Source organism: Pseudochaenichthys georgianus, chromosome 8 (genome assembly GCF_902827115.2).
Source record: "Pseudochaenichthys georgianus chromosome 8, fPseGeo1.2, whole genome shotgun sequence".
Taxonomy (NCBI): Eukaryota; Metazoa; Chordata; class Actinopteri; order Perciformes; family Channichthyidae; genus Pseudochaenichthys; species Pseudochaenichthys georgianus.
Window position 1 is genome coordinate 11,117,062 of NC_047510.2, and position 72,089 is coordinate 11,189,150.

The window sequence follows — 72,089 nt, forward strand, 5'->3', positions numbered from 1 at the left end:
AAGGTAGGGATGTGGTGGTCAGTGGGACGGTGCTGGAGTGTGTCAAAGATAGCAGGGAAGGACGGAAGGAAGGAAGGAGAGCATATTTTTGTTGAATATTGATGATGTAAAATTAGTAAATAAAGTAAGGATTACTCAAACGCAGCATTCAAGCAGAGCACTAATAGATACCTTTTTGCTTTGGTTAATATACCTTAAACATACATGTTGCAGTTAAGGGGAAAACCCCCCAAAGATGTATAGGTCCCCTTTAACGAAAGTGTATGTGATACAACGGTCTGCAGCCCAGTAGAGGGCAGTCTGTGTGCATGTAGTAACCTTACAGATAAAAAGGGCTGAAAAGTGGAGTTGTGTCATTCCTGATTTTCGGATTCTTCTAAATTATAAATCACTTCCAAGAAAATAAGTAACATAATAATGTTAACTAAACAGTGAACTTTATCTGAAAAATGTACCACAAGAGAAAGGATCTTGCAAGCTCTGACAATGGCTAAATTACACGTAATGGGAAAGGGTTAATTAAACCTAGTGTGTTGCAGCAAAAATGATTTGTAGCGACGTTTTATTTATGTAAAATTGTGCTTTAACCACTTTCAACAAATGTTTAAAGTTTGTTTACATGATTGTTGCCTGAATTTGAACTTGTATCTGTCAAGCCATGTCTTAAGTTAAAACCCATTGATATACTATGGGGTTCTTACACATTTGAATGATCTTATATTGTTTCATTGTATTTGCTGTACTTTCTTTCATATGTAGGATCATTTTTTTTCGCTTTAATATAATTGATTATTTTAATTATTTTCTACTTATTATTCACACTTTCATGTGGAGCTCCTTTTGTAAATGCTGTATGGTTTTGAATCTGTTTAAAATATGTGTATTCCAAGCACCTGATTATAATTGTAACTTTGTCTTGAAAAGTTGAACAAACATACACGTGTATTATACTATTATGACTTCCTATGCCAGACCTTTCCAACACATTTGCTAAAATTAGAGAGGATGCAATTCCTGCTTTTGTCCACTGGGTGGCCCACTGGCATAAGCAGAGAATAATGCGTTGCAAGGTGAATCTCTGCACGCGCTGTGACCTGTGACTGAATGACAGAAATGAATGATGCGGTTATGGCTCTGAAGAGGTGAGTGACTTTCAAAGAGGCTGCAGGCGAAATAACAATGATACGGTCAATTACAAGGAGACTCCAACATGTGCTTTGGTCTCTGGTTTTATACGAAAACCATGACATCATACCATAACTGTGAAAACACATTATTATTATTATGTGTTCTTGTATCATAAGGAGCTTAGCCATGAACAAGATCACAATAGCTCTCATCCAGTGACGTCTAATGAGCAGGACAATGTTACAGCGCTGTTAATAGGAGGTCGGAGGTTTAACTGCCTGTGGTTGGGGGAGTGAAAGTGGGAGGTCTAGCTGAGGGAGGGTACTGCACCCCTCATCTGCCTCCACTTACCAGTCTGATGTTCCTCTGGCTCCATCCACAGCCACAACCACAGCCTCTGAGTGGAACATCCTGCAGAGCTCCTCTGCTGCGCTGCTTCCAGGGCCATGTTTGATATTTAGCTCACGCTGGAATTGTATTGTTACTGTGTTTATTATTTTTATATTCTCTGCTCCCATTTCTGAAGAGGAAAAGCAAGTTCTGTCAGGGGAGGAAGGGCGGGTTGTTTTTTAAAGCATCTGCCCTGGTCTGCTTGTTCCCCCAGAGCGATGTGATGTGGTGCGTCAAAGAGGAAGGCTCCTTCCCGAAGCTTCTACTCTGTTCTGTCGGATTAACATGAAGGGAGTGTACACATATGCAACATTTCCCCATTAAAGTTTCCTAAAAAGACTAGGCATATCTTACGGAAGAAGATAATGGCCACATGTAAAACATATTTAAGAGTTCTGATTTTTTTTTTTCAAGAAATATTTGCTTTTTGTCAGATATAAAAAACTATTTCAATATGGACCTTATCCTCTTCGCACTATCTATCATATGTATTTTGTTGAGTTTGGCAATTATCCCAAATTCAACCATTTTCAAACTTAGAGAACTCTGTTATTTTATCTAGATAACATGATATTTATTGTTTTACTGGTTCTGCTCACCGGGTCCGATGGTTTTAGAGAGGGAGAGACTTCTGTTGATAATTTAGCTAGATAACAACCTCCTGAATGATGAAGAATGAAGTAATCTGTCTTTTGTAATTGGTTTGATTGACAACCCTCAAGTGGAAGAATATATTACAAATTGTTTGGATCCTTGGCGGTGGTGGCGAAGTCCATAGGGACTTGGCTTGGCAACTGGAAGGTCACCAGTTCAAGTCCCGGAAAGACCAAGTGCTACCGAGGTGTCCCTGAGCAAGGCACCGTTCCCTACACTGCTCCCCGGGCGCCGTACATAATGGCAGCCCACTGCTCCTCCCATCCTAGTGTTACTAGGATGGGTCAAATGCAGAGAAACCGTTTCGTTACATAGTACCTGTACTACGTAATGACAATAAGTTGAATCTATCTATCTATCTATCTTAAGTTTGGCAGGTGTAGTTCTCCAAACATGTCCTATGAAACTCCCAAAGATGTCTGACTCATCTTGAGTAACCGGGTCATGATTTCTGGAAAGAGACGTGGCTGTTTAGTTTTTAAAAATCTTTTGTTTGTCACTTTTAGCACCACAAGCGAAGTGCCATCTAGTACCAGTACATTACAAACTCACATTTTCACTCTTGCCTTCAACTCCTAATCAACTAACCCCTTGCCCTTATTCCTCCTAGCTTAGCACTTTCTACTTTTGTTGTTATTTTGTTTTACTTGCTTGTAAGCGCTTTGAGCACCAGGAAAAGTGCTTTATAAATGTAATGTATTATTATTATTACAATTTTGAAGTGTACTGTCCCTTTAATTCCACCTTGGAATCCAAACAAGCGCTGCTTTACATCATGTGGTCTGTGTTATTTGATGTCAGTATGTCTTAGGAGCATTGAAAAAACGAATTCTCTCTCTAGTGTGTACACTAAAAATGTTTGCTTTCTTTTACATTATGAGTTTTGTGCCATGAATATTTCTCCATCCATAGGGATCCAACACTTTACTCCCTTCCTTATGTGTCCGGATGTTATTCCTTCTGACACCCTGGATCACAGTGTGAGATATATTTCTAAAACATCAACCCTAACCTGTCTGGCCCTATATTCGTCTATTATATTGTGCAGCACAATTTGACCGAAGTTAGGAAAAACAACGGCGGTCTCGGGCTGTGTGTGAAATCTGGTTGACAGCCAGATAAAACATTTGAAGCCACAAGCCAAATGTTCTGGCTTCATAGGTGGTCTGATGTTTAATGCTGTATGTTCGCCCGAAGTTGACCCTATAATACTTTTGGTCTGGCTCAACCTCTGAAAGGAGAAAAACAACATTAAGACTAAAGCAGCACATTGAAGAACTCTGCTTTGTCAGCATTCCCCCCCCCCCCCCCCCATTCCCCCTTAGATGCTTCTTAAAAGCTTTTCCTGGTACACTTTGCCTCGCAACAAGAGGCAAACAAGGCAACAAGGTGGCACTCACAGTTCAGAGTGTATACAGAGCCATTTCTGTGGAAACCAGATACAGTATACTCTTGTATATTATAAAGTGTCTAATTGAACTAACATTAGATGCAAACATTGATAACACTCACATCTGTTTGTTAAACATAAGGCTACTGCCCGCAGTGTTGGCTTAGCTTAGCACTAAGACTGGAAACAGCTAACCTGGCTCCTGAGTCCCCACCGGTTGCCTGGCAACTGCTCCCAGCTAAGAAACAGCCTCTTTAAAAAAAACACAACATTATTAGTACTCCATGTTGATTGCCCAATTTCTAGCCCGACCTACCTCTTGTGTAAGTGCATGTACAGACAGACTAATGATGTTTTTCAGGTGTATTAGAGAAGAACAGGGTTTATACGTTCATTTTATTCACTCAAAAATTTAAAACGTTTCTTTTAAATAATAAAGCCCCTCAAATGCAAGACAGGGAATAGTGACCTTACCGTCCTTAAGTTTATTGTTTGAAAGATATGAAGTCTGCACTTACAGTTATCCCAATCATGAGGATGGTTGTCAGACACTATGGGGTGCGGTGCCACTATGGTATTTCATTAGGAAAAATAAGTTACATTTTACACTTTGTAATGTAATCATTGCACATTTCTCTGTAAAATGTGCACATTTTTGCACAATGCTAAAATGGCACGTCTTTTCCTATTTTAAATTCTGATACTGCACATATTTTATTAAGTAATTTGTCATATTGTTATTGTCATTTCCCTTTGTTCTTTTAATGTTATAATACTTTTTATAAAATAATAGTATATTTTACAACCTTATTCCTTTTATTATGTTTATGTATGCTATACAACAAAGCAAATTATGTAAACCTACACCCTAAAGTTGAAATACGACAACTTAATCATTGAAATGCTTCAACCTTTATCCTGCTTCCAGAGAATAATAAAAAAGAAGGAATAATTTCTTGTATGGATTTTTTGTCATTGTTATATAAATAATAGTCAGTGAACCAAAGAGAATGAGACAAACAACCTCAACTTTGTTTACTTTGCTAGTGGCTAAGCTAACATCCACATGTTGTAGCTTAGCTAAAAAACAAAAACTGTAACTCTGTCTTCATACTTGTTATTGTTTATAAGTTAGCTGTGTGAAAGCCTAGAAAGTAAAACACACAACAGCTGACAATGTTCATTTGAGCACAAAAACACTCACCTCAGTTTCTTACACCTGAAATGACGCTGCAGGTGACCTCCGACGCCAATTCTTAACATTTCAATCGCTTTTTTTTAACAGCGCCCTCTAGGGAGCAAGAATGTATTAATGTTATCAACAACCAAGTTTTCCTCATTATGAAAAATAAAATCCTGCTGCATCATCAGCTTCCTGATTTGTACAAATACAGATGGTACAGATATTGTAACTACGCAAGGAATAAAACTTGAAGTGGTTACCTGTTACAAATACCTTGGTATCTGGCTTGATGATTGTCTCTTTTAAACTTCATGTCAATAACCTGCTTAAAAAGCTGAGGCTTAGGCTAGGGTTATTTTTCAGAAACAAGTCCTGTTTCTCGCTTGAGGCCAGGAAAAGGCTAGTCACTGTGACCTTTTTACCTGTGCTGGACTATGGGGATCTGGTCTATATGAATGCACCTGCCAATTGCCTGGTCAAGTTAGATGCTGCGTATCACAGTGCACTGAGATTTGTGACAAACTGTAAAGCATTAACCCATCACTGTGCCCTGTATGCAAGGGCTGGTTTGCTTTCACTAACTGTACGGAGGCTCAGTCACTGGTATATTTTTATATACAAAGCCATGCTAGGGAAACTTCCATCTTATATCTGCTCCCTGATCTCACGGAGAATTGTAAGTGGCTACTGTCTGAGATCGCATGCTGTGGTGTCTTAGGGAAGACAGCTTCTAGATGCGCAGCTCCTCTGTCTTGGAATAGTCTGCAAATTAAATGGAAACTGAACAATCTGGTGCCACTAATGTTTTTAAAGCTCGGTTGGATGCTACTCAATCGGAAGCTATTGGTACCTGTTTATGTGGATAATTATGTAAATGATGCCGTATGATGTCCTTTTGTTGTTCTGTTTATGTTTTTATGTTTCATGTGGAACTACTTGAGCAGGTCTCCCTTGGAAAAGAGATCAATGATCTCAATGGGATTTATCTGTATAAATAAAGGGTTGAAATTAAAACTAACTGGTAAACTTTGTGTCTGACAGATGTTTTGTGTTCTTTGTGTTGTCTTCTTGAGCTAACAGAGTGAAACCAAAGCCCCGTAGAAATCCAGTCCTCGGAGGAAAAGGGAACCATGACAACCATATTCAATTGACTCCATTATCATATATTTTCCAGATGTAGTATACTATATATAATTCAAGCATAGACTGAATTCAAGACCTCCTCCTCCTGCCGGACCTGCTCTTTGCTCCGTGTTTTCGCTTGAAATATATTCACTGTTGTGCATTCACGTTACTTTTGCACCGCCCTAGTGACAACAGCTGATAGACCTCATAAAATAAGACACCTTACCTCAGTCACTGAATACTCAGTACAATAGTAAGGTACTTGTACTTTAGTGTTTCTATTTACTGCTACCCTATAGGCCTACAGTACTTCTACTATTCTACCATTTTAAAATGCAGCACTTTAACATGTAGTTAACAAGTAGTTTTATATTGTATACTTCTTTTATGTAGCTACTAGTAGTTTTAGATTTAGTACTTCTTTTAAATAAATATAATACCACTTGTTAAATGTTAAAGTAAAGTTAAATGTAGGCTACGTACCTCTTCTCAACTTTTATTTGTAACCCATCTAATCACAAAGTTAGGTGTTCTCAGCGCTCAGTGTTGGGAAAGTTCACTTTCTACATGAACTAGTTCAGTTCACAGTTCACATATTTTAAAATGAACTAGTTCAGTTCATAGTTCATAATTCAAAATTTTGAACTAAAGTTCATGGTTTCAAAAATGAACTAATTTATAGTTCATAGTTCTTTTTTCAATAAGTTGCTGCGAGCTATTATTTGTCTCCTGTACGATGTTAATGGGCCATTTCAATTTTTACAATATCCTCAGAGGCCGTACAAGTTATTGACCTCTGCTTAAAAAAACTAAAATCACAGCTCATTCATTTCATTCTGTGCAAAGAAAAAGCAACCTCCTAATCCAGATATCTCACCATGACTCGCGTATGCATGCACGTGCAGGGTGTGGCGTGACCACCTAAACAGAAAGATAATTTATGGACACAAGATGTGTGCAAATGTATTTAGTTTCCTATCCATGTGAACATGGTTTAAGTGGGGGGGACCTAACCTCCTCTAGAGGGGTCCGGGGGGCGTGCTCCCCTGGCAAGATGTGTTGCACTTTGAGAGCAACATTAGGAGATATATGGACACATCTCTCAACACCCAAACACAACTGTAAGCAGATTTTCTTTTAATTTATGGATATTTGACAAATCACTACCCTTTCAAACTGTATTCTTCTTTATTAATAACTGTCTTATAGTATTTTATACCTGTTTACTTTATTCTCTTATTTTTTTTATAACTATAATGATCATATAAAGATGTGCCTTGACCTCACTGGTTGTAGACAAAGCTTCTTATATTCGTTAGCATAGCTAGCTAACCAGATGCTAATAACAACAACACAGTTATTGACTGTATGACAGATGAGCAGATCGCCACTGGGCTTACAACTAAAGACACAGACACGCAGAAACTGTGGCATGTGTACGGACTTATCGGTACTGCAATTTCTGAAGTGCTGGGGTGGCGTTCTGGTGCTCTCCGTCAGAACTGCACCCCTGTCAGTCGAGACATATACCACGTGATGACACGTTAGGCTCGTGTTGTGTTCAAGGACCCTGACCTTGGCCAGGAAAAACAGGTACTCGCTTGTTTAATTTTTTTGCGGTCTAGATTTCTTTCATTTTTTTATTTTTTGCGTGTGTTTATAAATTACCTCGAGGGCCGTACCAAATTGTCTCGCGGGCCGTATACGGCCGGAGGCCGGAGGTTCCCCACCCCTGCCGTAGAGTCTCACTCTGAGCGAGTGCTGCTGCAGCTGCTCTCGGCTTCGTCCATACTAATTCATTCATTCATTCATTCATTCAATGCTCGCCGGTTCCGCGGTTCCACATTGTTTGTTGTGAGGAGTCTGATATATTTAGTATATTTATATTTTAGTGCGACAGCCAGGGGTGACAGGCGCGTACGCGTCACAGGCAGCTTGCTGTTGCCAGATTGGGTGGTTTTCCGCATTATTTTGATAAGCCTTTTCGGCTGAAAGGCATATGAAATATGGCACACTTTTGAACGCCGTTATAATACAGTGCTGAGAATGAACGCACGTTTGAACGCCGTTATACAGCGCTGAGAATGAACGCGTTCTCAATTACGTTCATCTAGCGGAAATACAGTACGTTCAGTTCACGTTCGCCCAAAATATGAACGCGTTCATGAACGATCGTTCATTGAACGCGTTCAGGTACATCACTGTCAGCGCTACAGTAGGCCTTATGATCTGCACTCTGCTAGCTTCCTGTGCAGAGCTCTCTGTGTGCACCATTGTTATATCAGATCTAGCCTACACAACATTGTTTGCATTGAGAATGGCAGCAGTATTGGAGACTAAACAATTCCCAGAATGCCTGGAACGCTGTTATTTTTCCCCCAGTCGGAGTGGCGTGGTTGCAAGGTCTCACCACACACAAATCTGCTGTTAGCGTGGAGAGCTGAGGCATGCAGCCCACTGTCACTGCAGGGAGGGAGGGGGGGAGGGGGGGGGACCAAAAAGAAAAACTTGAGTCGAGTAGTCTGCATTTTTCAAATAAAAAAGTAAATAAGAACAGTATTTTTGCATTGCAAGGCGCTTTCCAAGTTCTTTCACCACTGAAATGTGTCTTTTCAGTTTTGTTCAACATCCACAGACCGTATAATAAGTGGACCACACTGAAACATTACCCATTGGTTAGTGGACTAGTTTTGAAGCCTGGAGTTTGGCGTTTTGCCATCTTGTTTATGGCAACCAAAACTCAATAAGACACGAGAGGGTGGAGCAATGTACAACTGAACACTGAAACAAAATGCAAAGCCGTACAAATGTTGCATTCACCTTTATGAATTGTTAAAGCGTTCATGTTTGATACAAAACCCAAAAGTGCACTGAAAATGCCATGTTACGGAGCTGTCAATCACAAGGTAGCCCCACCCTAAAGCATACTGCGAATTCATTTCTTCACTCTAAATCAACCATCAATTATTAAATGAAAATGCTGAAGTGACAATACATGTTGGATATTCGAGAACATGCATGTTAAAGACACTTGGATGTACCCACAGTTTGCCAAACGAGATGTTTCAGCAGACTTTCATCCCCATGTTGCTTTTCAATCAAATAAAAGGAGTGATATCAATGTTAGTTTATTGTTTAATCAGTCTTTGACTCAGTTGACAATAGAGTAGATTACTTTCAGAATCTAAATATATCTCTCAGAAAATAATACTGTGTTTTGGAAAGAGCATGGGATCTTCCTGTAAATCTCTCACATACAATATATACACATTCTTTTGTATTACACATGATACACTTGCATACAGTCACAACAAGCATCACATCTGAACAAGTGGACTCTTGAGGTTTTGCCGTTCAAATAGTTAAAATGCATCTGTATACATTCGACACACGAGAACTTGGAGGGTGTTTCTACACTTCTGGTCTCTTCAGCAATTTAACGGAGCGCAGTGATTATTATTCAAATGTCTTCGCCCCGATGTGAGACGTTGGCCCCTCTGGAATAATAAACCAAACTCAGGCTGCAGCAGTAATCGGAGTCGGGTCGGAGTTTGGGCTCAAATTGATCTCTTTTTTTATTTATCCAGTTGTGTGCATCGTGCAGTCAGTCCATTGTTGCTGATTGCACATTATTACGTCTGCCAAGAAGTTTGTTTTAGGTCTCTTACTTACTTTAGATATTTAAAGAGAAACTCAGATTTAGATGGCACATATCAACTCAAGCAATCTTGCAAAAAACGTGGCGGTGTGTAAAGGCAACATGGTAAAGTTAGATAGTCAAAATCAATCGGAGTAAGAATACTTTATCCTGGGGGCGATGAATATTTGGACTGACAGGTGAATGCCTTTAAACTTAATTATCAAAAACACATTTCTTAGTTGGATGTCTGAATGAAAATAAAGTAAGTTACATCTGGATAAATTGCAACAACATACCAATTGGAACATGTTCAAATGTCACACTCAACAATAGAACCTTTTTAAATCAAGTGTCATTGTCGGCCCTTTTCTCAAATAATAGTTGGGGGTTTCAATAATTGCATAACAGAAGTGCACCAATGCAACAAAAGGCTGCTTCCACGTCCTCCACGAGACATTCACAAAGCACTTATCACATGACCGTGCGCTACTGTTTGCCTTACACTCCCAAATGCATTAGGACTTTGACCCGAGTTCAAACAATGATTCACTGTGTCACCATTAGTTATGGGCGGCACATATTGCAGCACATCATGTAAACACAGCCTCATTGCAAGTAAACAGTCCTTCTCCCTGATTGACTGTGGACCACGAACAGAAGGTGGGGCTCTGCTGCGAACCGTTTCATACCCCAAGTGGACACAAATATCCCGAGGTGTGATATATTGTGAATGTGAACAGATGTATGATAAGCATTGAATCTATTTAGCACATGCAGCATTCACAGTGAAAGTCAAAAACACATTTGAAGGTGTAAACTGTCTACAAATATATATGAGTGTTACTTATTTAGCATTTGAGTGAAAAAAGCCAGTGTGCTCACTCTCTATTTGTCTTCAAGTGAATGCCCCACCTCGCTGCATGTATCTGTTCACAGGGAGACTCACAAACTGCCCAGTGATGCAACAGACCTCAAGCAAAAGCAAGTTCTAATTCTAATGTTCAAACTGGCGTCCAGTCCGGTAGCTTCGTGGCTTTAACGGGGAAAGTGCAGATGACCTGGAGCAGCATGGCAGTTTAGAATCTGCTGTTTGCAGGTGCTTGACCGGCGAGTCGTACTTCATGTGTGGAGGTTTGTGAAATGTCAGGCTTCATGTTTCCACTGGACAACACTTCCCAACCACTCTCACAATGCGGGGAATGTCCGTGCTTCCTGTGACCCTGTGGGGACTTCCCCATGTGAGGCCTTTGTGTATATATCCTTAACCAATCACACACTGGACTGAGGCTCTGTTCTCATGTTTAAAGAGTGGACTTGAGCTGCTTATGCTTGACAGGTGATGTGATTTCAGCAGAGATCACAAGAGGTATACCGGTTACGACTGAACCCTGAATAGTGAGCGGTGTGTCATGTAGTCTGTGTGACTTTAAAGTGATGTGTATTCATTGTTTATGCAAACGTGTTAGCTGTGTTACTTAACATGCCCTTAGCAGAAGCTACGTGTAGGTGCCGAGAAAGAAAATAGCTTTTGAAATGAAGAAACCATCAATGTTGTACTCTACCTTTACAAATGAGAAGATGATTGGCTCTGATTATGAGGAATCACACATTTTAGTTCAAGATGAATCCAGCGCTGTCGATTCAGAGCCGTCATCTCATTCAGGTGGACAAGGCTTTTAGTTTGAGGGCGATACAACACTGATGTTCACTGGCAGCACAGAACGTGGGTCGGCAATGTTGACACATCAAATTCAAATGTTTTAGCTTGGTGGTTCTGCTGGTGTGTCCGGAGAAAGCATCGTGAATGATTTCATTATTCGTGTTTGGACTTGTATATCATTATTGCAAGCCTCTTTAACATTTAATCAGTAGAGGTATTAGCAATCGTATATATCAACAGTTGCTTTTTAAGTTAGAAATTCAAATCTAAATCCTATATCTTAACAGTCAACATTTTATTTCTCGATACTTGTGGGAATGTTTGGTTTAGATAACTCTTAAAGGTGGGGTAGGTACGTTTGAGAAACCGGCTCGAGATACACCTTTTGTTATATTCCATGGAATGCTCTTAACATCCCGATAGCAATGAATGTCTGAAGTGCTCTGACAAAAAATCCATAAAAAAATATCATCTGTGGAAGCCGTAAAAAGCACGACCAATCATCTGAGCCGGCCCGGCTAAAGTAACTGGATGGCCTACCTGCCTGTCAGCCTATCCATCTGGGCACACACTGATCTCGTGTCCTCATTGGTCATGCGTGCGTTCGTGTGTGTTAGAGGAGGCGCTCTATAAGGAAGTGGCAGATTTTTTCCGGTTGTGTATTTTCAAATTGTAGCGCACTCGAGCTGGTTTCTCAAACTTACCTACCCCACCTTTAAGTTGATCTTTCTTAAAACATTGACTTCTATTCGAACAATTGCATATATTGAATTTAATTCATTTTGAAATCATTAATCATTAATTCATTTTGATCAATTTGACACATTATAATTCCAAGTCGACATATCCGTAATGTCATTTTGACGAGTCCTAAGCAATATCTAAAACTAAATTCTCACTGATCAAACTGTTACATTTATATTCAGAACACACTTTTTAAATGTTCTTTGAAGATATCTTGACCGTTGTAATTTGTAACAATGTCAAATCTGCTTTACAGATATCGGCATTATGTATTAAAACTAGTCGACATGACATTTGACACTTCCACTGGTAAAAACAGAAAGGCTCCTTGAAAGCCAGGCGGAGTAAATGTTAAAAGGGCAATGTGACTCCACAGTGGAATCAGGAATAGGTCAAACCTGCTCTCAGAATATGAATAACACAGGAGGCCGCACAGACTGCAGTGACAGAGCGCTCGCCTGTTTGTGTGAAAACACCGCGCTGGGTAGTTCATGTGCCAATCTACCGCCCTCAAACTAGAAGCTTATGTGTCTTAGTGGAGAGCTTCCCTCAGTGACAACAAATAACAGCACTTAGTGGTTCTTGCTTTGTTTGTCCTCTCCCTGCAGAACTGAGCAGATCAGGTTCTGGAAGGCGAAGGATATTCCAGTCAGCTACGTCGCTCTTAACCCAGTCCAGAGCAGCGAGGGAGCTCCATCAGATACTGGCTCCTTTGGGGGGGGGGGATAAGTGCCGGCTATGCCAAGAGCTTGAAAAAGTGGGAGTTAGAGGGGCGTGGGTAGCCATCTCCCAGGATGGGGTCTCACGTCACCCACTTGCTGCACTGTGGAGCGTTCCGGAGGGCAGGACTGGGTTCTGCAGCGCAGCCTCCTGAGCAGCCGCTGGAGCTTGTTAGAAAAGTTTTTGTTCATCTGTCGATACATGAGAGGCATCGCGAAGCTGCTGGAGAACGCCAGCAGCTTGGACACGCACCTCAGAAAGTGATATGTGGGTAAGTAATGTGTGTTGCTAATGTACCCCGGCGCTCCGGCCACAGTGTGTACCAGCAGGGTCATGTAGTACGGCGTCCACAGCACAAACTGCACACACACGGAGGCCAGCAGCAGTCTGTGGATGGAGGGGTCCAGGCGGGCCGAGTCCTGGTCCAGGGGCGTGGACTCCTTCCTGATGCGCAGGATGAGCACGAAGGCGTAAAAAACGGCCACGGCGGGAACCACGTAGCCGATGAACATCATGATGGCGTCCGCCGCCTCCTTGTTCTGCATTTTGGAGCACTCCACCATCTTGGTGGAGATGTGGTTGCACACGTAGAAGAGCAGCGAGGAGAAGCTGGTGAGCACGGCGCCACCCCAGATGAAGCCGCACACGTGCTTGGTGTTGTACACGCTGGACATGTACGTGCGAGGCAGCGCCCGCTCGATGTAGTAGTCCAGACTGAGCAGCGTGGTGGAGTACATGATGACCAGGGAGGAGATGTTGAAGAGGATGAGCAGGGTGATGTACACCTCGTTGTTGTACTCCCACGCGTGCCAGCGGGTGAAGGAGGAGTTCAGCAGCTCCACGGGCGCCACCAGGTTGAGCACCAGGCCCGCGATAGCCATGTTGACGAAATAAACATCCGGCATGGTCATGGAGACCTTGTTGGAGAGGTTGACCACGATAAGCAGCACGTTGTAGCACAGCCCCAGCGGGAAGCACACCAGGAGGTAGATGAGGGAGAACACGGACAGGAAGAGGCCGAAGTCCTGGCAGAGCCGGAAGTCCACGCTGGTGTCCGTCTCATTGTAAACCATGCAGAGCCACATCGCTCTGACTCTGGGCGCTTCGCTCAACAGATCCACTGCAGGCAGAGTGAGGGAGACACAAGTTAGTTGCGGAACAGATACATAACGTCAAAGTTGCAAATAATTGGCAGTAAAAATAAGAGCTGGCAAATATCTAGGGCTGCAACAATTCTTCTTGACAAGCTATGATTGCTGTCCATTCAACTTAAGAACGTTTTTATTCCAAAAGAGATAATAAAATCCTTATATTTTGATGATAAAAGTGCAAGAAATATTGCAAGACATCTTATCATATGCAAACATAGACATACTGTACACATAGACATACAGGCCAAGACTATTTTCAACTTTAGAAAAGGACACAGCCGATCTAGGTAATAGTGGTTACGGTTTTTTTTTATACAAGGAAGTCGATTAATCCAACAATTATTTTCTAGGTGAACCGATTTGTGTAAATTATAGGGCTGCTCGATTATGGCAAAAATCATAATATCGATTATTTGGGTCAATAAATTGATATCACGATTATTAAAAAACGATTATCCATTTACTTTGAAAACATCCATTTATTGAAAAAAAAAAATGTGAACAGTATGTTTTTAACAGTTGATTATCCTGAACTTTAAGTATAATTCAACTAAAAAAAAAATAATAATAAAAAAAATAATCGTTTTATTTCGATTATTTTGTTTTCATAATTGTTGCAAGCCAAAATCGTAATTGCGATTAAAATACGATCAATTCGGCAGCCCTAGTAAATTGTCGGAAAAAAGTGAAAACTATCCATCCTAAGTCGGAGGTGATGTTTATAAATGTCTTCTTTGTTAGTCCAAAACTCAAAGATGTTCACTTTAATAAAACATAAACCAGGAGAAAGCAGGAAATCGCAAATTTGAGACCATTTTCTGACAGATATGCAAGAAAAATGTACTAAAACGATTGTAGGATTATCAAAAATAGTGGTAAATATATAGTAAACTATCAATAGAACTACCAGTACTTTCACATGGCATTTCATTGAAATTCAAAGAAAAGAACAGCAGTTTAATTTCCGTGTGTGAGACCAATAAGATACAGAACATTATACCCTGTATATTATCACTGTATTAAGACCCTGTGAGGAAAGGAAATTAAAGCAATACCACAATTATAAAACATAAGCTCACATCGTAATTCACGTGAGTTTATGTGGACGTACGGTTGATGTATTATGGATATGTTTTATGTGCGGCTCTGCGTGTGTGTTCCGTGTTTTTTGCTTGGCTGCAATAAAAAATGTAACAAGTTTAAGGTGAGAGTTGAAAATCCCAGCGGACATTACTCACTTATTATATTACTGAAGTCAAACTCTCTGTTGCTGGCAATTGTAAGTATTAGTCCAAGCTTTGAGGAAGTCACAACAAAACAAACCACAGTCACTTGTTTTTCCCCTCCTCTGGGAACAAACAAGGCCTTGACACACACAAAAAAAACACGTCAGCCACGGCACAGCTATTGTACCCTGGGTAACACTGTTCATTTCACTTCACTGCATCCGACTGGCTGAATACAAACGCCTCACAATATGTCTCGTTTCGAAACCCACTCGTTCTCCTCTTTCAGAGCCACACCGGGGCCGAGCAAGTGTTTGACGCCTCGGCAATCCTTTCCTGTCTCGCTCGACCGCTCTCTCCCTCTCTCTCTATCACTGTCACATGCGGGGGCATTGCTAGCTGCGCAGTGCTGCCCTTGTGCTTTTCACATGGTCAAGCAGGCAGGACAAAAAAACAAACACTTCTTGCCTGGCACTTTATAGACTGCTCCAGAGGTGGGAAGTGACTAAGTACATTTACTCAAGCACTGTACTTAAGTATAACTTGTTAGATACTTGTAGTTTACTTGAGTATTTCCATGTTATGCTACGTTGTACTACTCCACTACAGTTCCGAGGTAAATCGTGTTCTTTTACTCCACTACATTTCTTTAGTTACTTTACATATTTGGATAAATGATGTGAAATATAAACGCCACTTAAGACTGTAGCTACACCTGGAGTAGCATTCACAAGCTACCCTGGCTGCAGTATACAAAGAAGGGGGGGCACGTGGTGATGGGTAGATTTATAAAGAGTGAAATGTGAAGCAGGCTCTGGCGGAGGGTCGGCTAGGATCAAGGCGCGGGGTTGGAGTTCACGGTGAGGTCAGAGAAGATGACTGCGCGCACGTTGGGAGTGTTTGAGAGCGAGCCTGACAGGCCTGCAGGATTTGAAAAGGTTGGGTAATGCTGCCTGCATAATTAACTCGGGTCACTTTAAGTGAATTACAGCTTCAGTGAAGGAAACGGGAGATCACAGGGCTATCGCAGGGCCGCAGTGATAAGTCATCTAAGCAGTGTCACGGTGTTTTATTTCCTCAGTGACAATTTTAGCAGTTGGGTTTTCCACATGTTTGGCTTCAGTCCCGAAGCTGCTTTAAAAACGGGAAAATAAAGAGCATAACACTTTTTTTTTTTTTTAAACCTATCGTAACATAATTTACTCCCAAAGCATCCCCCTTGAAAATTCTGCGGAACAAAGTGCAGGAAGGCAGTTTTGTTTTCTCGGAGGATGAGTAACGATGCCAGTTAAGGGGAAACATTCTTCTGTTCACTTACGTAACACCACTACTCAGGGGCTGTTTTGGCCTGAAGGCTCACACACACACACACACACACACACACACACACACACACACACACACACACACACACACACACACACACACACCCTCCTCTATACTACTCCAATTGGCTGTAATGGGACTAGTATAGAGGCTGGGGCTCAGAGCTGGAAAGTGTAGAGTTACTCTTTACAAAACAACCTGTCCTCACTAAGACAGGAGCCCGCTCAGATGTCTTGTAAACACGGCTCTCTAACGTAAGCAGCTAGGTGACTCATTTACTATGAACAGGCCGTGACACAAGAACATAATCAGCTATGGTGCTCTCCCATAGATGATGTGCTTCTCTCTACATTGGAATACGTTTGTTTATCTTTTACTGCTATAACATCGTCTTATCACTTAAGGAGAAAATGACTTAAGAATAGCTGGTGAGACTAAAGGCATTGTGGTCGGTCGTCCCCATTCATTAGCACCTGCTGTGTACGGATGGTTTAGCCACCCTTTCATTAGCACATTGGCTCTACTACTTCTAAGAGCTTCCTTACAGTCTGGGTAAAGACAGTGTTGGCCTAGTGTTTGACACAAGACAAAGCGATGGGGGAATATAGATGAATTCTAACGCTATGATATTTACATTTTGCAATTTACTGGTAAACCTGAAACTGGAATTTCAAACGTTCACTTACTCGAAGTGAAACAAATTTGACATTGTGTGCACATATTATGTTTAATTTTCCACTTTTTAAACCACTCAAGGAATAGATACAATGCAATAAGGTTGTGGCACCTTAAAAGAGAAGAACATGCTGGTATTAGTAAGCAATACCACAGCAATTTCTCTAATTCACTGCACAATAAATCACATTCAGATATTATAGCCTTAAAGGTGGGGTAGGTAAGTTTCAGAAACCGGCTCGAGATACGCTTTTTGTTATATTCCATGGAATGCTCTTAACATCCCGATAGCAATGAATATCTGAAGTGCTTTGACAATAAAATCCATAAAACAATGTCATCTGTGGAAGCCGTAGCGCTGTAAAAAGCATGACCAATCATCTGAGCCGGCCCGGCTAAAGTAACTGGATGGCCTACCTGCCTGTCAGCCTTCCATCGGGGCACACACTGATCTCGTGCCCTCATTGGTCATGTGCGCGTTCGTGTGTGTTGGAGGAGGGGCTCTGTGAGGAAGTGGCAGATTTTCTCCGGTTGTGTATTTTCAAATTCTAGCGCACTCGAGCTGGTTTCTCCAAAATGACCTACCTCACCTTCTTTAACTAATCAATGATTTTAATAATAGCTTTCATATTAAACTTGTGAATAACCACTGCTGGCGTTGCTGTGTCTGAATCAAATCACTCTGAGCAAACTCTGCGTTGGTATTGTCATGCACTTTAGCTCTGCACGGTTTGCCAGCAGCCCATGATAATAAAATCTCTACTTTTCCACTCCACTGAGGGAAGCGAGGTGAAAGAAAAATGTCTCCTCCTACTCATATATGAGCTACAGTATGTCTGTTTGAATTCAGAGTGATCAATTTCAAGCTCATGCTAGTTTCTGCCACATACGTACAGATGGAAGTGATGCAGAACAGAGTGGAGTTAAGGTCAAATAAACAGGAACAGGAGCTATATTCTGCTATTATTAAAACATGTGTACTTCCTTATAAAGTTCTCTTTGAAGAATATGTATGCAGTCATTTAACAATGCATATTAGTTATTGAAGAATGCATGCAATATGCAACAATGAGTTCAGGAGAAGGTGGCTTTTGAATATCCTAAAGGAGGCTAATGTAAAGGACATTGCCAAGTAAGGATAGCCTAAGCTCTAGTGAGAGTTCTTCTTGCACGACTTGGACTGCAGTTGTAGACTTGGTTAAGCCCCTTCTGAACTTTTTGCCTCAGTCCGTGTCAAAAGCGGTTAAGTTAAATATTCCCAGAGGAGTGGGGGGGGGTGTTCCAGCGCGCTTCAGCCCCACCGAACATTATCTCGTAAGAGCGACGCCCACGTGCTTGACGTCTGAGCATTTTGAAGGCCAGATATCGCCGTCTGATGGGAGTTAGTGTGACATTCTGGGCCCACACCCCTCGTATATCTTTACTGGAATTTACAGGCTCTTCTCAGAAAGTACTGAGTGATGTCACATGATTCACTCCTTGCGTCTGTAGCAGCGTGCCGGGGAGGAGCAACCACAGAGAGAACATACATGACTCACATGTGCACATGCAGTGACTGGGCAGCAAAGTAAAACACAATCACATTGATTCATGAAGTTTCTTAGCAATTTAATAAGTATAATGAGTATCTACCCACATAACTGCTAAACTACTTACAGTATGAGAGGCCATTAAGATGCCTATTATTCCAGTCCATAAATCTTTCCGGTTCGAGTGAATTTCTAAACCTTTTGTTCTTGAAAAGCAGTCTATTAACAGAGATTATTAATGAGCCATCTGACTTCATTTCAGTCATTCATGACTAACATTTTGTAAATGAATATCACCAAGGGGTGATTCAAATACTTTACCGATTAAAGTGGAAGGGTTTAATATAATCGTGACATTCTTCCCCAAATCATCATTGGCCCCTAAAGGCCCTGACACACCAAACTGACACCAAAGAACACGTCCCGACGGACCCGACTGTTGTGTCGCCTCACGTCTCCTGCGTCTTGGCCAACAGTCGCACTGGAACACACCGAAAAGACTTCAGCCGACGGCAAAGTAGCACGTACGAACTGCACATGCGTGAGTGGCAATAACTCTCCTTACCAGCAGGTGGCGGTAGTGTGTATTCTTAATTCATAAGAGGCAACCGGAAGACAGACTGCCTGATATATCCAAACAACAAATAGCGTGCGTTCCATTTTCACTCTCGTCCATCACAGACTGTTTCACATAACAACTTATAATCGAAAACATGTTTAGTGCGGTACTGGAAAATGAAAAATAATAGCCGTCTGTGTGTGTCTTCTTCACTTCCGTTTTGCTTCTCATGCACTGATTCGCTAAGCTGAACAGCCAATCAGAGTGATTTCTTTAGCCGACATCGGCAGGCACGGCCGAAAAGACACGATGGTGCTGGAAACACCAATCTGAGTAGGGCGAGAGGACGCTCATCGACATCTATCGATGGCTGAAATCGGCCTGGTGTGTCCGAGCGCTGGAATTTTGTTGCAGGAAAGATAACTTAAGATATTAATTCTTCAAAAAGAAAACAGACTTTTAAGCAAACTGATCAAACAGGTCACTTATCTAGCTGTCCACTATTTAAAGATCTTGACAGGTTTATCGCAGAAACGGTCTAAAATGTTGACGATTTAATTGACTCAAGAGGGAGTTGAACAATGTGAGAAATGTCTTTTGGCAGTAGTCATGCTTCATATGAACTTCCAGGGTAAGAAACTCTGGTCAAGCACAGGTCACGGCTTGTCAAGACAGCTTCCTCGGCGTCTTTTTGGCAACATGTTGAACTGTGACAGGCATCAACAAAGTCAGAGTTCAATGGTCAGCACAAAGCAGGCTTACCGCCATTAAGCCATGGCCCACACGACCCATGTCTCCTTCAGTCACACGGATGAAGTTGACGACAGCCTAAATCTCAAGATGCATTTCATTTGGTGGGACCGTAAAGACTTATCTGAACTACTTTGTCAGAAAGGAGCGTTCACTTGTCTTCCTGGTTGCAGAGTCAAACATGATTAGAAAGTAAGGGTCACAAATGATTAAATAATGTCTTCTAAAGCTGATTAAAAAGTCTTGATATCATTTTTCTAAATAAAAGGTGTCAAGTTGGGTCAAAAAAACACTATCATTACATGGAATATATTCTATGATTTGTGAGTACAAGAATCTATCATTATTTGTATAATTCTTCAACAAGTATGATCCTATATTGTATGGATGTTCAAACGAATAAACATATCTAAAAACGTAGTAATTACTCATTGATGGCCTGGGATTTACGAACAAAGGCTGCCTTCATCTTTGAGTCTTCTAGTTATAAGCATCACATATGGTTAATTAACTATATGACATCTGATTACCTCTATTCCCAATGGCAGATGTCATGTTAACAAGAGTCATATAGGCTATTATTCAAGCAAAGACAAGTCTATATTTAAAGCCACATTTTCTATTGACAGTGAGGGAGTTTTAAACTTCAAGACCTCTGATTAAACTGATAACAACTTTTGTCCCAGCACTTTGAGAAAACTGTAGTGTTTCCAAATATAAACGCGTCGTTAAAACAGTGGAGATACTACAGCCTTTCTATCGTGGTGTCTATTTATTATTGCGCACATCATGTCTCTCCATCACACTTGACTGCACAGTTCAAAGCGTGCGGAGCTGTCACGGCTCTTACCATTATTCTACCATTTTCTGCGGCTATTGTTGGCAAAGTCACTCAACATCGCATCTACTCATCCTCGATGGAGAAAACTCACTTTTCTACAACTGTAAGGTGAATATTCAAGGCACCCTGAATCTCATTAGTTGGCACAATTATAACAAAAGAGGAAAACTCACCAGCAACGTATATATTTGGCTCGGTGGCAAACCTACGGCGGCATTGGGTTTGGATGTAGCATTTCCACTGGCATTTCTCAGTCGTTTCATTTCACAAACGCGGTCCTAAAATACACACTTCAGCTTCCCACGCGCTCTTAAAGCCTAAAAAGAACCGTTTTACTGGCTTACGGTGGAGACTGAGTTTATCTATCAACTTTTCGGACGAGGCTTGTTCTGAAAAGGGGCCGTCCGTTTCAGACTTTACTACTGCAGAGTGCTGCTGAGCCTACACTAGTGTGTACACACGTGACCCTCCCCCACCGTCTCCTCTCTGCTCTACTTTCGCGAGGCCCCAATGGACGTTGTCTGCTCTGATTGGACGCTGGGCTGGGAGGTGGGGCGCGAGGGAGTTTGAGGGGAACACACACATACACCAAACACACATACATTCAAACCTTCACGTTGATAAATATGTCACAATTTGTTAGAACAATTTAACTAATAGTAAGCATCTATCAGTGTCACTTCCTGAGTGATATGTCTGAATGTGTGCTGCAGTTGCAAATTGCATCTTGTTTGTGTGTTGTGTTACTACCTATGGTTACTACATGATGTGTTGTCCTTAACCTGAACCCAACCCTAACCTTAAAACATTACTAACCTAAAAAAAAAAGATTTCAACCACACAAAAAAAAAAAAAAGAATATAAATTACTCACCTCGTGATACCTTCAATTATTGAAGAAAACTTGGCATTCCTCTACGATCAAATCATCAAAAAATTAAGAAAGTCTTAATTGAATCAAGGTAAATAGGGGCAGTGCTTAACAACAGCAACACAACAGATCTGTTAGCAAACTCTTAAGCAACACATTCAGTATGATCCAAGTCTAATTTATTTCGAATTATATTGCACAAGTTAGTACATGTAGGCCTACAGTATGTTTGCTCAGTTCTTACTATTTAACAAAATATTTTAAACTTCCAAGATTTCACTTTTTTTCACTGTGCAAATCTATAAGAACAGGTGGATGGTTGGGCAACTTCTGAAAGTGCATAACAAAGAGATCATTGTGAACAGGAATGACTGTACAGTGAACACATCCAGTTTTAATGTTCTTTTTGGCACCTGGCTATTCATTTCAGAGTCAGAAAGAAATGTTGAACCTACCCTTTAACCCAACCAGATATCACCCTGAACATGAGGTCATACTGAAAAACAGCAGCGCATTAAAACAACACCAGGGACTATATTAGTGCGGTTGTGTTTTTTCAGGATCTGGCGAGATATGAACTAAATCTAGGAGGGACAATAAAATATCCATGATTTCCAAAGTTTTTCAGTCTGCCATATTTGCATTTGACAAATCCCTGCTTCAGACAAACAATTTCCTAAAGGTTATCCTGCTTGTCCCATCCCTCAAAATCAAAGAAAATTAAACTCATGTCTGAATGCCCTAGTGGAAGTATGGTGGCTTCTATTCTAATGAACATTATGTTCATGAAGAAGAAATGTTTTGTAGTGAAGCAGACTGTGTTTTTCGCCTTTGGGAATTAATACATTATGTCAGAAAGATGAAATGCCTGTGTGTTGCTCTGATGAATGGAGCAACATAAGTTTGCTAAGAAGATTAAGGATTATCATACATTTGCCACAGTTTATAGTGCAAATCATAATCCTGACATAATAGCAAATTATTAAATGAAGTATCAAGCATTTGTGTCTCAACAACAGCTAATTTAACAATGGATTACTCTGGTATAGTCCGTAATGAGCAAAGTTACTTAATAACTCAATTGTTTTATTGTTGCATTGCATAAAGGCTGCAGTGTTTTGTGACCAAATACTCACATATAAATTGTCTGTCTTTTGCTTAGCTGGTTACACATTATCCATGCTGCATTTTGCAAAGCCAGTGACACATTGGATTTTAATCACCCAAATAATTTGCAACCATTTCAAGGTTTTATAGTGATCAAGCTATCATCAAAGCACAACATTAATGTCATGTTACATTTTAATGTCATTAACTTATAAAACCTTATTTGATCCTGCTAAGCTCCACAGGTCTGTGATAACATGGCCCCTGCAGTGGTAACATCAGGTCTTAATCAGGGCTTCACTTTGTACAGATCCATCCCTCAATTTCCTGCTCAGCACCTGAGGGGAAAGAGGCACAGAGCAACAAAGCCCTAGAGTGAAACCCTGAAGGTCCACAGTGTGAAAAGAACCTGGAAGCAGATATTTCATTAAAATCTCAACTTATCGGTGACCCTTCAGCTCTCCTTGCATGCAATGGATTAGTTCTAGGCAGGCAATAAAAATGAAAAACAGTAGTGAAAGATTTTTGGAATGCACAGCTTCAAAACAGAAAAGCCTTGCCATGGCTTAGTGAGCGAACTGGAGTTGCATCGAGTGTGTAGGAGTGCTGAACATATGTCTCTAGCACAACTTTGACAGAACTGAAGCAGAGAAATTGGAATGAAATAATTTAGTTAGTGTAACCAGAGTTCTAATAGATTCAGTATAGCCTCTTCTTCAGTGATAGACGCTACTTAAAAATGCCCTATTTTTCTTTTCGGAGTTTCCCTTTCTTGTAGTGTGTTGTATACTGTAGGTTGTTTCTCTCCCAAACCCTGCCTAAATGCCACGATCAAAGTGACACTAGTGACATATGTAACACTGTCACTTCTATTGGTAAGTGCTCCAACACATTGTATGTGGAAGACTAAGGGGTGGGACATCTCATTGGTTGAACAATCACAACCGAGCCAGCCAGCTAACCAATCAGAGCAGACTGGGGTTCTGGTTTCAGAGAGAGGGTGAAAAGAGGTTCTGCAGCACAGGCAATATGAGAAAAATAAATAACTTTTTGAACATTAAAGCATGTAAACATGTCACAATAGAGGTATAAAATAAAAATATGAACCTGAAAATTAGCTTTTTAGGGCCCCTTTAAAGTTAGAGAATACATAGTACAATTTGATGATTACTGACCCTTCGGTAAATGTAATACAAACTGTTCCCTGGTTGTTGCTATCATTGAATCTTATCAGCCTCGGAATAGCAGACAACTCTAAATGTTAACATGAAAATGACATTCACTTTGTCACTTTATCTTCAAAAAGTGCAAATTCCAAGATGAAAATACTTTGTAATATCAGTTGGCAGTAACAGCAGATTAATACAGTGGAAACATTCAATCTTTCCTTTTGCATGTGCTATAGCAATCACTTTTGCAAGAGCTCTGCATCTCAGGAGTGAGTCTTAAATGTCAAGCTGCACCACAGCTGCAGCGATGATAGAGCCAAATCAGAAGCAAGCATGGTTCAAGAGGAGTATTTTCCACCAAGGGAGATATCCACCAATTCACTGAAGTATGTAGAACGCTGAGGCTCTGGAGGATATGATATAAAAAAACAATTATTACAATTACACCTTTCATCACATTATTACGCAAAGAAAATGGATCAGTATGACCTTTGCATTTACCTATACGCTTATGATTTTGCAAATCTTTGACTGCAGAAGTTAAGTATGAGATCCCTCTTGTTCCTGGCCAGCAAGCTTTAATCTGTCCTTTATCTCTGCTTCTTATCAAACCGTAGAACACAGAGGTCTACACACACATATTTCTATTTCTTCCATCAATTCAACTGTTGACTCTGTTAACTTGTCAGATAAGACATTTTAAGGCCATCATCAGCATTACTTTTATTCCTATGCAAAACTCACAACTTTTTTCTTCTTCATTGAATGACATGGGGTAGATATATGATGTTTTCAATTGACAGAGGTTACTAGAATGTTTGCTTGATTTTAAATTAAGATGATTCAAAAATGATAATAGAAACAAGTAAAAGCTAATTCTTCATCACTTACAGTCTCAGCCTGAGTCACTTGAGTGCAAAGGTTGGATGTTAATGCAATGGCAATGATCCCTCAATCTTCAGAGTTTCACAACATTAGTCGGATGTACCCTATTATACTAATGCAAAGCTTAAAGCTTATGTGGCATGTATTGTAATACAAGCCAGGCAGGTGTTTTTTCTCCGAAAGCTATAATAAAGTTCACAATTCTTTAAAATTCCATCCATGTAGATCAGGGGTGTCAAACTCAAGGCCCGGGGGCCAAATCCGGCCTGTGACTTCATTTTCTGTGGCCCCACAAGACCTTGCAAAGAATATTATATGTTTATTATACGGTTACATGATGATTTACAGAAGCACGTTGCCCCTAAACTACATGTCCCACAATGCATCTCAAATTAGACTTTTTTTTCTCAGAATTTGACTTTTTTTCTTAGAATGTGGCTTTTTTCTTAGAATGTGCCCTTTTCTCAGAATTTTGACTATTTTTTCAAAATGTTACTTTTTTTTAAAAATGTCACTTATTTTTTTTTATTTCGACTTTTTTTCCACAATTTGGCTTTTCTTTTTAAATCATTGTGACATTCTCACTGAAGAGACTTGCAATTATTTGCCCCAGACTTCTGCTTTCAGACGTAGTTAATTATGAAGTTATTACCCTATCTGATAATAATCCAATGCAGAGGCAACAATGTAATATAATACATTATATATATGTATTTTTATATAGTTTTAAAGTTACAACCGGCCCTTTGAGTGCAACCCTAATGCTGATGTGGCCCACGATTAAATTGATTTTGACACCCCTGATGTAGATAGTGGTTTACTTACTTATCTTAAATTACTAAGTATAACTCAATTAAATAATCCTAGTATATGTGGTACTGTTCATTAATACTTTCAGTGTTTGAAGATATTTTCTTAATGCGTTTTTAAAAGGATATTTTATATTAACTTAGTGTGCCATCTGAAAACATGTTTTGTTTATTTCTCTATCGCATGTTCAAATAAGGAATAAGTATAGATTATTGCGCGGCAGTGATGTGCAATCATTTCAGCGGGGGAGAAAGTGAGTGTTAGTGTATAGGCCAGAGTGGACCTTGGGTTTGAGGACTAAGTCACAGTGTATCCCCAATCGAGCTCTGAAATCTGTTCCTATTCCTGGAAGCCTCAGCACAACTGCATTTACTTTCCCTCAAAGACTTAAGGCTGGATGACGACATATGGCTTGTTTACAAATGAAAGTGCCTGCCTCATTCATGTGAGCTGTTTGCACAGTCGCTTAGGCAGCAGATGGTCAAAGACACGTAATGTGAGTCTAATGATAATGATTAAACCACAGTGTCTGCAGGTACACTGACATCTTTCAATATTTCAAATGATCATGACTCAAAGATAACTGCTCCAATAATAGAGATGTTACTGTACCAAAACAAGATGATTTCAGGAAGTAATGACCAATCACAACAGCAGACACACCTCAGAGCTTTGTGTGAATGTTTTTTTTTTATGTGGAGAAAACACCCATACACATGAGTGCAATGGATGCAGGGCACATGCCTTTAAGCCCAGAGGCCTGGGAGTGCACATTAAGCTCATTAAGTCTGTGGTGGATTATAGTGTGTTGCAGGCCAGGCACCAGCGTCCAGTGGCTGGGACGCTTCCTCATTTTCAGACAGCAGGAGGAAGTGGAAAAATGAGGGCTGATTAGGTTCTCACAAACATGTAGACATTTACAACTCACACACATATTCAATGGTGGATCCTGCATGCCTGATTGATGTAGAAAGGGAAAGACTCGTGCCTTTTATCAGAAATAACTAATCTAGTTAAACTGACATTTAAAACCCACATATAAACGATGGGAAAGCAAACTGAATTACAATGCATAACATGATTGCACACACCCAAACTTCTAAAAACAAACAAGTGCAATGCTACGTCAGATGTTCAGCAGGAGAGCAGAGCCTGGATACAGCAAGCTCCCATTATAATCAAAAACAAGGTCATAATGTAAACAGCAGAATGAAGCCTGCAGCTTGTTTTTGTTTTTCCATCACGACTGATTCGGCACCACACTGGGGTCTGTCATCCTGTCAGACTGCTTCCTGGAAAAAAGCCTTCCATGTAGCAAGATGAGTTGTCAGCACGACTGCTTGTGGAGTGCATGTGGCTATATCATTCAATTTGATTATAACATAAATGTGAACATATTTTAAATGTTTGGATTGTAGGTGAATATAAATACATACAATTGTGTTGGAATAGCAGTGGAGCCTTGATTAATATGACACAATGTAGGCCTGGTTCCTACAGTAAGCATCTGTGTGTGTTTCCCCTCAGATCATTGATGACGAATTTGAATATTCCCCATGTTTGCCTCTTCTTATTAAAGATGTATTGATCTTTAGCTTTTGCAAGACAAAACATCTCACAAGCAATAGTGAGTTCTGCTTAATAGAACACATCTGCTAAACTGGAGCTACTTCTTGTAGTCTTTGCAACAAAGGATTGTTTGGGAAACTTCCAAAATCCAACCACTATAATTAATAAAGTATGTGTTAGTAGTTGTAAGACTAAGACATGCCAGATCTGTTTGCGTGTAAATCAATAGCCAGCCAAATGCAGAGGAAACTTAATACTGCCGCCCCCCCCCCCTGTGGAGTGCCTCATGGTTCCCATTTGGGCTCCTTTCGGTTTACCTACTACCTCAGTAGTACTTACCCTTGGGCAGAAAAGTCATATTTTTAAAAACCATTGCAGATGATATCCATTTATCCATTTAAAAAAGATTTCCGTGACTTTTAATTTCAATGGTAAAGTTGTTTTTTCTGAAGGTTTCATTTGTTTCAAGTGGCTGTTTTTTTTATTTTAAATTGGAACGTTTGGGTCACTTTCTTAAATAGTTAGATGAGGTCTTAAAATAATGTAGAGGTCACTTTTTACTTAGCCTTAGTAACTTGTGAAATGATATTTTTTGGGCTTATTCTACTGAACATGCTTTATGGGTAAACTCCATTTATGTAGTGATAAGTGACCCTTGAAACATGTTACCAAATGCATTGTGTGTTAATTTTTGTGAAGTCAAAATTATTTTACAATATTGGGGAGGAGTTAATGGGGTTCTCTTTAAAGTAACATTTGCAGGAACGTACTTTTACTATTTGACTTGCTAACTCAATGTGCGGCTGTCCCACAAACAAAATGTGTCAGTGGGTCTTATTATTGCGTAAATCATGGGCGACCCTCACCCTGCACACATCAGCATGTAGATATTATCTCCTGCATTGCATAGGTGCAGAGAGGCCTGCATAGCGTTGTAACATTCCTGGAGTAACTGAAAGAGGACTGCTCATGTTTTGGTTATGGGCGTGTTTGTAAAAAGAGGATGCAGGGTAACTGAGGTGGTGCTCAAGTGTAGGGAGAAAAAACATACAGACAGCTGTTTCCACCCGCTGCTCTGCTGTTAGCTTGTCCCCAGCGAAGGAATGAGCACTGACCTGAGGTCAACCTTGTAATGTATCCTTTTGAATAACATCCACTTCAGCTGTATGCTTAAACAGTAGTGTAATGGCACGTTACTTGGATTTTCTCTTTCTGTCAAGGCAAATGTATTTGTTTCTTTTTGTCACAAAATATGGGGTCCCAAATCAGGTCAGCCAGCATGAAGCTTTTAGTGTAAATACACAAGATTAATGTTCCTTCTTTTTGAATATGTGATTAAATATGTGTTCTTTATGATCAGGAGGCTATTTAATCATTCATATTTCTTGATAGTTAATGGATCACTGTTTTCCAGGAACTTCTAGACACCCTCATCAGCAAGGTCAGCTCAGTGTTGTAGTCAAGTCACCAATTCACGAGTCCAAGTCACTCTCGAGTCCCCACTCTTCGAGTCCGAGTCCAAGTCCGAGTCACCTATAGTCATAGTCGAGTCCGAGTCCAAGTCCGAGTCACCTACGGAGAGTCGTAGTCGAGTCCAAGTCCGAGTCACCCAAGGAGTGTCCGAGTCGAGTCCGAGTCACAATTACCTGTGTTCGAGTCCGAGTCCAAGTCTGAGTCACCCAAGAAGAGTCCAAGTCAAGTCCGAGTCACAAATCTTCATGTATTAATCTTAGTGGATATATGTGTTGAAATGTAGCTGTAGCTCCTCTACATTGCTTTTATCCTGTCATGGTATACTAATGTGTCTATTGAACTGCTGTGAAGCGAGTGTGGCTACAATTGTTGTATTAAAAAAGGTGCTATACAAATATAAAGCTTATTACTAATAATAATAATAATAATAATTATTATTATTATCATCATCAAGGTTGAGTCCAGTTCCAATATTGCCTCCAGTACTCCGTTCTGGCATCTTCAAAGAGCTGCTTTACAAATGAAAATGGTATACATTAAACACAATGACACAATGTCACAATGGAACTTATTTAATGGTTTGAAAACCCACAGAAACTGAAAATACATTATTAAGAACAATAGAACATGAGAAAGCATGCAGGGCTTTCTACGCAATATAAGTAACATTTTTAATGATAAGGTCTTTCACAACAGCATCACTTATGGATTTCTGACGAGGATGACTGGGGTCATAGATCCTTCGCTGTCCTTCACTGAAAAATGACGTTATACTCTGACTACTAGACCCAGCAGCAGATGTCACATCGGAGGAAAGTGATGCACGGTATTGTTGGTGCCTAGGGGAAGAAAGAATACACACTTTAGCTTCTTGATGCCAAATAATTTCAAAAAATCTTTTTTATTGCTAAATAAATTGTATGGTTAAAAATAGGGCTACCCCAACTACTAATCCTCAACCATTGCAAACTAGTTGTGGCATGTTTATGATAATAATTTAAATACATTTTTGAACCATCCAAATATGGTTTGAGTTCAAGGATTGAGAAACAATGTTATGGTAGCATGTCTCTTTAACATCTACATGCTACCACTGGCTCAGATAATGAAGAACAACAAAATAAGTTACCATAGCTATGCGGATGACACACACATTTACGTAACAATTTCACCAGCAGACTATGCTCCAATTCAAACACTGAGTAAGTGCATTGAACAAATCAATGACTGGATGTGTCAGAACTTTCTCCAATTAAACAAAGATAAAACTGAGGTAATGGTTTTTGGAGCCAAGGCAGAACGTTTAAAAGTTAGCGCTGAGCTTCAGTCTGCAATGTTCAAAACAACAGATAAAGCCAGAAATCTAGGTGTAGTCATGGACTCTGACCTGAGTTTCAACAGTCACATTAAAACAGTTACTAAATCAGCCTACTATCACCTAAAGAACATATCTAGGATTAAAAGACTAATGTCACAGCAGGATTTGGAAAAACTTGTCCATGCCTTTATCTTCAGTAGACTGGACTACTGTAATGGTGTCTTCACAGGTCTCACTAAAAAATCTATTAGAAAGCTGCAGCTGATTCAGAACGCCGCTGCTCGAGTCCTCACTAACACTAAGAAAGTGGATCACATCACTCCAGTTCTGAAGTCTTTACACTGGCTTCCTGTGTGTCAAAGAATAGATTTCAAAATATTGCTGCTGGTTTATAAAGCACTGAATGGTTTAGGCCCAAAATACATTACTGACCTCCTGCTAAATTATGAACCATCCAGATCTCTCAGGTCTTCAGGGACTGGTCAGCTTTCTGTCCCCAGAGTCAGAACTAAACATGGTAAAGCAGCGTTCAGTTATTATGCTCCAAATATCTGGAACAAACTCCCAGAAACCTGCAGGTCCGCTGCAACTCTGACTACTTTTAAATCCAGGCTGAAGACTTATCTTTTTGTCGCTGCTTTTATTTGAACTATTCATATCTTAAACTGCACTGTAACTTTTATCCATGTACTTTTTCTTGTAATGTTTAATTGAACTATTTATATTTTAGACTGCACTGTAACTTTTATCCATGTATTTTTTTCTTAATGTTTATTTGATTAGCTTTTCTTTTTTAATGCTTAATGTCTTTCATTTTTTTTTTTTTTTTTTGTAAAGCACTTTGAATTGCCTTGCGTTGAAAAGTGCTCTATAAATAAACTTGCCTTGCCTTGCCTTGCCTTAAAAGTAATATTGTTATCAGTGTGCTATATAACAGTGAAATACAAAACCATAATCCTGAGCAAATTGAATGTTGCACAAACCAAGCAAGCCACTAATGGTAAAAAGGGATATTTAATCGTTTATTTAGCAGGGACAATGCACATCAATGAACACTTAAAACAATAAAATGTGTCAAGTGTAAATATGTAATATGATTCTAAATGTGTTGCAATGAACGAATATTTTGTTAATTTATTTCAACACAATCGGCAAAACATCACAACACAAAGCGAATATAATAAATATAATATCACAATGTCCAACAACCAATAAGTGAACGTTTAAATGATATCAATAAAGATTAAGCCCCAGAAAGCACATTGCTACTTAGCATGCACAATGTGACATTCTGCATGTTAAGTAGCCATGTGCTTTCATGTTATCGGCTGAATCTTTACTTATTGATTTGATCACATTACTCTGATGATAGTGTTCAATACAGCCTACCTACCTATATATATATATGAACTCCATCCTTAGAGTAATGTGTTATGGAGCCTCCGTGACGGAGATCATTTTCAGTCTCTAATTTTCACGTTCATTGTAGGCTAGGGCTAGGCTACTCATCATCTGCAGTATCACCAAGGACATGTATAGCTTTTTAACAGTATCTATCTAGACAATAAAACTGCACTTGGTCCCTAGGATGTGATATCAACCCCTACCTCCATCTAACCCGACATCTTAAAACCTTTGTGGAGTCAATTTAGTGGCTAACGTTAACGTGGGTTAGCAAGCTAACAATAGCATTTCTACTTACTTTTCTGGGTGCCGCCGTGAAAGGTGTCGATTGAAATTCGACGTTGTCCCAGTCTTCTCTTCTATCTTCTGTCCACATAATGTGCATTTTGCGCTGCTCTTTCCCAATATGGAAAGGAAATCTTTAAAAGCATACAGCACGATGCGGGGTGTGTGTCTGGACATCTTTAGACTGGTAGCAGCGGGGGCGCGCCCAGTAGGCTACGTGAACTCGCCTCGCAGGTGCACACGCCAGGACACAGAGGACATCAGACTCCAGAGAAAACTTGCTCGAGTCCGAGTCCAAGTCCGAGTCATCCAAGGAGTGTCCGAGCCGAGTACGAGTCATCATTACCTGTGTTCGAGTCCGAGTCCAAGTCCAAGTCATCATGCTTGAGAATTCACGAGTCCGAGTCCGACTCAATCAATCAATCAGTGCGCGAGTCCGAGTCAAGTCACGAAAATCGGCACTCGAGTCCAACTCGAGTCCGAGTCCAGGACTCGAGTACTCCATCTCTGGGTCAGCTATGCTTTATTATCATTTCTCGGAGAGCTACAGACATTGGTCATATATTCTTGAAGCATTAGTTGTTGGTTAAACAAGTAAACACATCCATATCTTGTGATTAGAAATACAAATATTTTTTGTTTTAGGGGGAAATAAATTAACATGATTGATTGTGTGCAAGTAAACACAAGCACAATGACTTGTACATGTGGTTTAATCACATTCAACTATTCAGCTTTCCTTGAGCTGCTAGGACTGGGGCGACCATGCAAATCCTCTTGCACCTAATCTACTTAAGAATGTATTGGATTTAAACAGTCCATTGTATAAGAGTCTGGTCGCTTTGAGTTGCTCTTTATTGTTTTTTTTACAGTTGGATATTATCTTAGACAACTTTATTATTTTTGCATGTGTTCGTGTATATTTCGGCACCAGTTGACTTATGCTGATCATTAGAATTTAAACAGTACATGAGAAAAAAGAACATATGTTTATGGTTCATATGTCCTCCTCCTTTCATGTTTCTTTCTCTCAGCCGGACAGAGAGGAGTGTTAGGGTAGCAAAGGGACCTGGGGAGGGCCCCAGGACTTCCACCTCATGGGCCCCCTGCCCCATTCTGCTGCGGCCTTAAACCAAGATTATTCCGCTGTTTGGTTCCACCAGATGCAGGAGCGCCACTGGATGGGCACTGTCTGGCCCTGATGAGCAGATCTAAGAGGGATTAGTGGGCTGTTGTGGTGGATCGCCAAGAACAGTGGGAGGCTGTCCACACACAGCTGTGTGTTTGTGTGTTTCATAATGCTCTGGCCTCTGGCCTTTTTCTGGCTCTGGCTCCAGCACTGAAGCACCTTTCCCTCCCACTAACCTCACAGTTCAGGGAGCTCTCCGTCTGCAGACAGCAGGAACTCCACACTTTCTGGAACGGCATGAAAGCTTTTAGAGAAACACGATTCTCCCTCAAGGATTCTGCTCAGACAGACACGCTGTATAACCAGAAAGTGTTTAATGTTTTTCCAATTCCTGCGATTGTTTTTTTTCAGGGCTAAAAAATAATACATTTTTGTATGAAAATTATTTCAAAGGTATTTTTGCTGGACAATGAGTCAGTGTAATTATTGGCAATGAATACATAATCCTCTCATACAGAAAGAAATCCTTGTTTGGGCCTCAGAAGCAGCTCCTTGATGTGCTTGGCACCCGGCTGGCACAGACAATTTCTTCTGTGCAGGTGAAGCTGCCAAGTTGTGTTTATGTCCTTTCAGTAACTGTGGTCATATTTCAAGTCCCTATAGCAGCCACTGTTAGCTGGAGACAGTTTCTATTTACAGAAAACAATTCTCGAGTTCTGGAAAATGTCAGATGATAGATGTCTCATGGAAAGAAACGTCTCAACATACCAGTATAAGAAAAATCCCAAGAGAAGTAGGAGACATATATACATCACTCCGCTACGTTTATCATGGGATTTGCAAGTGTTGGAAACCAACAATAAGAAAGATTATTAAAAATGTTATTTCCATTGTCAAAAACAGTGCTCTCACATTCATGGAATGTGAAATGGAAATATTATGGGAGATGTTATCCTGCTTTTTGAAGACTCAACTTGACCTAATCAGGCCTATTCAGCTTTTTAAAATAACCTAACAAGGTCACAACAAATAAGATAACTAATAAAGGTCTGGCCCTCATGGGCTCTAATCAGAATCTAACACAAAGTTTATCACCTCCTGCTCTTATTATGTTTGATTTCACTTGAATACTCCTTATCCTGAGACTCACTGATGACTTATATCCTAGGCACGGTTAGGTTTGACTATTTTCCTGTTTTTCATTTTACTCTGCAGATACTACCCTCTCAGTTAAGGCAAGATTCTCAGCTGATTGGCATAGTGACACTGCGTAAAACGGCTGTTATATCATCTTCAAGTGACACTCACTGAATCCTTGTATTGGCAACCAGCAGAGCAATGTCTGCACTTGGTCAATAATATGCTGTAGTGTTTTTGCAGGCCTGTAATTTTATAATTCTGGGTCAGGTGGATAAAAACATTGAGGTCTCTATTGAGGTTTAACCTGGCTATTTAAAAAAACTGAAAGTTTGTGCAGGATGTTCCATATCTCACATGAGATGATTCTGTCTGACCAATCTGTAGCCTGCAGTTTTTTTAGCTCTATCTTTAAGTATTGGCTTACCTTGCTTTGAGCATCAGCAATGGTGGTGTCAAGAAAGGTTTATATCCCAGGCAGATTTCATTAACTGGTCATAACGAAAAGGAATCACTATTTTTGTTTGTTGTTTCCGCGAGCCAGGACTAGTGATGTATGATAAGCAGTGTGAAAGTCTGCATAAAGTCGGGGTGGGTTGGTCCAAACACAGGACTTTCATCAAAGAGATTGCTGTTGGTGTCCCTTTTGAAACCAGAAGTCAACTTGGACTTAAAGCTTTTCTTACTTAAGTAAAACAACTTCCATATCAACCTAAACCATTCTTCATCTTTTCCTAACTCTACGTATTTTATTTCCTTAACACATTCTGCACTGCAGGCACGCTGATCACTTGTGTTCCTGGACAATCTTAAAGACATTGGATGAGGATCTATAACTTCTAGTGGAAAACCAAACAACACCGAGTTGAGTTGAGTAGAGTCTTGCCATAAAATGCAATGGAAATAAGATAGGAGCACAGCAGCAACAGCAGTTAAAGCTGTTTGACCTTGCTTTTTGGTTGACCCAGGGTTTTGTTTTTGGCGTGGTCGGCATTGTTTTCTCCGCTGTTTTTTGCAAAACACTTTTCCTCAACTGTTTGGATTCAGTGTCCTCTTCCTCTCACTCCGTGTGAGTCTGTGCATTTGATGTTGTGGTTTGGCTGTGCTCTTAAGCCTTCATTTCAGAGTGGTCACTTTGGGCCTCATTTTGACTCACTGGCTGTCTGCCTACACCCTTGTGGTCTTCCATCCAATACAGCAACTGCCTGTATGTGTGTATGTATGTGTACAGTAGTTATTTTTTACACAAGCACTGTACATTCCACAATGAACCATCTCTGCTATACATGCCATGTTGTTCTATCTGCCAGATATAGGCCTGTTTAGTCTGGAAATGGAGGTGAACCATAAAGAAGAACCCCCTGGCTGTCAGCCTGTGCAACAACCAACCTCAAGTCAGCTGATGTTTTTAAGCTCCAGTCATCATGCAGAAACATACTGTACATTGCTGATAGCTCATACGCCTATTAATGGAAGGACAAGAAGCATACATAGAAGACGCTCATTACTTTTTAATGAACTCCATCATCTTTAATCACAGTCAGAGCCGCACAGGACGCTGACTTGCTCATATAAAAGCAGAGCTCGTCTCGTTAAAAGTGTTCTCCATTCACTTTGTCGGATCAAGTATCTTCTGCTGCACTTCCCCATAAGCCAGGAGCCTTCTTTGAATTTATTGTGCAACAGGAAGACCTCCATTTATCAGAAATTACGAGATGTTCATTAGTAAAGAGCAGTGTTGGGCAAGTTACTTCCAAAATGTAATATATTACATATTACTTATTACTCTCTTTTGAAAGTAATAAGTTACATTACAAAATTACTGTCTCTGAAATGTAATGAGTTACACTACTTTAGTTACTTTTCTAGTTACTTTCACCAAAATAACCGCAAAATAATGGCTAGGTATTTTAAATGCTAAAATGTAGTTTAGTGCAGCTCATTATACATCCAGTGAAGGGCGGTGTGGTTTAGCATAACAACTGTGTAGGCCCTTAAGGCTACTAACAACTTGTATTACACGGCTTAGTTGAATACTCGATTCTGATTGTAAATTCTTAACATGTGACACGTTGTTAATACAGTCGTACAGACCACTGTCAAGGACTCTAATGAAGGTTGCTAAGGAGGATCAAGAAAGAGAAAGGAAAAGAGGTTAAAAGACGGAGCGCTGGACGTAAGATAAATCACCAGAAGAAGGCAGAGAGGAAGTAAACAATAACAGGACACGGAATGGTTTCTGTATTTTGTTTAGTATGGCCGTGTACAGGCCCGGTTCCAGAACAACATGACTCAGGGTGCCTCTGAGATTACAGGGGGCGCAGCAGTAGTAGGTTTACATGAGCAATAGTGGCCGGTAACAGCAATGAGAAATAGCATTGATGGTCCCAATGAACAGATTATGGCCTTTGTTATGTTTTGAAACCAAACAAGTGAGAACATTTCAAGTGAGTTAAAAGTGCAATCCTGAAATATCTCATATACTCCAAAGTGGACTGTGGCAAAGAAAAGCACAACAGCTTCAAAACTGTACTGATAAAACAAATGAGAACATTTTGTAAATCAAGGCAAATATTATTTGAACCAGCTCATGGTTTGAAATGGCAAACATTGAAAAGCAAAAGTATTATTAAAACCATGTAGCCTACTAAACATCACCTTGGTCCCATCACTCTGGGAAGAGAATATTTACTGTGCTTGAAAACTGGTATCACATCATCATCATGTGAGGTTGACTTTGTGACCTGGAGAACATTTCAGCTGCAACATTAGCTTGTTGATAAGCTTGGGATATGAGATCTTTTTGTAGCCATTCGTGGTGAAGGCATCCGTGCTATTGTGTGCATTATGTTTGACCAACATTTCTACAGGCAGGCAGAATATAGTATACCACGAGCTGCAAAATGACCACCTAACCCCACTGTACAGGCGGGTACTTGTTTAGATATACCTGGGCAGGCTCTGTTTTGCCGTGGTATCCTGGCTGGCACCCGCGGGCCGCAGAGGGGCGGCGGTGTTTCGGGCGATGAAGACTGCTGCTCCGGGGGCGAGGGCGGCGAGTCAGGCGGGAGTCAGCTAGTGTCCACAACGGAGGGTAACGTGATGTCCCCATCCGACCTGTTGCTACGGTCTGCAGTAGATGCAGTGTTGCTGGCGTTTAGTGATGGTTGCTTTAACAATTTCCGTATAAATGATTATCCACAGATGTGTGTCACTGCTGTGGAAGCACTTTGGAAATGATGCACGCGCAGCGGAGCAGGTCACGCGCACCGGACACAATTTGTTGTTAGTATTTTTCGCTCCGTTCTCTTTTTTGAATAGAGGGTGCATAACATTCAACTGCCCCGAAGATCCCGGCGCGAAGCCTGAAGAGTAAACACCAGGTTTACTAATCTACCCGCACAATTTGTCTGGTGTCGGAATGTCTCGCTATGTACCATTTAATTTCGGGTTAAAATGTGTTGTAACTGCGTTACTGAGCATTGTAACGGGTAATATATTACCCACATTTCATTAGTAATGCGTTACATTACTTCGTTACAGCAAAAAGTAATATATTACTGTAACTCCGTTACTTTTGTAACGCGTTACACCCAACACTGGTAAAGAGTAATATGACAGAATTTTGCAGCCGTTTAAATAATTGAGGAAGATTTCAGCCTGTCCTCCTCCAAAAAACGACCAAATAGGTTGATTGTTCAGCAGCTTATTATGACCTATAGTCACGTTTGAAAGTTTAGCACCTCTAGCGGGCAGCATATGGGCTGATGCTCCCGTTGATTGCAAACGCTCCAGAGGGCCGTATATTCACCAATAACACTCCCTGGAAAATCCTAAATTGTAGAATAGTTTGGCCATTAAAATGCTTTTTGATTTGATTTCTAGCGAGAAGTGTATATTGTACTTTTAGAATCCACGTCCAGTGGATGTGTAGGATCTATAGTTTGATAGATATTACGAAGGTGATTTGAGGTCTCGCCAGGAGAACGTGTATATACTACGTCTTTCCCTTATTTATTTCTATTGACGGCAGCGTCCATGTAAAGTTGGCGTCAACCCTCACGGGGTGAAAACAGCATTTCTGATCTCGAAGTTTTCATAATAAAACCTGAAGTATTCCCCTCACTGTCAAATAGAGAGCCAAAGTCCCTCCCTTTCCGGTGGATCTCCATGTGACTTTATTTCGGAAAAATTATGTATTGAAGTCAATGGTGAGAGAAAGATTATCTTTCGATCCCGTTTGAATTGTGCCACGAATTACACATATGATGTTTATCAATTTAAAAGCTAATTTTGCAGGTTAACATTTTGTTTTTGCTGTAAAATTGTGAAGTAATACTTTTTTTTGTGTGAAACCGCTCAATTAACTACATCTCTGGTCTCTGCACAACACACGTCTCCAACACCAAGATGGCCGTCACTACTGTCTTTCCAAAAAAGGGATTGACTCACCCTCACTATCACCACCAGAGTTGGGTGTAACGCGTTACTGTAATAATATTACTTTTGTCATATGCGTTACTTTTATAATTCAGTAATTTCACTACAGTTACTAACATTGCCCGACACGCGTTACTTCGTTACTTTTATAAAATCAGTAATCACACTACAGTTAGCCTACTAACATACAGAATTACTAGATTCTCCCTTTGACAGACAAGAGGGATTTCCACCGCAGGTTTATATTTACGTAACATTTGCGCGACTTGCAGTGCATAAACATGGCTGAGTCAACAGCGATAACTTTCGAGGGGTGGAGGTATGCCCATTATTTTGAGTTTCGTCCGAAGAAAGGACAGGAATGTGACAGTGAGGTGCAAACTGTGTCCAGGCCAGAAGCTTTTATCCACTGCTGCAAAGTGCAAACACAACGTCAAACCTCAACAAGCACCTGCAAAGACAACATGCTAACATGAAGCTAATAGCTAAGGAGGACCTCCGAATCCAGAGTGAGGATGTAGAGTGAAGTAATGAGTAACACTGTACTGTAGGTGCGCCGCATTTGCGCTTCACATGAGGCTCCCTCCGCAAAATGAAGCACCCTCCGCAGTCTGCGTGATCTGCCTGTAGGGAGGGGCGGCCCTGCGAGTAAAGTAACGAGTAAAGTAACGAGTAAAGTAACGAGTAAAGTAACGAGTAAAGTAACGAGTAAAGTAACGAGTAAAGTAACGAGTAAAGTAACGAGTAAAGTAACTCGTTATATTTATATATATATATTTTTTAAAGTAATAAGTAATATGTAATATATTACTTTTTGTGAGTAACGACCCCATCTCTGATCACCACAATGAAACACGTCCAGAAGAATGTCATGCAAAGCTGCCTGCCTTCCTTCGATTCTCCTTGAACTGCCTGATCTTTTTAATGTTCAATGTTAACCATTTGTGCAGATAGCATGAAGTAGAAAAGATCGCCGATGCTAATGTAGCATTAGCGTTAGCATGTCTGCCCCCGGGGGAGGGGGCATCCGGGCTTAAATGGTGTATTATAGAATGATCACACCGGTGTGACAGTACTCTTGAAAGGGTTCACGAAATATGACTACTACTCTTACTGTTTAACATGTTGGGTTGCTTCATGTTACTTCATGTTAAGGCTAATACAAATGACAAGGCTAAGACTGTAATGCTAACTAACGTGCTTGCTACTAGCTAGATTGCTAACTTGATCCAGCCACTCCTGGTCCTTTCATCAGACGGGAAGCGAAAGAACGAGCAAGACCATTGCTGGTATGATAACAACCTGGTACTAAGCACACAGGCATCTTGTTAAAGTTATTTTAGCTATCTCTTATATTTAGTGGAGGAAAACAATTAGGACATCACTTACATGTCATAATTGGGATTTGTAGTCTTTCTAATTGCGTATTTTTCATAGTCTTTTTTGTTTTACGACAAACTGTGACTTTTTTGACATATAAATATTTTTTTTAGATTGAGAAACATCATATGTGTAATTCATGGCACAATTCAAACGAGATCGAAAGATACGTTTTCTCTCGCCATTGACTTCAATTAATAATTTTTCCGAAATAAGGTCCCATGAGTTCCACCGGAAAGGGAGGGACTTCACCTCTATGATTTTACAGTGATATCTGCAGTACTCATCCACTAAAAAACATCAGTTTATCTTTGTTAATTACACAACATTGATTGGTTTAAATTGTGTACAATGCTTTTGTGTTTTTAACCTTCGATTCGTAGAAACAAATATTTTTTTCGGAGTTTAGGATGGCCGAAGACACTACACTACCCATAATCGTCAGCTATCGTTTGGGACTACAACATCCGCTTTGCTTGACAAACCCTGTGATTAGTCCTCAAGCTCTGTGATTGGATATTGGAGTGGCAGTGCGCCAAGGTTACGCTGAGCGTCAAACAGCTCTTTGAAATGGAATGAAACCCGGGCAGACTATCCAAAACTGGACTCGAACGAGTCCATGCATTGTACCATGAACCTGTAACCTGTAACAGTCAACTGCATGAGGAGTTGGAAAGGTAGTTTCTGAAGATGTTACAAATAACACACAGCATACAATGCCATGATAACTTTGTATTATTAGTGTAGAAGATGGGTATAGTTTTATTCATGTTTTCACAGAATTTTACAGGACATTGCTATATTATTTCACATGTTTTACTTCTACACATTAATATCTGATTTGTAAAACATCATAGACAGAAAGGTATATCCGTCATTTAATGGTAAGCTATTTGAAATTCCTATTCCATAGATGTGTCTCCCATCACCCAAATCCCCTGACTATTCTCTCAACTCAGTATTCACATTCTTTAATTCAAAGAAAATCAGTAATATCTTTAAAAACTACAAGTCCTTTTCTATCAGCTGTGCATGGTGTAAATACAGCCTATCTACCAATTGGATCAAATATAAAAGTCAGCCGAATTACTATTGATACTGCGAGGAGACATATCGTGTGAGAAATTGAAGATGTTGTTTAATTGCTGATATATTTATGATCCACGTCACATATTCAGTTTCGGCTGCATTTCTTCCAGTTTATCCAAAGGTCTTTTAATCAGGGCTCTATAAATAGAGAACTACGGCAGATGTGTAATACACAGTGTTGACTCGTTGACTAGAAAGCAATTTTGTGAAACCCCATATCCTGACAATTTCACCATTAGACACAGATTTGATAGGAATAATGTTGTGTTTATTGGCAATGCAGGCTTTTAACTTTTTTTTGCAAAGTCACATATTTTACAGCGAGACACATAATGAATAACGGAAACAAACAATAGTGTCTTTCTTTTGTGCATGTGTGACGCCTGAAGGAAGTTCAGGCCTATTGCCTCTGAAAACATTTTTAGAATAACAGAGACAGACAGGAACTGTGCGGGACCCAACGGGAAGAGAGAAAGGAAGTGACAGGAACTCTTTGAATCGAGAACAAAGAGCCCATGGACCTCGGCGTTTATGACTCTCGATCTGTGCATGGAGTTGGTCTCTGCTGCATGGCTGTTTGAGCTTTTCTCTCTGTGAATCAGGCCAGGCTCTCTGAGTGTGGAGAATTGAATTGGTGTGGATGTTTGTACAAGAGAACAGAAGACAGCAGGGGAGGAAATGCTAATGATCTTTATGGGCAATAAACAGAACACATATCTTCAGGTTGATAGATGCACATGATCTTTAGGGTGATTTAGTTACACTTAGGAATCTGAGTGTGTTTCTGGGGAAGTCTGACGTCAAAAGGTCTCTCTGAGTTCCAGTGAAGCAGAGAGATGGGAACAAGTTTAGAAGCAATCTATTGTTGATCTCCTCTTAAGGAAATCAGAATGTTTCTGCTTTACCTCACTTGAAAAACTCTGCACAAAATAGAAAGAACTCATTATTTTATTTTGACTCTTAGTAATCCAGTAACATTACAATTTCCAGTTTGTGATACATCCAGCTCTATGTGGTTATTTTTGTAACATTATCGACCTTTGATGTCATTGACCTGTGATTATGTATGTGCGTTTAAACTTCTTAAGCTGTCTGTGTGGTACTTTGTGATCAAAGCAGAGAATCTAAGCCAATGGACAGTTGGCGGCAGCCTTCACGGTGGATATATACACCTCCCTCTGCAGCTCTTAATGGAGCAGAACACCCCCACTTTCTTCGTTTTTCTCCTTCAACTCCCACGAGCCTCTTCTGCACTGCCAGGCCTGGTGAAATGGTTTTGGGGCCCCTTCATCAGATAACACTGTGACTGATAACGCTTTTCTCCTGCCGAGACTCCTCTGAGTGGGCCCCTCCTTTATTGTAATAGCCAACAAACATTCATATACAAACAATACGATAATAGCTTAAAGCATAGGAAAACAATTTAAATATGAATAGACTTAAAGGGTTATTTCAGCATTTAAAAAAAGCATGGTTATTGGCTTTATAAAGTGGGCAGAGATGGCAAAATAACACATATCCTTCACTCAAGTCGAAGATACTCATATTTAAAAATAGTCTGATAAAAGTTGAAGTATTGACTAGACTTCGTTACTCATGTAAAAGTAAAGAAGTTTGGGCTTTGACATGTACTTTATTAAAAAAAGTTTAGCCATAACTACCAACTGTAACTGTCAAGCTGGTAAATGGACCTCACTTTATATTACTATAACATTAAATAACTGCTATTTCAAATTGTTTCTATACTGTCATTGTCATATATATACATATGTATGAAATTAGGTTGAATTAGGCGTGCAATGACCCAAATAATAATGATTCCACCACCAAATGCAGATTAAAACTAAAGTAACAAGTTTATTATTTTAAAATGTAAGAATTATAAAGTACAGGTATTTGTGTTAAAATTGTAAGGAGTTAAAGTTGTCGTAAAGTACTGATAACAGAAATATCTAGGTACTGTAACAACGTTTTTGTACACTACTTCCTACAACTAGACAAAAAAAGGGCAGGGATAGAGGCTCTCAAATAACTTGGTTGTGTTTTGAAAGAGTGAGATACGTTTTTTTGCTTGTAATTTAACTTTAATTTTATGCTGTCCAATTATAGTTGTATTTGCCTGATGACTATTTGAAGCTATCTGAACTGGGGAATATGTGAACCTATTATATAGTTCCATCCTTCTTGTTTTTAATATAATCTGTTTATAAAATATTGTATACAGGTTTGATATCTGGTAGAAAGAGAATATTGTTTGTTAAGTTTGGAAAACAAGTCAGAATGTAAAAGTCAGACTTCTGAATTGAATCTCAAAATTCGTACTATTTTCTCAAAGTTTAGACTTTAATCTCAGAATTCTGACTTTTTTTCGCAAACAAAGAAGAAACATACACACTCATCATCGATATTCTCCTCTTACTCTAGGTAAGAAATAAATGAAGTGTAATTCCTAAAATATACGTTGATTTAATTAATATAAATATAATAAACTTATTTATCATTGGATGGTAACAATTGATATGTGTACACTTCCAGTTGTCTGAAAACTTTTCGTAAATGCTCAAAATAAATTCACCCTTTAACTTAATACTGACTTACAGATTTTCCATACATGTGTTTTTAGTGTTAGAGAATATATAATATGTAAATTCCAGGCCGGAAAGCTAAGTGAACCGCTGCAACAAAAATGTTTCTGTCACTTGCTGCTGTCATAGTTGCCTCTTTTCTTTTAGTCACCCATTGTAGATAATATCAGCAACAACTTTGTACATGAAGTCCACATGTGTTCTAATCAAAATGCTCTGTACACCTTCTTGTTGTGGTTATGGCTTATGTTGTAGCTCCACCACCAGATCAGTCTAAAACCACAATTTCTAAGAGATTTATCTTTCTCCACCCTTGTGGTGTACCAAATGGCAACCAGCGGGGGATATAACTTCAACCAGCCATTTGTAGAAAACACAGCCGCAGAATAGCACCACATGTTCACAGTCACATAAGGTACATGTCGGCTAGAACGTGTTTATACTGCAACAGCTCAAGTCATTATTTCTAGATGGGCAAAATATGCTTTATAATATAAAATGCATCAAAGAGACCTCAACTGTGTTAGCAGATGTATGCTAACACGGCCTGAAATTACATATGTATGTCACCTCTTTCCCCCTCATCAACCGCTGCCAGCACTGGGAAGCATAAAACCTGTCAGATAAAAACACACAAATATGTATCACACTGAAACAAAGCCATGGAGAATACTTGTTTCTAATTGGTTGGCAGGTGTCCAATAAGTACTTTTGCATGTATGAAAAATGGACGTTCTTTAAGGCAGAGTTGTTTTTCTTGGTATCTTGCAATGGAATAAACTCACACCTAATAGTCCGTTTTCTGGTGCGCACCAGACGACAGTTTGTTACATTGTTTCATTTTTCAGAAGGTTCGATTTGCGTTCACACGGTCAAAACTCAAACGGACTATAAACGTTAAACACAAGTCATGTGCACGGAAATGCTGTTCAACCATTGGTCAGACATTAAGGGGGTAAAAACGCAAATCCCGGCAATTTCTACCGGAGCCTCCGCCATGGAGCATCGGCACTTTCGGCAGGTTCATGCTGCCGTTAAAAAACATTATAACATAATGAGAGACGTTCTGCAGTAAGGAGGAGGTTTCACAGACGACAGGTGTTCTTACTTTTATGTAGCTGACGGAGAATTTTTACTTTACACAACACTGTTCAACAATTAATTCTGCTTCACTCTTTAACTAAACAACCGCGGATGTCTTGAAAGACTCTTTCGCTGAAGATCTTTGAAGACATCCGCGTTCTTGTGACACGTAAATACTACACTTCCTATGTTTTGGTGCGGACTGCGTTCACACCAGCAATGAACCGCTCCAGAGTTCGCAAGCAAGCGTTCCGAGACCACCTATTTTAGAGGACCAGAGTCCGGTTGTTTAGTTCACTTAACGGTACGTCCACACAGCAGCTTCAGAAGAATCTTCCACCGCTTCCAACGCTTCTCTGCCCATTGACTTTGAATGGGGATGACGTCACTTTGCCTCGCTTTTCGCCGAACTGCATTGTGGGGGAGCGAAGCGAAGATTTCCAGGATGTCCAGGATTTCCAGGATTCCAAAGTTGAGCAATGTTCAACTTTTGAAGCTGAGCTGGAAGCGCCAGCCAATCAAACACATTTATGCAAATCTGACAGTAGAAGCGCTAGCCAATCAAACTGCGTGTAAGCAGGGAGAGCCAGACCGCAGTTCATTTCCTCATATTCCAAACGAGAAATTACGGTAGCAAATCACCCGGTTCTTTACGACCAGAACTATTAACGGGATACAAACCGGAGGAACCAGGCATGGAGGGAGGTGGCAGAGACAGTGGGTGAAACTGGTAGGTTTTCGCCTGTTTGGGGAGTTTATATATATATATATATTGCTCGCATAAAATCCCCGGGGTTTTTTGCTTTGTATGTCGGGGGCGGGAGATTCATGTGATTGGTTGTTGGTCGCATTGATCGCAAAAAATCCCCAAGCAGTCAGACACGCCCAGCTCCAAGATTTTCAAGATTTTTGAAAAGCTGCTGTGTGGACGTACCGGTCTCGGTCTGTGTTCACACCGACCCAAATGAACCGCACCAAGCGGCTAAACGCACCAGGGTTCGATTCAACCGGACTATACAAGGCAGGTGTGAACGCACCCTAAAAAGAAACTAATATTTTCAACAAAGTTCTTTGCCACTATCTTGCCTAATATTTCCCTATATCAAAACACAAAAGTATATTATTGGTCATATTTTTGCCAAGTATGCAGGCCAAGCAAAACTCTTCGACAGCAAAAAACACCTGCTAGTGTGTGAGGAGGGAGATGCTTGTAGTTATGAATTAACTCCCTTGAACTCCCTTTCAAATAACACCAGGCTTTCTCCAAAGAAAGAAAAGAGGGCTGCAATTGTATATAACCAGCTTCAAACGCTAATAATCCACATTCCTGCACTAATGTTCTTCTAAAGTTCAAAGAGCAACATTTATCCCTCTGGGGTTATGCTATGTCTTACTGCAGAGCTCAGAGAATATTAAACTACATGCACATGAAGTCCATTGATCTCGCTCTGATTCAAATGAAATGGTTGACTGGCCATCTGAAATCTGTCAGTATAGTAGGAAGCTGAAGGGCTATTAGTACACAAACACGACTAAAATTAAAACATCTGTTGTGTGCGTGATGTCTCTGGTTGTAGCAGCAACTCCAGTATGTGACAGAGAACAATGGGGTGCACTGTTATGCAGATTTTCTATTAAGAAACAAAAAGAAGCAGGAAGGGATGAATAGATGTGAAAATATGAACAATAACATTCATAGTGTATTCAGTAGAGACTAGGTGGGTTTCTGCCTAAATGGTTCCAAAAAGATGAATCATTAGTTCCTTTGTAAAGTACACAACGTTCCTATTCACATGAGGATAAAAAAGGAGGGAAAATCAGCCTGGCGCTGTGGGCTTTGGTCATTACTCAAATCTGTCACTTTTCTTTTTTATTGTGCAGTACCAAACTGTTACTCTAAAACAAAGCTTGTGCCAATAAGCAAACAATCCTGAATGGCTCAATGAACAGTGAAACGCTGTTGTTTTGGTGCATTTCTTTAACATACTGCAGCAGTACATCATTTAAGTTAGTTTGATATTCCACCAGATAACACAGGCAACCGGATACATCTTGAGGGAATCATGAACCTTATGACTTAAGCCCACGAGAATTCTGAATTGTTTTATGTTTGTTCATTTCAATGAGTCACATGCGATATTGAGGCCTAATTTAGGCACTGGATGCTCCGAAAGAGGCAGGCAGGACCTGAGGACGAGGCTGAACCTCACACCCTCTGTCTACACACTGGAAGATCATTAGGTTCAGCTTAAAGTACATACATTTATCACCAGACAGTTGTCCTCAAAATGCTAACAAAATGTAGCAATGGGGTTAGCTTTAGCCTAGTTCAAATCAGGCTGTATGTTTTATAATGACACATTATGGTGGAAGCCTAGCTTCTGTCTAGCTGAAGTACTGCAGGGAGGATGTTATTTTGTAAACCAACTCTGAAATTAGCATTGGTGGTTATCTCGAAAAAAAAACAATACATTAGGAATAATCAATTGTATTTTTTGGTAAACTACATTTTATGAAACTTTCTTGTTCAGCAAGATAATCTTCACTAATGAACACTACTTTTATGATTTTTGATGGATAAATGCAATCGCCAGGAGTAAAAATCTAACGTTAGGCTAAAACGACTACAGCACAATTGCATTCAACACCACCATTGCTAGCTAAAAACGAACTAGTGTTCAGCACAATGATCTTACGTAGTCTCATTTAAAACACGTAAAAGCTTCAAAATTCACGAGTGGGATATTTACTGACCTATTTTATGTTGTAGAACCAAATGTTAAAGTCTCTTAAACATGTGTTAACCACAGACCCTATTGCAGGCATCTAACCAAAACCCATACAAAAAACATTGACTTTGCGACGAGGGAACTGGTAGTGGAAAAATGCTCATTCCAGAGGTACATTGTATTCTATTAATTGTAATAATTATGTCATGTGGAGTTTCATGTCAGAACAAGCTGACATATTTAAGCTGATTTCATTCAGCCCGAAAAGATGATCTGAAGAATTTAAGATTTTTCTTTTTACAATGTCTGTATAACAACATGGAGCAGCTGATCTGTGATCTGGTGAGAGATGATATCAAAACACATTTGCTGTGCTGTTTTCAGAGTAGTGCTGTCAGCATGGCGCTGGCTGCCTCCCTCTCTCTGTGTCCTGCTACACTGTGGGCCTTTCAGCTTTCCCTCTCTGGGCCCCCATCCCTTCCAAAGCCCTCCAACTCTCTATTGTTCTTGTGTTTGGTGCTTTGTTTGAGGCCTTCCCTTATCAGATGTGCAGGCTCCAGCTCTCATATTCATAAGCATCTCAAATATCTACCTCTTGCACTTTCTCTGCCATGCCTCCTAAAAATAATTCCAATATTGTATGTGATAATAAAAAATACTTATTGTCTGACAAATATACAGACCGCATTTGTCTGCTCCTATCACATTTTAACATCCGCTCTGTAATCCTTGTACACCCCACTCTCTGCCTGCACGCATCGCTTTTATTGGCCTTTTGTATGCATTGTGGGAGGTTTGTGTGGAGGTACAGCTAAGGTGACCGCCCTTGTCTGGAACCTTCTTTTATGGGAGGTCTACATTCACCGCACAGGATTTTCTAGAGACATGCAGACGACAGAGAGTTGGACATACCCGCCTACCCTTCCCGCATATAACTGGAATCAAGACGTCGCTAGAGCATAATCCATTGTCCTTATGTTCCTCATGTGCGTGTTATTTATGTTTTTAGGGTGGTAATGGGATGACTTGTGTGAGTATAGTGAGGTCATGTAGAGGTGGGACTCTATGTTTATAGCCAACACATGGAAGACCTTGGGTAGGATCAGTGAACCACAAGGGTGTCATTATACAGTTTTTCTTACATCAGCCACATTTCCCTGACACCCAAAAACACATGACTGTAGCAAAAACAAAAAACATGCCCCTTCCAGAAACACACAGACACATTGACTGCAAGAAAAGCGTCACCACAAAAATCTCCTGGGTTTGTCCGGGTGACATCTTGAACTTGAGTCATTCGGCTGCAGCTGTGCAGGAGAGCTAGGCTTACCCAGCATGTGTAAGAAAGCCTGAATAAATGCACGGTTCTCCTTGTGCTTTCAATCAGATAGGAGTAAGTCCAGGGAGCAGGCATGGAGCATTCCTCCGCCTCTGCACACAAGGCAGCTTTTGTCTGCCCTCCATATCTTTGGCCACTATTTCAATGGCAATGCTGGATGCATGCTGCGTATTAGATGAAGAAGCCTTTAGTCACTTGTACCTAACTGGATCACACAGAAAGATGATGAGATTAGAGCCGACATTAATATATAAAGGGCCAGCCAGTGGTAGTATGTGGCAATATGTGGCGTGGAGAGAGTAAACCACTGCTTCGTCCCAAGCCAAGCCCAAAGTCAAGTCTCAAGTCCAGTCCCAGGTGCATGTCCCAAGTCAAGATAGTAAATTCCCAAATCAAGTCCCAAGTCAAGTCAAAAGTCCCAGGTCAAGACTGACAAGCCCCAAGTTAGGTCAGACATCAAGTCAAATAAGACCAACAAGTCCCAAGTCTGGACTGTTAAATCCAAAGGCAAGACTGACAAGTCAGAGGTTGAGTCCCAAGTCAAGACTATTAGGTCTCCGGTTAAGACTGCCAAGTCGCAAGTCAAGTTCAACGTCCCAGATTAAGACAGACATGTCCCAAGTTAGGGCTTACATCAAGTCCCAAGTCACGTCCCAGGTTAAATCCAAATGTCCAAATCAAGAGTGTCAAATCCCAAGTAAGATCCCATGTAAATTCCTAAGTCTAAAACTTTGAGTTTTGAGTCCTTAACAAGTCAAAATAAAAACAATCACCCCACACATTTTACATACTGTAGTTCAAAAGTCAAAGTTGAGTTGCAAGTCTTTAATTGTGTCAAGTCCTAAAATGTGTGACTTGAGTCTGTTTTGAGTCTCACTGTAAGTGCTTGTAGTATAACGGAGAACGTCTATAACAAAGTATGGCTGTTATATTACAGTAAATCTTGAGGTGTTGATATATCGCAGTATATCATTCAACCAGAGCTATTTGAGGTTAATGGTCTCTTCTGGGACACACAGGAAGAAAAGCTATCATTATATATGGAACGCTCTTGGGGATGACTGACTTTCCACACCTGGATACATTAAATTCAAAGCAAGTATGTACAAGCAAAAACGCTGACAGAATAAATGATGATGTATATTGTGGTGGTGAGTAGTGTCATCTCCACTGCATCCAAACAGCTATTTATGACTGGGAGACAACAGATTGTTTTAGCTAACAAACAAAATGTACAAATATTAGTGGGGTCATATGACTTTAATTAATGTGTTGAATAAATTAAATTGTGGGGGTAAATAGGACTCAACAATAAAAATTAAAAAAATAAACATGTCTTGTGATTAAAGTATTTTGCCAATGACAATTTATCCACCTTCCATCTCTATGCCTCTGGGAAGAAAGCATATTTCTGGAACTGGAAACTCTTTGTTTGATTATTTTTAACGTTTGTTCTTTCATGAAAGTTGTCTGATAACTATCACTAAGGGGAAGATAAACATAACTATGATAAACATAACTACACATTTAAGAACAGTAAACCCACCTTCTTAAAAAAAGAAAATCAAAAAATGAATGATGTTTTTTATTATTATTAATTATTCACCCACGAATGAACAATCTGTATACATACAATAATGCTTTTCTTTATTCTCAAGCAATGTCTACAATACTGCTTTCAGAGACAAAATGCTTTACATATGTTGCACCAAAAGTTCCAAATCTTTTCTCAGAGCTTAAAACTAAAAGTGTCGTTTTGTTAAATTGCTCTAAACTATTTCGGTCTATGCCCTTTTGAGGTTTGGCTGATGGATTACATCGTCATTAAAAGTGTTTCCATCCCATTAATATCTGATGTCATTATGTTGGCATTTGTCTTTCCATAATTAGACCTACCATAAATAATATTTCATTATGTCTAACGGCTTGTTTACTGGATTTGGCTCGGTGCAAAGTTTGATGTACGGCTTCTTACTAAAGTGTGTACACTACAGAGATGTATCACATTGATTATTTTTATAAATAGTCGGTGTTGCATGTACGTTTACAGACGGACAGACAGACAGACAGACAGACAGACAGACAGACAGACATACAGACAGACAGACAGACAGACAGACAGACAGACAGACAGACAGACAGACAGACAGACAGACAGACAGCATGGTTTAACAGCAGGGGCTCTCTCTGGGATGAACCCATCATTCCTCACTTCAAAGAGAGCAGTGCATTCTGGGGCAAACAGCAGGATTTTGCTGTTGTGTAACAACCAGGGGGTGTCTTGTGCAAAAGGGAAGTGTGTGTGTGTGTGTGTGTGTGTGTGTGTGTGTGTGTGTGTGTGTGTGTGTGTGTGTGTGTGTGTGTGTGTGTGTGAGAGTGGCTGCACTTGATCTGATAAAGTACAGTCTATCTGCTCTACCACTGATTATCTGGTATGTACCATAAAAGCTTTCATATTTACGCTAACGTTGTTTGGTTAACCCCAATCTACATTGAATAGTCTGCAAACATTGCAGCACACTGGAGCAACAGAATGGATCTTTATCTAAGCGTACATTTTCACTATGAAAATACCACCTCTGCACTGACACACATGAGCAAATAATGATTTCATTTCCCTTTGGAAATGTTGCATTTACATCACACATTAGTTAGTATTCCCATGCGACTATAAGCATAATTTCTTACTGTTCTTTCTGTTTCTGTTCAGACCCATGTTTGATTTCTAACACTTCTGAGATACGGTCAGATTGTCTTAATGAACTTCCACATAAGTAAAGACATACATGACAATGTATCTGCTGCCATAAGGGGAGTCCACTATGTCGTTGCTGGAAGCCAATGAGGAGTATAGGATGGGACTGTGGTGTTGCCAAATAGCAGGCATCTGGATTGAGTTTCAGCCCGTTGGGGGTGCAGATTATGCTCGCTAAACAAGCTACACAACTCTGATTAGAACCAGAGGGGCGGTTCTTGCGCTTAAGTGCACTCATTTTCATGCATGCTTGTCAAAAGGCCAGTTTAAATAACAGTACCTCAGGGAGAAGTGTTTCTACGCTGTTCTGTGGTAGGGGCAGGGAAAGCTTCATTTACTGTAGAAGTGAGTGCTGATTGATCAACATCTGTTTCTGCTCACTTCAAGGAGAACCTTCAAGTGCTTCGTCTGAATATGTAATTCAGGCTTTAATTCATGTCCTTGTGGGCAGCAGCATATTTTTTTTGCTCAGAGCAGAGGCAAGCAATTTGTTTGCATGTTAACAAAAGGAATTTGCGACAGATGGTAGTGCGTAAACAGTTTCATTGAAACAGCTTGCAGTTAAACATCTTCATCAAGCTCGCCAGTGAGAACAAACAAGTACAAGGCAACATAAGAGTTAGATGTCACCTCGCCAAGCTGGTACAAGGACTCACAATATTCAGTTATTTTCATCTAGTGTACCCTTGAATTACCAAGCATTAGGTAATCCTTAAGGGGGGTTTTGGTGCACAGGGCTACTGTTCTGCTGGAATATAGGATGGCAGGTCCTTTTGAAAAGCTCACCACATGATGTCCACATGATACAAAAACGCACTGCAGCGATAGCCCACAATGGCCTCAGAGTTTACTAGCTGTGTGGGAGCTGATGAGAGCAGACTGTGAGTGTTGGCAGCTGCCATGGTGGTCCCAGCGACTCAACAAGGACATCCATCAGGCTTTGAGCACACTAAGGAGGCTGAATGTGGGATTTTGGCTAAAGCCTGGCTATATGTAGAGGATCGTTGGCATGTTCAGGGTCGTATGGTTTGCCTGGAAACTGTCACCTTTAATTTGTTTTCCCCTCCCAGCGATGGCATCTTTGTTCTTCTGATGCACTTGGGTATAACAAACGCAGGATCCACCCCAAAGAAACAATTGCAATACTGAAAAGGGAGTTTACTTTTTTTATTTTTAAGTTGCTACTATATTCTAGTGGCTTAGTGGTTATGTTTAGTTGGGGGTCTGTGTTTAGGCTGAAGGAATGTGCTGGAAACAACAGGACTATTAAAAGGACTACTTTTGATGCCCCCTCAGTTTGCTTTTAGGATTTTTTTGTATGTGGAATCAATTTTATTTCTTAAAAAAACAATAAGACAATTTAGAATTAGTGGTGGGTAACATGCAATATGGACAAGGAACAATTCAAAGAAAAATGTTGTTTGTTCTCATGTGGCAACCTCCAGGATTGAAACATGTTGCCCATGCAGAAGTGACATAAATCTCTCATCCAGAAGTTTTCTATTGTTGCATATACAGTATAGTCTATGAGAACAATTCTTCTCTGGATTTAATACCTCAACAAACATTTTCCTGATAAGTTTATGACATTAATCCATGTCTTCTCTTGCACATCATTCTGTTTATTTTATAAATGTTGTTCCCATTTAGAGCAAAATAGATTACAGAACATTTTATGATTTAGGGCAGGGGTTTTCAAAGTGTGGGACATAAGAACAGCCTTGCCCCCCCTCCCAATTATTATTGCTATTGCTATTATTATTATTATTATTATTATTATTGTTGTTGTTGCTATAATGCAATGGTATTATTATCCAGTGGAATGTCCTTACCTACTGGCCTAGTTAAATCAAAATGTACTTTTCTTTGGCTGGGCAGTGTAGTTTTACACACTGTCTTATTTGACTTTCTCAGGACCTAAAACTGTTTTTTGGGGGCAATTATATTTACACACGTAAGGTCATCATCTTAACAGTTTTTTATTCTCATCGACTCATCCGTGAGCAGAGCATCAAGTTGGCATGCCTATAACAGCTGAATGCGGTGATTACCATCTTGATCACAAACTTATTAAGATCTAAAGCTTTAGTGCGCCAATCACATTTCCACACTCACAGCACGCCAGGGCCGGGGTTACAAGGCTCGCGTCTTGTACTCGGACATTAGGGATTTTCTCTCATAAATGTCAGATGAGCCACAACTTTTATTTCAAAACAAAGCTGCCAACTGGGGTGGCAGCTAGATCCGCCCCTGCTTGACCGGTACTTGCTTTTGATCAAAGTCAATGCGAAAAACCCGCACTCACACAGGTAGGCGGAGGTGAAGGGAATGAGCACTTTTACCGCCTTTTTGGCGAGGTTGGGGAACTCGGTCTCCACAGACAGCCAAAAGTGTGCAAGTGACGTTTTCTGCCAGACGCTGTCTCCTCTCTCACTTTAGGTAACTTCCATGTTGCAGCTCGCATAAAGTTAGCTGAAGTTAACTAGCTGACATTCTCGTTATTTCTTTCTCACGCTGCGCCTCCCCGGAAGCTCTCTGGCATCCCCCCGGGGAGGCGCGCCTCACACTTTGAAAACCGCTGATTTAGGGCATGGATACCTTGTTATTGATAGATTGCTACAGAGTTGTTGCTCTATGAGTTTCTGTCTCAAAAATGTATTACTTTTGATCTATTAAAGCAGTTTTACTTAGCTCAACCTTGTCGGGTCACTTCTGGTAGAAAAACAAAAACAAACCAGATGGTGGTAGCCAAAATGCACAACTCAAGGCTTTAAAGCGGTAGTCCAAAAACCAATGTGTGACATCAGTGTGACTACATCCACTTCTTATACTGTACAGGCTTTGTTTGAAATCACATACTAACCTGATGCTTGCCACATACTGCCTACTACATCAATCTCTGTATACATGCATATGACCTACTAAATTGTAGGGCATTTGTTCAAATCCAGTGATCCAATTTGTTCAAATCCAGTGATCCAATGGTCTATGCCATGGCATAGACCATTGGATCACTGGACCGCTGGATTTGAACCAATGCCTACAGTATGTCTTTGCATAGACTATGCAAAGACATACTGTAAGCATTTGTTGAAATCCAGTGCAGACTTTTTGTTCATCGCCAGGGGCGGACTGGCCATTGGACTGGCCATTGGGAATACCGAAAAGTGGGCCGGTAGGACAATTTACTAGCACCCCCCCCCCCCCACCCCCCCCGTTGACAATTGACTAGCGGTACAGAGTTTGCAGGTCGAGTTTCCCGGGCTGATTTTTAGTCCCAGTCCGCCCCTGTTCATCGCCCCCCAGTACTTCTAAATAAGCTGTCAGGGGGGCAAGCTAGCTAGTATGCAGAGACTCAGCTATCACCTGCACTAATAATGTTTCATGTTCATTTTTTAAAAGCTTAAATGAGCTCTCAGAGTTAAAGTCAAGATCACAGGTGACAGTGAAGCAAAATATGGGACAGCTGAGCCGGTCGTGAAACATTGTGTGCTTGGACAGAATGGTAGGATAACATTTTAACAGCTGCTCCTGTCCTGAAAAAAAACCACAACTTGAAAGTGCCAACACCCCACCGCCGACCCCCCCACCCCCCTACTTTCAGTGTGCGCTGTGCACAGCACTGCTGGGGGGGGGGGAGTTTTGGCCGGACAGGGGAAAGCTGATGTGACTTATTGGAAAGGTCTAGGGGCATGAGAGCGAGGCTGAGGCTCACATACTGTACCCACAGGCCTCGTGACCACGGATGCTTTCTTTAGATTTGTCTTTCTCACCCTTATTCCCTTTGGGGAGGATTTCTTCTTTCCCACAGCCTCCATGTGAGGGTCTAGTTAGGAGAAAGACAGACAGCGCTACATCAAGCTCTACCTCCCACCCAATGAACTCTGACTGTGGTGGGTTATTATGAACAGCAGCAACAAATTACTTACATGTATTCCCTTTGTATAATGCCTCACATTCATCCAATGCGTTGAATAAAAGGTGGCATGTCGTCTTTATGTGTTCTGACTGGAAATATTCCAATATTACTGAATAGTTGGCACTGAAAATAACACTCACATAAATGTTATGAAATACTTGCAGCCAATACAAAAGCGTTGAAAGAGCAAAAGAGGAAACCCATTGTGTCTTTTTGCTCCAGAGGCCCGGGTTTCCTGTATGAATCATAACATTGGTTTTCAAAGGTACTGCAGCGGTCTGGCCAAAAATGTGTTTCTTATCCAATAAAGTTTGGGAAGTGTGAAAAAGTCTGCTGACCTTGGAATGAACCAGCAGATTTTATCTGTGGCAACTGGTCACATTCTCCCCCTTTCACCACTGGTGGCCATGGATACAGGCGTCTTTGTTGGTTAGTGGCCATCAAAGACTTCAAAGGCAGAGCTGTGGACACTTTGGCTTTGCGACTGACCACTTGACCCTCGGACGCCCCGCTTGTGGAGAGCTCTAATAGGAAATGAACTGAAGATTACTCCGATCACAGTCAGTCAGGGGATAGAAAGGGCTTTGCACCAGAGGATATTAGCCTTTGCAGCACCGAGAGAGAAGAATACACGGGCCATTCAGAGATAAATGCTAGGGTGGTGGTCCTTCAGATTCAATTAATACTGACTTTGGGTGGCAAGGCTGCTACTTTGAAGGGTCCAGACTTTGGCTTTGATATTTCTTGCCTTTGAAAAGGGCAACGGTGACAAGGAATAAATGACAATAGGACTAAACAGCACTGGTCAAAATGTCATCTTTAATGTCACCATTGACGCAATCGTGAGCAGAGTTTGATCAGCAGTGTTCTTTTCCCCACTGCTTCAATCTTCAACTGACTTTTACCTTCTGTGGTATTAGAGTTCATACAGTTTGTGTCTTTCTTCCAGACAGAGAAGAAAGTTGTGTTACACTCATCATCACTGCAGTTAACATTTGCCAAAAAAAGAAAAAGATCATGTTTGCTTGTGTAGTGATAGTAAAAGTAAAAGTGTGTCACACTCTATGACTGATGAGATGAAGAATACAGGCAGTGCCGAAGGAAAACTATTTACTTGGAACTGTTCTATTGAGGCCAGATTACGGGCATGATTCCTAATTACAGTCTGGCTTTTCCTCGCAGTGCCAAAGCAAACAGAGTACATAGAAGCACAGCAGATTTCGTAATCCTCACATTTCACGGTGTTTAAATTGCGCTTTATTTGTTTTTATGAAATAAAGTGACTAGGTTAAAAAAAGTCCTCATGAAGAGATACATTTTTTCACGAATTAAGAAGCTAAAATGATCCTTATATAATCACATACATTCCGAAGAAGTAATAATTTACAGTAACCTTTTCTTGCACTTACATAATAAATGTTGAGATTCGAAGCATACTCATGCTAACTTCTTTTTTAAAACTCTTTAATTACAACTCCGACAAAAATCGTAAAAAAACTATCAAAGTACTGGCAGCAGCAGCTGCCAAACAAAAACCATTACATTAAAGTTAAATACTTTAACTGAAATAAAGTGCAAAAGCAATTAATTTACGGGAATTGTCCTTAAAGATTTTACAGGAAAACACTGTAATTTTACAGATGTATCTGTTCTTTTTACAGTCAATAACCTTTAATAAAGTACAGCACTAATACTTATACGGGCCAAAAAACAGTTTGTGTCCAGGGTGGGAGGGGTCGGCCACTATCTTCCCGCCTCAGGGTCCTGGAGGCATGCAGGTCGTGGAGGGATGGCAGATTTCAGCTGATCACCTTCTCTGCAGAGCGGATGACCCGCTGCAGCCTGCCCTTATCCTTGGCTGTGGCGTACCAGATGGTGATGGAGGAGGTGAGGATGGACTCCATGATGGAGGTGTAGAAGTTCACCATCATAGTCTTTGGCAGGTTGAATTTCTTCAGCTGCCTCAGGAAGAACATCCTCTGCTGTGCTTTTTTGATGAGGGAGCAGCTGTTCTGCTCCCACTTGAGGTCCTGGGCGATGATGGTGCCCAGGAAACGGAAAGACTCCACAGCAGTTACTGGGGAGTCACACAGAGTGATGGGGGCGGGTGGGGCTGCGTTCTTCCTAAAGTCCATAACCATCTCCACTGTCTTGAGAGCGTTGAGTTCCAGGTGGTTGTCCCCACACCAGGTCACCAGATGGTCCATCTCCCACCTGTAGGCAGACTCGTCCCCACTAGAGATGAGTCCGATGAGGGTGGTGTCGTCTGAACTTCAGGAGCTTGACAGACTGGTGACTACAGGGAGAAGAGCAGAGGGGAAATAACGCAGCCTTGAGGGGAACCGGTGCTGATGGTCCGGGGGTCAGAGACGTGTTTCCCCAGCCTCACGTGCTGCTTCCTGCAGGTGGAGTCGGGCACGTGCAGCTGGGAGAGCTTGTCCTGCAGCAGAGCCGGGATGATGGTGTTGAAGGCAGAGCTGAAGTCCACAAACAGGATCCTGACGTAGGTTCCTGCTGTGTCCAGGTGCTGGAGGAGGAAGTGAAGTGATAACTACACTGTAAAAATATTCACTGTGAATTCACAATAAATACCTGGCAACTTTTTGCATGACTTTCACAGTAAGGTTCACAGCAATTTACTGTGAATGTCTTCACAGCAATGTATTGTAATTTCACATCCATAATATTACAATGCATTGTTGTAAAGGTAAAACTGTATACTGTAACTTCACAGCTTCAATGACAAAAGAATTACTGTGATATTACAGTATGTTACTGGGGAATTACATCATTTTGTTGTACATACATTAAACAAGGGCCTGTACTTTTACATTTCTATTGTGCAGGAGTTGCCAGTAATTTACTGTGAATTTACAATGATAGACGTGCATAACTGTAGTCCGCAGCTCCGGTACTTCCTGGAGGAAGCTCATACAATGGTTTCCTGTCAAATACTATTATACACATACAGCAAGCAAAAATGCACAAAAAGCATCTCACCTGTGAGTCCAGTTGGGTCAAATCAAATAGGCTATCAAATATTAGCATCTAAACATGTCATTTGAGTGGTAACCTCCTGTTTGCTCTACAAAATCTAAAGTAGGCCATCACCTATGGCAGGGGTGGGCAACCCGCGGCCCACGGGCCGCATGCGGCCCTTTAAGCCCTCTGCTCTGGCTCCCTTGAGCTTAGACAAAAATAAGAAGGAAATAAAATAAAAGTATTTGTTGGACTATTTATATGTTGTTGCATGGTTGAAAATGTTTCGTATCTTGTATTTTGAGGTGATATTGTGACACATGTAAAACAAAACGGTTTTAATTAGGTCAACTAAAATATGCATCACATCCTGCTACGGTCCCGCGCGAGCGCCTTTTCTTGGAGGCGAATAACCTGACCCCCGGCTTGATTTATTTTTATTTATTCATTTATTTAACAGGGACAGTGCACATTAATGAACATTTCTGTAAACGTGCCAGAGTTAGCCAAGAGGCTATTTTTCATCTGTAGTCCCTGGACAGTTTTAAAAATAAACCTAAAACAAATTTCATTTTAAACAAGTAAATACAATATATTTAAAACAAGCAACAGTCATTACTGGGATACTTAAATAAAACAATTTAAAATATAGAACATTAAAACAAAACAAATAAAACAAAACAAAAGAACATGTTAAAACACAGGCGGTGGATTGTAAGGAGCAGAAGATTGGGTCAGTGTTGGCAGAGCTGATTCCTCACTAACCATGTTTTGAGTTGGGATTTAAATAAAGTGAATGTGGTCTGTTCTCTGATTGGAGGTGGGATCGAGTTCCATTGCTGAGCAGCTTTAACAGAAAATGAAGACTGACTGAAAGAACTTTTTCTGAGTGGAATAATGCAATCTCCTCTCGCTGCACCTCTTGTTACCCTAGTTGCAGTTGTGCGTATGTTAATAAACTGTCTAAGAGGAGGTGAGGTAAGGCCGTTGACAATCTTGTAAAAAAGGCAAGCATTTGCATGTTTAATGAGGTTTTCCCAGCTTAGCAAGTTGTATCTTTGGAGTATTGGGCAGTGATGCGAAAAAACAGATTTGTGTCCAGTATTTTTAGTGTTTGTTTGTACAATGACTCCAGTGGTTTTAATGTTGTTGTACTGACATGTGACCAGGTAGTTAAACAGTAGGTGATGTGTGAGAGAACCATAGAGTGTGTGTACATCAGAGATGCCTCAATTGACATGTAATCTCTGGTGAACCTAAAATTCGACAGACTGAATTTGACCCTATTACATATTTTTTTAACCTGAGCCTTGAAATTGAGTGTTGAATCAATCATGACTCCAAGGTATTTGTATTGTGACACCACCTGTAGCCTCTCCCCTGATACAAAAACATCTGGCGCAACACAAGAGGACTTTGTTTTGGTGAAGAAGATGCATACTGTTTTACAAATATTTAGTTGCAAACAGCATTGTTCCAACCAAGTTGTTACATGAACCATGGTGTTTGTCAGTTCATTAGCCACTTGTGTCATATTGCTTCCATGTACATATATTACAGTGTCATCTGCATACATTGGATGTTTGTGTCAGGACATACAGATGGTAAATCATTTATATAGAGCGAAAATAGTAATGGTCCCAGGATTGAACCTTGTGGGACCCCTGTCGAAAGATGAAGGTCAGCAGATTCATGATTTTGAACTCTCACATACTGAGATCGGTTAAACAAATATGATTCTAACCATCTAAGTGTTTGTGAAGAAAAGTTAAAACTGGAAAGCTTAGATATGAGTATTTTATGATTAACAGTGTCAAAAGCCTTTTTTAGGTCAAGAAACACAGCTCCCACAACACCACCTTTATCCATTTTTGATTTTATTTGTTCTGTAAAAAAACAGTTGGCGGTCTCTGTTGAGTATTTTGCCCTAAAGCCAAATTGCATTGGATGCAGAGAAAATGTACTAGTGTTTAAATGCTCAATGATTTGCTCAGACACAAGTTTCTCAGCAACCTTTGACACTGTAGGAAGGATACTAATTGGCCTGTAGTTACAGGAAGACATGGGGTCTCCACTTTTAAATATTGGGATAACTATAGCTGGCTTCCAAACACTTGGAAACATTCCCTGACTGAAGGAGAGGTTAATCATTTTGGCAATAGGATTAGAAAGTGTTGTGCTGAGATCTTTTAGCATAACCATGTCCATGCCAAGTATATCCTTTGTTCTCGATGCTTTAAGTGATCCAATCACTTTTATAACTTCAGATTCAGTGATATTTCTTATGCTGAAAGCCGGCTCAATTGTATTAACATAACAAAAATGTGTGCAGTCAGTTGAGAAACACTGTGCAATGGTTGCAACAGAATCAATGAAGTAGTGGTTTAAAACTTCAGCTATGTCAGCTGGATTGTTTATAAACTTTCCATTTTCTTTAAGTTCAAGCTGTTTTCTTTCCTTATATTTATTTCCAGTGAATAGTTTTAACTGTTTCCAGATCATTTTAGAATTACCCCCTGCCTTGTCTATTATAGTCAAGAAGAAGTCTGCCTTAGCCTTCCGTAACTTCTTAATGACTTTGTTCCTCAGCATAGCAAAGTGATGCCTGTCATGGCTTAATTTAGTTTTGATTGATTTTTTTAGGACGAGATCACGTTCTTTCATCAGTTTTAAAATATCGTCATTTATCCAAGGGACAGTGTTTTTCTTATTTTTCTGCTTGAATTTGCAAATGAAATCTCTGATAGTGCTCTCTAATGTTTTTGAGAACATTTTACTGTCATCTTCGTGGTCTATTCCCAGCAAAAGATCATCCCATTTAATATGTTGAACAGCATTTATAAAGGTCTCATATTTGTTTTTGGGAATTCCAAAAGAATCATTTTTCCTGAATGAAGGGCTAAATCGCCTCTTGGTTAGGTTCCTGGCGATTAGAATCATATTGTGGTCAGAGAGACCAGTTAACATATTAAAAGATTTAAAAATTCTCTCTGGTTTGTTACTAAAAATTAGATCAATTTGTGTCCTGGTCCGATGAGCGAACTATGGATAAATCAAAGAAAAGTACCGGAGGAACACAGGATTTAATTCTGCGTGGACAGAGTTGTATGCTTTCACAGCAAACGATGCTGGTTTACCGGTATGTTTGATATGTAGAGAGAAGTTGTCAACGGTGGTGCAGCCTTTACGTATCGAGGAACAACAAGGGAGAGGAAGCCAGCTGACGATCTTCAGTCATAATTCAATGGGGTATGTAATTTATTTCAGAAAACACTTTTTGTTATATTCCATGGAATGCTCTTAACGTCCCGATAGCAATGAATATATTAAATGCTTTGACAATAAATACATACAAAAATTAATCTCTGGAAGCCGTAGCGCTGTAAAAAGCACGACCAATCATCTGCCTCGGCCCGGCTAAAATAACTGGATGGCCTACCTGCCTGTCAGCCTTCCATCTGTGCACAAGCTTATCTCGTGCCCTCATTGGTCATGTGCGCGTTCGTGTGTGTTGGAGGAGGGGCTCTGTAAGGAAGTCTGAAGGAAGAGGCATATTTTTTCCGGTTGTGTACTTTTAACTCTTTTTAGGGTGCAGCTATATGTTATAAAGTGGGCCCATTTTAATAATATTTTGTTTTCCTTCAAATGTGCAGAGGACTCCCCAAGTGATGTGTTTAATTTATTTTAAAGTAGGCCTGTGTATTATTTTTAATTCTCCTTATAAGAGTTCTTTGTTTCTTATTAGAAGTTAACAGTTTTATATCATGTAATAAATAGCCTAATAAATGCAAAAAAAACCTGTAGTTTTTGTCTGATACAACAATAAAAACTATGAAATATGTTTTGCGGCTCCAGACAAAAACTTTTTTGGGAAAAAGGAGCAAAATGGCTCTTTTGGTCAAAAAGGTTGCAGACCCCTGACCTATGGCGACAAAATAGGCTGATGTTTCTAGGTAAGGTAAATGCTAATTTTAAGCTAAGTTGGTAAACCAACAAGCCAAGTTAGCAACACTTAGCTAACATTAACATTAACCCTAACATTCAACAAACTTCCAAGTGAATTTAAAGTGTGAAGGTATGAACACTTTTCCTTAGACAAAGGAGAACGCAGGGGAGCTGATGAATGACGTCTAATGCTCTCTTCCAATCCTGTAATCACTGTAAACACATCCAAACAAGGATCATTTCCATTGTGGGCACCTAGATATCGTCACAGCCAAATAAAGCAAACACAAACTAGAACCATTATTCTTCTCCTTACATTTTTCAATCAATGGGATTTGTTTGTGAGCTTCGAGGGAGTATACACATCTAAGGAAGTATACACATCTAAGGAAGTAAGGAAGTGTATAATTAATTCGTCCTGTTGCAGAAATAGCCCGGGGTGGATGTGCGTGTTAGGGACCAACCCAGGGAACCACAGTTACGGCCCGTCCACACTACAGCTTCGACAGCTTCAAAAACGGTTTCCAACGCGTCTGCCCATTCACTTTGAATGGGGTGACGTCACGTTGCCTTGCTTTTCGCCGAACTGAATTGTGGGTAGCATAGCGATCCGTCTCCGGCGTCAGAAGTTGAATGTTCAACTTCTGACGCCGGAGACGCCAGATTAGCCAGTGCCAGCCAGTGCCAGCCAATCAAATCATATGCCAGTACAAGCTCTAGCCAATCAAACCGCTGCTTGTGTGTCAGGGGCGGGAGATTCATGTGATTGGTTGTTGGTCGAGCTTCAGACGCGCCCAGCTCCAAGCTTTTTTTGAAGCTGTAGTGTGGACGGGCCGTTAGTGTGCTTTCTGAACTGAGTGGATAAACAGAGGATTCATGGGGACATGCCTTGCCACAATAATAACCAAGAAAACGTCCCAAAAGGAACATCCTTCTCAAACATCAAACTACACTGTTGGCTATAGGCTCCCCTGTGAGCTCTTCTCTTTACTTTTTATGCTGTTTGTTGTAAAACCTGGGCAATGACCATAAGTCTGCCATCAAGAGTCACAAACAGGATGTCCAGCTGTCTTGGAGAGCTTAAAAAGGACAACATGATCAGTGGTGTTGTAAAGAACATGCTCTAGGCTGTAGATGTATCAGTGACTGTAAGGAAATCAGATGCTGTTCATGTGATAACATATTGGGCTTTAATAAGTCTATAATGCACATACTGTTCTCCTGAGGCATTGCATATGTTTGCTGTACATCATTGACTTTGTGCAACTGCCATAACTAATTATACAGAGCTCTTCACAGCTTACAGCACAATTCTCTCTGCAGACGCCCAAACGATTTAAACAACACCATGCACAGAAAGTTGGAGTTAAGGCCGGGAGCCAAGGTCTGCAGGTGCAATGAATGATACAAACTCAGAACACCAAGAACCCTGCAAGTGCATTGGATTTCAGAACGCCACACTATTTCAACCAGGAACGTCATTTATCAAACTGGCTCACATAATACATTTTTATTTAAAAAGTATTGATAAGAGAGGCTTTAATTGTCATAGTTTTCTAGGTGCCACATTCTATCCAATTTCAAAATGGACACATGATGCTAATTTTCTGGTTTGTATTTGTATTTTGAGTGCTTTATTATTTTTCTCATAATGTGTACAATACCTGTATTAACCCTCTGCCTGAAGCCAACCCTTGAAAAAGCTCAGTTTGGTCTGAATGGCTTGCGAAAAAAAATATGGAGGTAAGGTCTTAAGCCACTTTCCAAATAAGCACAAGCATTTAAAAAAGTGTTAAAAAAGGAGGAATAAGCATAAACTTTGGCTTCACTAGTCATCCATGGTGGTTACCATTTGTCAGCCATAAGCAGTGACCCCTCATAGACTTTTACGTGTTAACTAAAGTGACGGACATTGTGTTTTACATAAAGTTAAATCAAATATTGTGTAGTACATGAGAAGATTTGTCATTTAAAACCATTGCACATTGTTTAAATGGAAGCACAACTAGTGATTGCTTCGAGCCATGTAGCCTACATGTAAGTCTAAACTTGTTCTTGTGTGTCTATTTTCAACCGCCTCTGGATTCCCCCCTTTTTTCAATTTGACTGCTTTGAATTGTGGGCAATGCAGTAAATCAAGGTCTGCTGGAGTGTGGGAAGAAGCCCTCAAGCACTTACTGGTTTTTACAGTGGGGTAAAACCTGATCAGAGCGCGTCAAAGCCTGCAGTGGGAATGGACCACTGTCTGCATTGACATCAGTTGACCCTGCCCTGTGTGAAGGGGATGGATCTGGGATGGGTTCTGGTAAAAGGCTCAGTGGAGACTCTGGCTTTTGCCCAAGCAATGTCCCGATCGCATTCCTCAGGGGCAAGCTGTCCAATATTATCTCTGCTCGCTCCGACAGAGGCCTCTGGAGCCACAAAGGACTTGCTGTGTCGGCCTCTCCTCACCCTGGCCTCATCACATTTGCTTCAGAGGAGGCGCCAGCTTCAGAGGAGGCGCCAGCTTCAGAGGTGCCTAATTATGCTGACGCCAAAGGATGCACCTGCAGACAACAGGTGTTTAAGTCCTCAATCTGCGGGAAACTTCTTTTATTCTGTCGGAGGCTTCTCAGGCCTTGATATGTACTATGTGGCACATTTGAATTACATCTCACTTTGAGCAAGATCATTTCTGCTGGAGTGCATCAGAAGTATTCATTCTTTCCGTTCTTTGAACACATTTGAAATAACTGAATGCATGCAAGCAGGAACATGCATGCACGCAAGTACACAGATGAATGATGTCTCTTGGCAGATGTAAAATGTGTCATGACTAAACAGCGGGCGTCAGTCTTCAAAGGAAAGCCCAGAGTGCCACGTCAGGGAAATCTGCAGGTGTGTAATCTGAAAATCCTTGGGAAAAAGTGGAAGGAGTGCCTGTGTGGGGGCTCCAGGGGGAAGCGGCATGCTCTGCAGTGTAACATTTCTGTGGTGGGGGGATTAAGGTTGTTTGAGGGGAGATAAGACACCGCGGGATCACAGCCCTGTTAAATGTATCTGCCAGGGCCAGCCGCGGAGCAGCAGCAATGCAGGGACCCTGCCAACATTCCTGGGCATCAACACCAACTGAAACCCCCCACTCACTCACCCACCAAACCCCTCTGCTGCCAAATCTTAGAGAACACCTGATAAGCGATTACACCTTTGAAAGAGCACTTTTTTCTCCGGAGTGCGTTCGGATTTTGTGGGAAATAAAAGCGGCATTTTTGAAGCAATATCTAATTTGTTCCCAAAGACTGAAATTATATCGATATTTAATCTGATTGGTCTAATATCTTGATATCTGGTGAAGACATAATATAGGCTGGTATCTAATAATACAACTTTGATATTTGTAAATCACATGAAAGACACTTTTATCAGTTGTCAAGATTACATTGGCTTGATCTGCTGCTCTGTCTGGGCAATGACTGAGTGGCGTTTGTAAAATCACGAGGACATCTAGTGGTCACTTTTGAGAGTTTTGGCTGCTTTTCTTCTAAAACGTTCAGACTAGTGGAAAGAAATAATTGAAAACACACATTTAAGTATTTATTTGACTAACTTTGTCTGTAGGTTCCTCCTCAATTCACCAACAGTTAGGAATAGATAACATGTCATTTTTATATTGAAACATAACATTTTCGAGAACTTGTGACACACAAATATTTGGAATTAACTGGAACAATTTGTATCTTTTAGTATTTAGTTCATATTTTTAAACGTTTTCATCTGTAATGTCTTGCAAATGTTTAAAGGTTGTTTTTCCAAAATATGTTTTTTCTTATCATACTCTTGACTCAGTTGCACTTACAACAAATCTTCCCGTTTTCATTTAGTCTGAAGATTTCTTTTCACAGAGGGGGTTATGTGTATTTTTGCAGAAGGAAATTAGGGCTTTAGGATTTTACCAAGAGTGAACAAAAAACCATTTTGGTAAGAGCCACCCTCCAGATGTGGCCCTAATCCTCAACCATATCATCAAGAGCCATAGGAGAACATTTAGATTCTTAAGACATGGTGAAAATCTGTTTCTAATGGCCGTTTTCTTTATTATTATTACAAGAGATATCCAAAATGCCATCTGTAAAAACCCTTGACTCAATATGTCAAAAAAACGAAACAAAACCTTTTTTGAACCTGGCCTCAGATTTCTGTATGGAAAATGTATGCGCATTTGCACATATTTAAAAAGATAATGGAACATTTTTATATTTTAACGCAATGTGTCAAAGAACATGCAGTACAAAACATATTACTCCTAATACATGTAATCAACTGGGGACGTTTTGTCCTGATATCTATACATTAAGACCTTCACCCTGATCATCTGCAGTGTCAGGTGCACCAATGAAAAGAGTGTGTGCAGGTGCTGACCAGAGGGCATGATATGAGCTGCAAATGACAAGCTCCTCTCCACACCTGAGCCAACACACAATTCATTGCCCTTTTAAATTAAAATGTATCGACTAGAATTCAGTAGAGAACAAGCACTCGTGTCTCGCAGCTATGAGGAATCCTCGTCTAATCCATTATCACAGCATCTCTTTGAGACACGTGGACAGGAAGATGATTGTGCCACGGTGAGTCCTCTGATCTCTGGACATAACAAACCTCCTGTTTCTCACTATTTGTGTGTGTCTTCCTCCAGGCAGCCTTTGGTAGTACAGGATGTGTTTGATCTTCTGCTGCACAGGAGAGGTAATATTAAAGGTCGAGGAGAGATGGAGACAGCACTGAAGGTCACAACACGGGGGATTGATCAGGCGGATGAAGAAATTGCAGGAAACATGAAGTCAGTGTCAGACAGTGGCCTTACCTGACACGAAAGTAACAACAGGTGCATGAATTACTCCAACAATTATTCAAATGTCTTTTCATGTGTCAGTAAAGGCACTAATTCCAATTGAAATACAATCTTTATTCAAGGTCATAGACATCTCCCAAAGGTATAATCCAGTAAACAGCAACACAGGCATTTACAATTCAAGGACAAATAATTCACTTGTACGATAACAAATTGAAGGCTTCTCAAAGATACGTTTCACCAGCTGCTGCCGGCAGACAACAAACCAAATACTCAATTCAACACATTTTTCTATTAGTATCTTAAAGAAAATAGGACGATGATAGCACTAGCGCTCATGAAACTAAATTGTGATGGTATTCTGTTCATTCACAGTCTGATATCATTTGCCTTTTTTTCTCTTTAAAACTCTCTGCAAACAAGTCTTTTATGAAATGCATGTTATATAGGAAATAAATACAATGGTAATACAACTGACTTCACTGGACATTTGAAGACTTCTGACCAGAATAAATCCCTTAACTCATCTAATACTGACCAAGTTGCCTGTTTAAGGCGACATAAGGGCGTTTACAATACTGTGACTGAACATTGACCATTGTATGTATTGGGAAAAGACACTGCTTTCCTCACAAATCATCTGGAAAAATTGAAAACTGAAGCCAGTTAGAAATATCTATATTACCTCTTAAAGTTTATTCAGACCGTATTATAAAGTTCATTATATATTTTAAGCTTTATCTGACAATATCATTGCTGTTTAGACTTAAAGTTCGGTTGAATTTTGTGTAAACATTTTGCCAGAATATCTGGTTTTAAAGGAATTCAGAGAAAATACACACACAATTAAGAATATTTCAGTCAATAGAGCCAATAACTATTTATATACTGAAGTCCTTCTGTGTTTGTGTAGAATAACAATACAGTATGTTGTTAACAAGATGGCAGGTGATATTAATATACTAACAATCGATAATAACAATTAGGGCTGGGCAATATATCAATATCATCTCAGTATCGTGATATGAGATTAGATTTCTTCTTATAGTTTTAAATATTGTAATAATATCGCATTTGTGTCTTTCAAGGTTTTAAAGGCTACATTATAGCAAGTCATTTTCTGAATTTACCAGACAACTCCGCTATTAATTGGATGTATCCACATTACTGATGATTATTCATCCACAAATGTCATTGTGTATATATTTTGTGGAAGCACCAATAGAAAACCCAAAAATACAGTCGCAGTCACATGATTTCATTGATTTTTTTCGACAGTATATCGCCCAGCCCTAGTTATGATTGCCAATACAAATTTTGCCTGCAACATCTTTAAAACCAAAACATATAATAGAAAGGCTAGTGCTGTTCAGATGTAGTGAAAGGATTCCTCGCTCCCGTAAAGTAAGGCAGGCTTCTGGATCACCTGAACAGTCCCTCCCTGTAATGCAGCACACTCTCCAGGCATAGATATGTTTTTTTTTTTGCGTGCTTCATCCTCACAACTCCACAGAGTAACGACAAAGCACTACACAAGCAGCTACTAGTAAGTTACATCACTACGAAAACGCTGTCGGTGAGAAAGTCTGTGTTTTTGGGTTCTTGCTACAAGTGTATTTCAGTGTTTCCTCACATCTATTAATATATTGTGATTCTGTTGTTGTGTTATTAAAAGTGCCACTTTAACCTGGCAACATCATTAACAACTCTCAAAGGCCGATTTGTGTATACTACTAAAATATTTTATAACAGAAGCTCAACATCATGATACCTGTTTCATTTGTTGGGTGTTTTGAGTAGGGTAAAGCAGTCTGCATTTTTCAAAATGCCAAGAAATGCCTTTTGTTAACACTTACTGACATTAAGGACCAGTTTCCTGGACAGGATTCAAACCTAAATGATGTCCCAAATAGATTCACTTTTAGTAGTTCTACAATTAACTGCACTGATTTCCTCAAGGAAGATTAAAGTTCCTCTAGGAGTAAAAGGCTTAAATGAAACCTTTTAGTTTAAAAGGTCAGATTCATTTTCAATCAGCAGAGACACTTCAAAATTCGAAGTGCTTTTTTTGGCGCCTATCTACCTTTGCCAGGGAGATTCGGTCCAGTCTGTTGTCAGATGGACTACAGAAAAACGAATTTCATAAAGCTTGGCGGAGGGGCTTAGAAAGAATTAACTATTTTGGAGCAGTTTTGAAATCACATGGCAGATACATGCATCGTTTTTCACTAATGGAAACTACTCTTGCTCAGATCCAAGCTCTCAGAATGCTCTTTCAGTTTAGTCTTTTTTTGCTTCCGATTCCTCCTCATTATGGGATTTTTGTAACCAGTGTCAGCTATCATGTGGCAGCACAGGTGATTAATATTTACCTTGTTAGTGAGAGGTGCGTGCCCATCACCAGAGGACTAACACAGCTGAGTCAAATTAAGCTCGTTAGTCCAGCAATTCTTTTTTAAAAAAAAATGTTGGGCCACCAGTGCCTTCATTATAGAGACAGATTTGAAAGAGGGAGACATGTTGGAATTTGATTATAGTAGTCTTTGCATTCAAGAAGTAAAACTCTTTATTTGACTTATTAATCCGTTATCTAGCCAGTAGGGTGCCATTGATATTAAAGATTTCCTTCTTCCAGGGAATAACCATTCTAGATTTAGATTTAATACTGGTTTAGCTCCAACCCTGTCCAGGAAACTGGGCCTATAGACCTATCATTTTAGCTTGCTAGGTCACACCGCTACTTGAGCAAAATCTAGCCTACTCTATATCAAGCAAAATGTGTGCTCGTTTTCGAGTGGTTTAGTAATGTTTCAATTGCATAACGATTCCTCTTTTCAAAAATATGAGATTTGGATTCAGGTTGTCCTTAATTTTTTTCTGCACAAATATTAAGACCCTAACCTTTCAGACACATAGCTTTGGAGGACTGGCGAGAGCTGGTGTTGAATTATATCTATCAGGCCAATAAGAGCTACTGAAGGCAGCAACATATTGCCTTATAATTTAGCCACTGCACAGGCTCCTTATGTGTCCACCTTCTCATTACCTCAAGAGATTAATCCCAACACTGAGACTCACATTCTGGTCATTGTGTAAAGCCTGTAATGAGCCTGCATCCATTTAAAAATATCCTTACAAAAGGCTTTACCATGTTTGATGGCTGTTCTTGAAACTTTCTGAACACTACATGAGCTCATTAGCTGTAATTAACTACCATCTGGCCACACACTGTGTACGTAGTCTTTCAACACAGTCTCACGGCATTTCGTGTTATAGTCACGAAATGAATCTATTGATTCGTGTTCACCAACACGATTTTGTCATTTTTTTCGTGTCACACAAAACGATTTTAACAGCAATGTAAATAATAACAAATTAGAAGGAAAAACTGGTAAAAAAATTACATATTTCAGTATTCTGACACAGAACGATTTTAGATGCAATGTATTTCTATTGGTAGTATGTTTAGTGCCTGCACCGAATAATAACAAATTAGAAGGAAAAAAAGATGACCAAAAATACAGATTTCAGTATTCTGAGGCTCTGAGGCTCATTTCTTTTCCTCGTCGACGGCAAAAAAACTCAGACATTATACAATTTAAAATAAAAGGGTAAGGCTTAGGGTAAGATATTGAGTAAGAAAATGTTTTTATGAACCACACAGCTTCTGGTATTCCAAGACCCGACCGGACAGAAAGACGTGGTGCAGGCACGAAACATACTACCAATAGAAATACATTGCTTTTAAAATCGTTCTGTGTGACACGAAACAAATGCGAAAATCGTGTTGGTGAACACGAATCAATAGATTCAATTAATTTCGTGACTATAACACGTGAGACTGGGTTGACTCTTTGGGGACGCCAGGGTGACTCCCCATAAATATGACACTTTGAAGTGTTCTGAATACAGTGTTGGGAAAGTTCACTTTCTACATGAACTAGTTCAGTTCAAAGTTCACACATTTTAAAATGAACTAGTTCAGTTCATAGTTCATAATTCAAAATGTTTAACTAAAGTTCATGGTTTCAAAAATGAACTATTTTATAGTTTATAGTTATTTTTTCAATACGTTGCTGCGAGCTATTATTTGTCTCCTGTACGAACGTAATGGGATTTGGGTGGTAGTGGATCTGTTTTGCCTCTCGCACATACCGTGAAAGGCTAGTCGTGTGGTTATTCTCAATGTGCCGTTTAAGGTTTGTTGTCGACGTCGTCGATGTACGGACTTGCTTTTTCAAACCGGGCGGACACAGTTTACAGGCAAACGTTTGATTTTCTCTTTTAAATGCTCATACGCCGACGCCGTAGAGTCTCACTCTGAGCGAGTGCTGCTGCAGCTGCTCTCGGCTTCGTCCATACTAATTCATTCATTCATTCAATGCTCGCCGGTTCCGCGGTTCCACATTGTTTGTTGTGAGGAGTCTGATATATTTAGTATATTTATATTTTAGTGCGACAGCCAGGGGTGACAGGCGCGTACGCGTCACAGGCAGCTTGCTGTTGCCAGATTGGGTGGTTTTCCGCATTATTTTGAAGCCTGTTTACGGTGTGTTTTAACTGGGTTTTCGGCTGAAAGGCATATGAAATCTGGCACACTTTTGAACGACGTTATAATACAGTGCTGAGAATGAACGCACTTTTGAACGCCGTTATACAGCGCTGAGAATGAACGCGTTCTCAATTACGTTCATCTAGCGGAAATACAGTACGTTCAGTTCACGTTCGCCCAAAATATGAACGCGTTCATGAACGATCGTTCATTGAACGCGTTCAGGTACATCACTGTCTGAATATAGCTAGTGCTCCCTGAAGGAGAACATAATAAAGATAATTCGAACTTGAAACCTTAAATACAACATTGAACTTGTTTGTAATGATTTTAAAGGAGCTAGCTGTAGACCTTTTTTGGAAGAAAATTGCTGCTTAATTTTCTTGCTAGGAGTTTAAACTAACAAGTTCAGTACTTCATGGTGATCCTGCAACACTTAATTAAGGTTCAGCCTCTTTCATATGGATTTGTAGTATATAAACTGCAAATTAGAAAACAAAGACTCAGATTGAATGAGGGTGTACACAACTAAGGTCCAGACACTAGTTTTTTTTTTTAATCCTCACTAAAAATACACTTCTTCTCCCTGGCCTTCTAGTCAGAGCGGAGTATGACACCT

The 72,089-nt window shown here is 40.2% G+C and overlaps 2 protein-coding genes across 3 annotated transcripts in view; both read right to left on the reverse strand.

The window, feature by feature from the left end:
• Positions 1 to 8,982: 8,982 nt before the first annotated feature.
• On the reverse strand, positions 8,983 to 21,123 carry gpr146 (G protein-coupled receptor 146). Of its 2 annotated transcripts, none has more exons than XM_034090140.2 (2): positions 20,865 to 21,123; positions 8,983 to 13,754 (listed from the first exon to the last, which is right to left on the reverse strand). In XM_034090140.2, exon 2 carries the CDS (start codon positions 13,717 to 13,719, stop codon positions 12,679 to 12,681), a length of 1,041 nt encoding a protein of 346 aa, XP_033946031.2. In that variant the 5' UTR covers positions 13,720 to 13,754; positions 20,865 to 21,123; the 3' UTR covers positions 8,983 to 12,678. The 2 variants fall into 2 exon arrangements, with proteins under 2 accessions (XP_033946031.2, XP_033946030.2); XM_034090139.2 differs by lacking the exon at positions 20,865 to 21,123 and adding an exon at positions 15,024 to 15,425.
• A 45,923-nt stretch (positions 21,124 to 67,046) lies between these two features.
• baiap3 (BAI1 associated protein 3) overlaps positions 67,047 to 72,089 on the reverse strand; it is a 46,805-nt gene continuing 41,762 nt past the window's right edge. The window contains exon 34 of the mRNA XM_034089638.2: positions 67,047 to 72,089. This exon is cut by the window's right edge and continues 1,166 nt beyond it. The gene's annotated coding sequence lies outside the window, so the exon portion shown is untranslated.